The sequence below is a fragment of the Homo sapiens genome, chromosome 13, assembly GCF_000001405.40.
Source record: "Homo sapiens chromosome 13, GRCh38.p14 Primary Assembly".
In the NCBI taxonomy this organism is placed as follows: Eukaryota; Metazoa; Chordata; class Mammalia; order Primates; family Hominidae; genus Homo; species Homo sapiens.
The window spans coordinates 44,337,553-44,405,424 of record NC_000013.11 but is presented as its reverse complement, the minus strand read 5'-3'; the positions used below and the strand labels follow the sequence as shown (position 1 = coordinate 44,405,424).

General features: G+C 43.6%; 1 protein-coding gene and 2 long non-coding RNA genes across 6 annotated transcripts in view; 2 read left to right on the top strand and 1 right to left on the bottom strand.

The window, feature by feature from the left end:
• Nucleotides 1-5,175, top strand: part of TUSC8 (tumor suppressor candidate 8) — a 5,735-nt gene extending 560 nt beyond the window's left edge. Inside the window, exon 2 of the long non-coding RNA NR_104174.1 lies at nucleotides 4,470-5,175. This is a non-coding gene — a long non-coding RNA (tumor suppressor candidate 8). The remainder of the gene's footprint in view (nucleotides 1-4,469) is intronic.
• Nucleotides 5,176-7,710: 2,535 nt separating this feature from the next.
• Nucleotides 7,711-31,778, bottom strand: SERP2 (stress associated endoplasmic reticulum protein family member 2). Of its 4 annotated transcripts, XR_007063679.1 has the most exons (5): nucleotides 31,668-31,778; nucleotides 31,316-31,426; nucleotides 25,712-25,784; nucleotides 14,847-15,068; nucleotides 11,238-13,999 (listed from the first exon to the last, which is right to left on the bottom strand). XR_007063679.1 is itself a non-coding variant. In NM_001346980.2 (4 exons), the coding sequence occupies exons 2-4, from the start codon at nucleotides 31,397-31,399 to the stop codon at nucleotides 8,113-8,115; spliced, it is 198 nt and encodes a 65-aa protein (NP_001333909.1). In that variant the 5' UTR covers nucleotides 31,400-31,426; nucleotides 31,668-31,778; the 3' UTR covers nucleotides 7,711-8,112. The 4 variants fall into 4 exon arrangements, 2 of the variants coding, with proteins under 2 accessions (NP_001333909.1, NP_001010897.1); NR_144535.2 differs by lacking the exons at nucleotides 11,238-13,999; nucleotides 31,668-31,778 and adding an exon at nucleotides 7,711-8,153 and having other exon boundaries at nucleotides 31,316-31,601; NM_001346980.2 differs by lacking the exons at nucleotides 11,238-13,999; nucleotides 14,847-15,068 and adding an exon at nucleotides 7,711-8,153.
• An 80-nt stretch (nucleotides 31,779-31,858) lies between these two features.
• On the top strand, nucleotides 31,859-36,066 carry LOC105370297 (uncharacterized). Its single transcript, XR_001749858.3, has 2 exons — nucleotides 31,859-32,028; nucleotides 32,228-36,066. It is a non-coding gene; the product is annotated as an uncharacterized LOC105370297 (long non-coding RNA).
• Nucleotides 36,067-67,872: the final 31,806 nt, after the last annotated feature.

Below are 67,872 nucleotides of genomic sequence, written 5' to 3'. Positions count from 1 at the left end.
ATCTGAAAAGCACTTGAAACAGTACCTTGCTCACAGCAATGGCTGCGTTGATGATTTTTATTGTTATAGAGGCACAGACACAGAGAAAGGCAGAGAGGGAGAGGGGAGAGTGGGGAAGGAAGGTGGGAGGCGGCAGGAGCGAGGAAGAACTACATTCTGGAAACCTCAGAGATTTAACAAAAGGGTGGAATCTGGGAAAAGCTCCCCTGCCTGCTTGTTCTCTTATAAAGCTGATTATGCTTACCTTCCTCCCCCATGGTATTTTAAACTTAAATAACACAGTCTCCATTGTGTAAAGCAAAATAATTTTCCAGATTCCCTGTGTACCTCAGTGCACCATGCTTAGGGAATCTGCCCGGCAACACAGACAGACTGTGGGAGTATGCCGCGGAGGCTGCGTCCCCCGCTTGCTGGTTAGGGTGCTCCTGTGTGCCCAGCCTTCCAGGTCTGGCCTCCCCCCAGCCCCCCAGCCAGCCCCCAACACAAATCATTTGGGCTTTATCTTATCTTTAGCAGGAGAATGCTTCCCAGATGTGTAGGATTAATGGTGAATATTACACAGCACCCCCTGGACAGAGATGGGTCCTGGGTGACTCCAGGCCCTAAAAACCTTTCTCCAGCGTGGACTAGCGGGGAGCTCCAGTCCCCACCTGAGAGTTGAAGGAGCATCCCCTCCCTGCTTTGCGATGGCTCCAGAGACAAGACGTGTGCCCTGCCCCCACCCCACATTGTCTACTTTGATTTACAGCACAGCCATCACAGGGGGACCTTTTTGGTTAACATTTACAAAAGTGCTTTCTGTCTGGTTTCTAGATGGAGACTGACAGGATCCTGGCTTGGGGGCCTTCCGGCAGGGCTGGCTGCTGGGCTGGCAGGCTCTGGCGCTCCCCTTCCCCAGAACTGACTTTGTTCCTGGCAGCCATGGTGGCTGCACTAACCACATTCTGCCTCCACCTTTGCACTAAGAAAAGCAAATAAGCAGACCACAGAACTGTTTGCATTTGCCCCAGATGCTCCCTGGCTGCGGGAAGAGGTCAGTAGGGAGCATGCAGGGAGAGGGGAAGGGAGACCAGCTTCTGCAGGGAGGGCACGCTGGAATCTAGGCTTGGGGAGGGACGAAGGGAAGGCTTGTCCAGCCCAGCACAAGCCTGCGGAGGGGCACTGTGGGCACAGTGCATGAAGTCTGAAGAGGTGATGTGCTAGATACCCCAATCCCTGGCATATTCTGCATTTCAAAACAGAGAATAAGTAGTCTTGCCACTATAAAGTGGCAAGAGCTGTTCCTTAGCAAGAGAAAGAGAAACAGAGACAGAGAGAAACAGACACAGAGAGACAGAGACGGAGACAGAAAAATACACAGAGAAATGGAGAGACAGAGAGAGAGACATACAGAGAGACAAAGGCGTAAAGAGGCCCCCCGCACCCTAGGGATATGTTGTCAAGGGTGGCTTTTTTGTTATGAAGATTGCAGCCTATTTTGCACGGCTGGCCGGCCTGGGGCTCCTGCCGTCATTGCTGCCCCAGGGAAGGCTGCTCGCTGGCTTACTCCCATCCCCTTGCCACTGGCAGCAAAACCAAGCTGGGTTATGACATCAGCGACTTTTCCCCTTCTCAGCCCCAGGGTAGATGGGCCAGGTTGGAAAGCAGCAGGAAACTTTTCCAACACTAACAAACAATGAGCTCAGGTAGCAAGCCCTGATATTAGAAAACGGGAGGGACCCTTAGGGGTTTCACTCAGCCTGAAAGGGAGCCATGTCTTTCCCAGAGCCAAGTCCCAGTCCCTTTTCAGGGCAGCCAGCCAAGCTGGGAGATTGGGAGCTGGAAAGATGTCCCCTGAAATACAGGTTTGGTGACTCTAACCGTGAATGGCCCCGATTCACAGGGGAGGGTTGCTGTTCCTTTGCCATCCTTTGCCTATTTGCAGCACTTGCTGAAAGATAGAAAGAAACACCGAGACAGGAGCTTGGGCTGTATAGGCAGGGGACAAATGAAATGTTTTCCTACTGTGTAAAAAGTTCAAGTGTTCCCATATATGCAGAGCTTGGAACAATGTCATCAACTCCTCTTCGTTTTTTTCCAAACAACCTCCTTTAAGACACAGCAAACAGCAGTGCTGCGGAGGTATGTCTAATTGCAGATACTTTTTGTTCATCATCGTATTGAACGTCGTTGCGTGTTCCAGCAGCCATCAACTTCCTCAGGAGGAAAATTCAATTGTGCACTGAGCGACAGCGTGAAGAGACCGGGCCAAGCAGGCAGGGTGCTGCAGGTCAACAAGGTGCTGCTGTGCTCCTGAAGCCTTCAGGAGCCTCAGCCTGAGAGCTCAGGAAAGGGTGGGGCTCCAACCCACCTGGCTTTCCGCCTTACTGAGCTCCAAACACAGGCTTGTTCCACATCACGGAGAGCCCTTATCCTGCATGTGCGTCTCGCTCCCTGACAAGCCTATTTGTGCCTTGTCACCAGAAATGTACCTTTTTTCTTCTCTCATCTGTCCCTGACACCCCCAGCTTATCTAGCCTGAAGAGAGGCTATCAAAATGGTAATAGCCAGATGGAAAACAAGGAAAAATAAGCCCTTTCCCATAAGGAAGCAATACGGATTTTGGAACCGGAGAAATTTCTACTATTCTCCCAACATCATTCCCTCCGCCTTGGGTGTGCTTCCGAGAGGGTTGGAGGTGTCACCTGCCGTACCCTAGGACTGGCTGAGGGAAAACACACCTGAAGATTTCCTGTAAATGAAAAAGTGAATCACTAAAAGGGGGAGCTGTCATCCCCTGGCATTTCTCTGTGCACAGGCGACCTAGTGTTGGGATGGCAGCAGAACCCAGACAACTGAGCCAACACGTGGAGGGAAGCCCTCACTAGCCTGCATTCGACTTGTGTGAGAGAGAAGTGAACGTTTACGTGCAAAGCCACTGAGCTTTTGTTGTTGTTCCTGCAGCACAGGGCATTCTAACCTGCCTAATACTGAAACGAGTACTGTTAGGCTTGATCTGTGAAGAGGAGAACATAAAAGGCCTGCATATTCTCTTTTAGGTCCTAAAAATGCAGTGCTCTCTTCTTGGCCTTGCTGTGACCAGGCTGTTTAAAATCTGTCACCCCGCCAGTCGCCACTGTATTATCTTGCTTTATTTTTCTTCATAGTATTTATTGATAATTTATGTGCTTATTATGTCTCCCTGACTGGAATGTAAGTTTCATGAAGGCCAGGACTTGTGCCTTAAAACAGGGCCTGGCACAGAGTAGGCACTTAATGTGTATTTTTGAAAGTGAATTGTGGGCTGAAAATTCTGATTTTTCAAAAAAGTTAATAAAGGTGAAGGCCTTCCTTGCCTTTATTAAATGCTTAAAATGGATCAGTGGTGGGGTAGAGATGGAAGGAGTCACACACATACTGTACCTTCAACGGGTTTCAATCTAACTGGGAGACAAAATATAGAAACATGAAACAAGCAGAGAGCAAATCTCTAGGTACCTAAGAGTTAATTAAGTACTAAGGGTGTACTTAAATTTGTGAGGGAGGAAGGGGAAGAGGACTGTCCAGAGGTATGGCTAACTACCAAAAACTCTCTGGAGCAGACAGCTTTGGCAGCAGACTGAGAGCAGGGTTCTCCAATTTGAGCTTGCAGAAGAATCACCTGGAAGGCTTCTAAAACCTATACTATTGGCCCCACCCCCAGAGTTTCTGATTCACTAGATCTGGATTATACCTGGGGATCTTTTTTTTTTTAGACAGAGTCTTGCTCTGTTACCCAGGCTGGAGTGCAGTGGCACTATCATAGCTCACTGCAACCTCGAACTCCCCGGTTCAAGGGATCCTCCCACCTCAGCCTCCCCAGTAACTGGGATTTCAGGCATGTGCCACCAAGCCCGGCTAATTTTTTTTTTTTTTTTTTTGAGATGGAGTTTCATTCTTGTTGCCCAGGCTGGAGTGCAATGGTGCAATCTCAGCTCACTGCAATCTCTGCCTCCTGGGTTCAAGTGATTCTCCAGCCTTGCCTCCTGAGTAGCTAGGATTACAGGCATGTGCCACCACGCCCAGCTAATTTTGTATTTTTAGTAGAGATGGGGTCTCACCGTGTTGGCCAGGCTGGTCTTGCACTCCTGACCTCAGGTGATCCACCCACCTCAGCCTCCCAAAGTGCTGGGATTACAGGTGCCCACTGCCGTGCCCAGCTTAATTTCAGTATTTTTAGTAGAGATAGGGTTTCTCTATGTTGGCCAGGCTAGTCTCAAACTCCTGACCTCAGGCGATCCACCCACCTTGGCCTCCCAAAGTGCTGGGATTACAGGCCTGAGCCACCACACCTGGCCTCACCTGTATTTTAAATTGAGTTTTACTGGGTAACAGCCATGGTCATTCATTTACATATTGTCAAAGGCTGCTTTCAAGCTACAACAGCAGAATTTAACAGTCTCAAGACCATATGGCCTGCAAAGCCTAAAATATTTACTGGCCCTTTACAGATAAAGTTTGCTGACCCCTAGAGAGGAAGTCATGGCCCATGGCTGGCAGATGGAAGCCTCAGGACCTGAAGATTTCTCAAAGAAAGGGACCTGCTGCTGACAGCAATTAATATATGTTCACAGCTTGCAGCTGAAGCCTGATGATGGCTGTAGGAGAAAGGACATCACCCAGATGACATTTTGCCTCCAAAGCTCTGGGGACCAATTGTGGAAGAACTGCAGGGATATTATGTTAGAATGTTCTTGTGTCTGGATAGGATGAGAACTGTCTTATAACAAAGTGCAGCCCCCATGTCTGAGGGCATGTTTCCTGTGTTTAGGCACTTCCGAAGCAGGGAGCACCTTCAAGGGGCACTGGCCTTCCCAGAAACAGTGTTTGACCTGTGATGATGTCCTGGGGGAGGGGACCTAGGAAAAGACCTTAGCCTTTCCATAAGGCACGATTATTCTCCTCTATAGAGCCTCAAAAGTCAAGTCAAGTAGCAAGCACACTGTGCTCCAGTCTGTGGCCACAGACACACACAAGGACTGGAGCAAAACCAAACATAGTGTATCATCACCGCTGAACCCCCAGGAGCCCCCAGATGCTTTTGAACGTGAAAGGAGAAAGAAGCTGTCAGAGATCAGGTTGAATGTGGTGGGTTAGGTGTGCGGCATTGCCTCTGGGTCCCTGCTTTGGTTTAATTAAACTAAGTCTGGTGGTGAATTGGTTCCCAAATGTTCATTGGTGGATGGGCGGCATCAGAATTGTCTACATCTTTTAAAAAACACGTACGCAAAACCTATGCATGTCTTCCTCTGAGAGTTTGATTTTCAGCAGGCTTGGGGTGGATTCCTACTTTTAAGAACTCCCCACGCCCGTCCTAAGTGATTGTGATTCCCAGTAAGTGAATGCTGACAAATTGAACCTTCCAGCATGGACATTTATTTATGAAATAAATGGACATTAATTTCACAGTCTTTCTATGGATTCGAGGTGGTGCTGGATCCACAGGCTCACCTGGCCCCCTAGCTTTCTCTGCAGAATCTGCCAGTGTGCCTTCAATCCCAAAAGAAGTCGCTTTTCATGTGCTGCTGGAGCTTTTGATTGGCGGTGACTGAGATGGGACTTTAAGTTCTCACCAGGATGCAAAGTGGGGTTCCAACTTTACTGCTTTCTGAACCCTGCTGATCTGTCCCCAACCAAGGCTTGATTTTCTTCTGAAGCGCAGTATTTTTAAACTGTGGTTGAAATCTATTCATGGGCTATAAAATCAGTTGTTGAGGATGTAACCATTTTGAATTAATTTTTAATTCAAAAAATTAGACTAGAAATTTTTAATTTTAATTCAAAAAATAGACTAGAAAAAAATCAGAGTGCATCATGTATGGTAGGGATAAGTGTAATTCTTTCTGTAAAACTTGTTTTGGAGGGTATGTTGTGCATTGGGCTTCTGTGTATTTCTTACTACGTTTCACAGGGAAACTGCTGTCATCTCTGCAGTACAATATAGATCAACAATGGCCCTAACTTCCCTAAGACAGCTCTCATGTCTGCTTGCAGAGAACAGATGGAAAAAGTCACCAGGGAGGGTAGATTGCCATATACAAGTACTTCAGGGAGGCTACCTGGAAACTAATAGAAAACCAGTTTATGGATGATTGCAGAGCCTGGGGAGAGAAATCAATCTTGGACAGTTTTATGGATGGCAGCCAACAGCCTACCATGCTCAGCCCATCGCACCTGTCACCTGGGGACAAGCAGGGTCTATCTGGAACGGACTCTGGCCAGGATTCAGTTTCTCTTTCCTCGAAATGGGGATAATCACCCTCTTGACTATTGCTGTTATGGGAAAGGCCAAATTAGGGGAAAAAAATTCTGTCCAATAAGGGATGAACCACAAAGCTCAGGCCAGTAATGGCCTCTATTGGTGGTTTGGGAGGTATGCTTGTATGGGCATTAAGGGAGAAAGAGAAGGTCTGCACTCTAATCAAGTCTAGGCAATGTGGGAGTTGGAAAGAGACACATGGGAACACAGACCCAGTCACCTGAAGGCAAGAGCCTTTCTTTTTCCTCCTCTTGGCAGGCAGCGTGGGCTCCCGGGCCCCAAGCAGGATCCCTTAGGGCTGATCTCTTACCACACACTGGTCTGACTTGGTGACCTGGAAGAGGACAGTCAGAGCCAACAGGATGAGGGGACCAGCTTGGAGAGCATCTATTGTATGCCACCCTTGAGTGGCTGGAAATGTCTTCTGCCACTTTGCAAGGGGCTGGGGGCTGGGGAGTGGGAGTGGCAAGGGAACACGGGGTGGTAGATTGTTCCCAGGGCTGCTGGTTTTGGAGCAGTCTGACTACCCTCTCTTCTTAGTGGGAAAGAAAGGAGGAAGAAGGGGGAAGGGATGCTTTTGGAGGGGAGCTCTAAGGGTGGGAGAAAAGAAAGCCTGAAAGAACATCACTAAAGGGTCTGAAGTTAAAGACTCCAATGAACAAGAAGCCCCTAATTCAAACAGTGCCACTAACACCAAAACCTGTAAAGTGGTCCAGAGAGACCCTGGTCATGTCTGTAACTTTCCTTTTTAAAGCTCTCGTGAAGTTAATGAATGAAAAAATTGCTAATGCAAAGATGGAAATTAATAAAAACAAAAGCGTGCTTCATATTGCAGGGTGACCACCTCTAATCCTACCAGTGATCCTGTGGCTGTCCCTGTAACTTCCTTTGGCAACACCATGCTTTGAGAAGCTGTGGGGAAGGCTGGCCAGGGAGAGAGCCTCACCCCCCAATTCTGCCAGCTGATCCCCCAGAGGGCTGCAAGGCTCCTGATTTACCCAGACCTCTGGAGTGGCTGAGGCTGGGCTCTGGGGTTGGATGGTTCTCACCAAGAGGCCTGGGACATCTGCTCTGTGCTAAGCTCCGAGGCAGACCACAGAGGAGATAATGACTAATCGGACCTTCACATACATTGTACATGCCTTTTCTGAACTGAAAAAGAGAAGAACAAACAAGATAAAAATATTGAAAAAAAAGAAGAATCAAATGTGTAGAAAATGCAAGGTCATTAGAACTGCCCAGGGCTTCATTCAGGCAAAGATCTTGAGGGTCTGGCCAGGGACCTGCTGAGTAAATCTAGCTCTGGTTCCCCTCCCACAGATTCCCTGCGCCTCCTCCAACTGCATAACCAAATCTCCCCACCTCCCAACTTTCCTTGAGCTATTCTGCTGTTTTCTTCACTTTAGTTTTCTCACTGTAACCCACACATGGTATAAGGTTGAACGAAGACATTTATTTGTAAAATCAATTCTCAATGGAGGAGAGATTGTATCCATAGAAAGTAAACCAGTGATCGTTCAGAGGGCCACATGCACGCATTAGTGAAACCAAGGGAAAAACCAAAAAAACAGCACTGCTGCGGACGACCCGCGTGGCTACTAATCCTGCCAACAGAAAAGCAAAATGTCCTTTCCGCTTGAGAACGCGGATGCACCAAGATGTCCTGTGAGAAGGCAATTTGGTCTGACATCCACGATGAAGTGATCAGGGAACAAGTGGGGGAGCGTTTTTTTCTATTCCGTGTGGCCTGCTTGTTTCCCGCAGAAACTGGCTGACCGCTTCCGTTGTCCTCCCGCCTCCAGTGGGAGGGAGGTGGTGTCAAATCCCTGGCTTTCTCACATGCCCATCCTTATGCTCTGAATGATCTGAAAGATAGCTGAAAAGAGGAAAACACCACAGCTCAGACACCAGACTGCACACAGCTGGAAACCCAGCCCACAGTGAGCCCGGCTTCTGCAGACCCCTGGGCCCTGACGTGTTAGCTCACAGCTGATTAGATATTTCCTAACAAGGAGTTAAGTTAACAAGAGGTCAGTGAACTTCTTTAAAAAGGCAGCCTCGCTCAGTCGGCTGATGGATGCCTCAGGGATTTATAGATAACTCCTGCTAATTCCACCAGCAGTTAAGGCCAGAAATCCCTCAGGCACTGAGAAGAGATTTGGCCCCCTTCCCCAGCAAAGTTCTGGGGCTGCCTGGGAGAGGGATATGGGCTTTCGTGCAGAAACTGCACTCATTAAACAGGTCAGTGAGTCTGCCTTTTCAAAATGGCTGTGACCTGTAAAACAATGAGCCCTGTGCTGGGAAGGCCGACCAGGTGCTCGGAGCAGCCCACGGGGCCCGGCCTCTGTCTGCCTAGAACCCTCCATGCGTGAGTATCTTCCAGCTGCTTGGAACTCTCTGAAAGGCGGCTGTCTCTTATGGAGAGCGGCACTTATTTATTCAGGGCTCAACCTTTAATAACTGGAGTTGTCAAGGGGGTGGGTAGCTTGTAAGCCCACAGAGAACTCCTGGGACCCTTGCCCATGTGGATGAGAGCTGGTTACATAGCTTCAGCCTGCTTCCAGCTATTGGGTTTCAAATGTGTCCCAGGAGCGGAAGATCCCAACTTCTTTTTCACATCTTCCCCAGTGAGCAACCGTGGTCAGTGTTGACAAAGATGATGGTAATGATAAGAGTAACTACCATGTATTGAATGGCTTTTTTTTTTTTTTTTTGAAGGAGGGTGGGTATCATCTCATCTAACCATGTGTAAAAACAGAATAAACACTGAGCTCTCAGGGGTCTTACCCCTTCTCGCCTTCTTAAAGTCATCCTGGAATACATCCAGGATCCACGGTAAAACAGAGTTATCCAGAACCCTAGGAAACCAGCCATTCAAGTTTCATCATCTGGCATCAATGAGCACATCCTATGTGTCAGACACTGCGCTTCAAGGATAGAAAGAGAAATGATGGACAGGGCCTTGGGGAATCGTTCTTGGACAGCTGGGTTTTAAGAGTAGACAAACATGAATGCATTTTTTGGCTTTTTTTCCCCGTAAAAACACTGTACCCATCATCACTACCTTTCTAAATTGGAGATACCAACATATTTCAATGCTAACTTTTCATGAGTGTTCAGTGTCACCATAATGAAAACCAGTAACTGATGAGACGTGCTGTGATCTCATTACAGAGGAGGCTGCGTGTGATCTGACACTGAAATGCTTCTGGTCAGCTGCACTTCTGGGCTCCCATTTCTGCTTCTGATCATTTTTTGGGTCTCTTTCTTCTCATCTCTGGTCACATCTCTTGTATTACTACACCAATCTGCAGTGGGTCCTGTACTATTATTTTGTTGCCGTAGACTAAGCTGAAAACAGAAACTGTTAGAATTACGAGTCAAATCAGAGTCAATCAGCTCCATGTGAGTGTCAGGGACTCATCTGTAGATATGGTGAAGGTGTTGGTCCAACAACTTGTGATATTTAATTCTGGATGTGCTCAGATATTTTCTTAGCTAAGTTTGGGTTCTTGGGTGGGTCTTTTTTTTTTTTTTTTTTTTTGAGACGGAGTCTTCCTCTGTCGCCCAGGTTGGAGTGCAGTGGTGCGATCTCGGCTCACTGCAAGCTCCGCCTCCCCGGTTCACGCCATTCTCCTGCCTCAGGCTCCCGAGTAGCTGGGACTACAGGTGCCCGCTACCATGCCCGGCTAATTTTTTGTATTTTTAGTAGAGACGGGATTTCACCGTGTTAGCCAGAATGGTCTCGATCTCCTGACCTCGTGATCCACCCACCTCAGCCTCCCAAAGTCCTGGGATTATAGGCGTGAGCCACCGTGCCCGGCCTTGGGTGGGTCTTAACAGGAGCAGTTGGAAGAGAAAGTACCCTACAACAATTTATAAGCTTGCAGAAATATCTGATGTTTCTTTCCTCCCCACCAAGGCTCACAAGGAGTAAAAATTAAATAAACATTCTGTATTCTGGCTCAATAGGAATGTCAGGAGGCAGCTGTATATTCAACATTAGGAAAAAAAAGATTACTTCTACCATGCCTCAGACTTTGTTCTTGTGATCAGGGAACTATCGCTAATCCTGACGAACAAGTTGACTTTAGAGCAGAAAGTTAGGATCAGATGGAATTGGGTTGAATATCAGCTCTTTGCTGAAAAGCTGTGTGACTGGACAAATAATTAATCTCTTAGAGGCTGCTTCCTGTTCTGTAAAATGAGGATCATGGCCTTTGCAGGGCTGTCACAGGGATTAAACCATATGACATATAGGAAGGGTCCTCACACATGGAGGACTCACTGCCTGGTAGCTACTGCTATCATCACTGTTACTATGACTACAACAACTGCTGCTTCTCCCTGTCCCAGCATGCAGACCAGTGCTTAGCACTATCTGCCAGCCTACAAAGCTGTGAACTTTGGGAAATTACTACACAGTTCTGAGCCCTGCTTTCTCTACCTATAAAACTGTGGATAATAGGTACCTCAAAGGATGGCAAGGAATAAATACGATGACATAAGTAGATGCTCAAAAATATTACTTCTCGCTTACTCTTGCCCTTAGACAAAAACTTATCAGCAGGATGTAAGTCAACAAATAGGAAACCATCTGTGTCTTAGTCCATGTAGCCCCCATATTAAGTTAATTCATAACTTCAAAAGTTCGAGGTAATAATAAGAAACCATGCAATTCTTTTTGAAGGAACTGTTACAAATCTCTTTAAAGAATCTAAGACAGTCCAGGTGCGGTGGCTCATGCCTGTAATCTCAGCACTTTGGGAGGCCAAGGTGGGCAGATCATGAGGTCAAGAGATTGAGACCATCCTGGCCAACATGGTGAAATCCCGTCTCCACTAAAAATACAAAAATTAGCTGGGTGTGGTAGTGCCAGCTACTTGGGAGGCTGAGGCAGGAGAATCGCTTGAACCTGGGAGGTGGAGGTTGCAGTGAGCCGAGATTGCGCCACTGCACTCCAGCCTGGGTGACAGAGCAAGACTCCGTCTCAAAAAAAATAAATAAATAAAAATAATAGAAAGAATCTAAGATAAAGTTTGCACGTCTCAGAACAGCGACACTGATATTAAAACAACTTACCTAGTTCTTTGAGTTTGCTTTAAAAACTGAGGATCATTCCTGATCATAATTGAATCCATGAATTAACATATAAGAGTCCAGCGATCCTTAACATGTTCACAGATGAACCTTCTTGGAGACACTACTTTGAATAAAGTCTATTTTTTTAAGTTCACCATTTACCTCCACAAGATAACAGAGAGATGACTGTGTTTATTATTTCTTTTTCAGTTGTATCATTGTCTTTAAGAAAACTTACACATTCTAATTATATTAACTGTAATTCTGTGTACCTGCCAATACTGACCTGCAGAGTAACCTCAGCCTTCCAAATGCTGACTTTCTGAGGCGGCAAATGGGAAGGGAGCCAGCAGTGAGTTCAAAAGAGGGAAAGGAAGCGGGGAGTCTAGACCCTGACAAGTTAATAACTTAACAGTGGGTGAACAAAGCTGAGAAAACAGCAGAACAGGCTGCAGGAGAGGAACTGTGGGCAGGCGAGACAGCGGGGAGGAGAGATGCCAAGAAAGGGAGGGACAGCAGGCGTTCCAGGGCAGGCGATCAGGGCGTGGGCAGGTCCCAGAGGTTCAGAAAAGTCCAGGGGAGAGCAGGAGCTACCAGACCCACGAAGCCTCTGCATCCTCCTACCTGTGTCAAGGATCCTGGCCCTTGGTAACCTTAGATGATACCATTTCTCTTTTTTCAGCACCCCTTTCAACAAAGTCTTTAGGCTTTAACATGCTAGGAGCACTCCCACTGAAAAATCAAATACACCAGAGCTATCTGCCTGACTCCACATCTCCATCCACAGGGCCCTCTCTTCCTCTTCACAACCATTTCTAAAGAGCTGTCTATGCTCACTTTCTGCACTCTCTTACCTGCTATTCTCATGTCAGTCCACCTCATTTTATCTTCTGCTCTCTTCCCTCCATTGAATATCTTTTGCTAAAGTCACAAATGACTTTTGAGTCGCTTAGTGTAACAGGCATTCTTCCACCTTCTTTTGCCTTACCCCCTGCTCACCCCCGCTGGGCACTTCCTGCTTGAAACTCTCTTCCCTTGGCCTCTGTGAAACCATGGTCTTCTAGGTTCTAATTTTCCTCCTTCTCTTGGATCTTTCCTCTAAACTTGTTTTAGAGGAAACAATCCACTTGACCATTAAACATAAGCGCTGACATTCTGCAATGAACGTCACTGGCTTTCTTCTCCTTACGTTCTTTCTTCTTAGGCAATGCCTCCCAGCCCACAGTTTGAATTGCCACCTAGCTGTTGATGATGCACAAATGTGTATCTCCAGCCCTGACTTCTCTGAGCTCCAGCACACCTTCCACTATCTAGTTGATATCTACAGCTGGGTGGCTCAGAGGTACCTCGGACTCAACAGGACCTTCTCATGATCTCGTCCCACTGCTAAAACTGGCATCATTATCTTCCATCTTGGATGTAGACTCAAAACACCACAGTCCTTCCTGACACCTCCAATTGATAACCAAGACCTGTGGATTTTACCTGGGAATCTTGTGATTATGCACCCTTCTTTCCATTCCTCAGAAGCCACCCTAGTCCAAGTTACCATCATCCTCCCCAAGACCCCAGTGAGGCCCTCCCAGTGCTCGACTCTTGCTCTTCTTCCATCCTTTCTCCATACTGTAGCTAGAATTATCCTTTCAATAAAAGCAAATAATATATTGTCACTCCCGTGTTTACTGCACATCAAAAGCTTCCCGTTGCCCAATCCCTGATGAGGCCTTCATGACCTGCACATCATGGTCCCTGTCCAGACCTGTCAGACTCACCTTGTATCACTCTTCTCCTTGCTTGGGGTACTCCCTCATGTTTTCAAAAGCTCCCTGCTCTCCTGCTCTCACCACAGGGCTTTTTTTTTTTTTTTTTGAGACAGAGTCTCACTCTGTCACCAGCCTAGAGAGCAGTGGCACGATCTCGGCTTACTGCAACCTCTGTCTTCCGGGTTCAAGCGATTCTCCAGCCTTAGCCTCCTGAGTAGCTGGGACTACAGGAGCGCACCACCATGCCCAGCTAATTTTTTTTGTATTTTTAATAGAGACGGGGTTTCACTATGTTGGCCAGGATGGTGTCAATCTCTTGATCTCACGATCCACCCGCCTCGGCCTCCCAAAGTGCTGGGATTTACAGGAGTGAGACCACAGGGCTTTTACACATGCCATTCTTTCTGTCTGAAATACTTCTACCCCACCCTATTCCCTAGTTTCCTTCATCAACCAAAATTTAATGTCTTCAGAGAAGCCTTCTTTGATCACCTGGAGCAGAGGTTCTCAGACTTGAGCATGCATCACAGTCTCTTGGGGACAGGTTAAAACACAAATGCTGGACACCTTCCCCCCAAACCCTGGAGTTAAGGGATGGAGAATCTGTGTTTCTAACAAGTTCACAGGAGATGTTGAGATGCCGGTCCAGGGACCACACTTTGAGAACCACTTACCTGAGAGTACACCAGTCCTTTGCATTGTATGATTTCATAGCCCCATGTGCCTCTCCTTTACATTGTTTCATGGCTGAAATTGTACAGTTTCATGGCTGAATTGAAAGTGTTTTGGTGTGATTACTTGATTAACTCATCTTTCTTTGCCATTAGACTATAAGCTCCAGGATAACAGCGACCAGGTATGGCACAAAGTAGGTCCTCTGTAAATATTATTGAATTACTGAAAAGTGAACGATTGCAAAGAGCACAGAGGAAATTACATTTTAAAAACCTCAAATGACTACTTTGCAAACCCAAAGAGTCAGCATCAAATGGCTGCCTTTAGATCCAAATGTCTCTAAAGCTCAGTCTTCGAAGGGGAAGTACAAGACTATAAACTCCTAAAGGCCTGATAATGGGCCATCCCAACCGACTCTCACCCTGGGGACTGACCCTCCCCAGCTAAGAGGGAGTGCCAGAAGGACACAGGGATGACATAACAAGTGGGTCCCATAGGAAAGTGTCAGAAAGCTGGAACCCTGCCAGGTAACAGGAGGCTTCCTAAAGCCACTTTTATTGACAATAAATTGATGATAAAAGAGATCAAGGGAGTTGCTGAGAAGAGAGATTAAGAGAGGCCGGAAGAAGAATATCCTTTAGGAGAAGAAGACAACCTAGAAATCATACAGTTTTGCTTATTTTTCATTAAAGAAAATGAAAATGATGAAAGAGCTGGTAGAAAGCAAAGTACAGGCCCTCTGAGAAACAAGCTGAAATGTTAGGAGACGAGACATTGCAAAGTGGATCACTAAGTTCTCTAAAAGAATCAGCACAAAGAAAGTCAAAAGCAAGATGCCATTTTCTGGTGGCTTCTCTAGAGATGGAGAAGAGGGAAAAAAGAGAGATGCCGGAGACAGGCAGGGCAAGGAGGCGCTATTAAAACCCAGATGTTATTAGCAAAGAATGTAAAGCTTTCTATCCGCATTAAAATAACAGAAAGATGCTTCTGAGAGAGAGCCTCTACACAATCCCAAATGCCCCCAGGGCACAAAGGAGGCTGCAGGTCACCTTAAGGGAGCTGATGGCTGATGAGATGTCTTCAGGCTGTGCATCTCAGATCCCGAGGATGAACTCCAGAGCAGATGAATGGCCTCAGTCTTTCCTTCAGGGCCAGCCAGTTCCTTTAAACATCTCAGTTGCCGGTCTTGGGGGTGGGGTGACTCCCTCTGGATGTTACAACTTTGAGAAAGTTCTGGCAGTCTCCAGGAGAGGCCAATTTATGTGGTTGACCTGCAAATATGGCGAATTCAAGTCTGTCCTGGAGCAAGTGTCCAGGGCGGGTGGGTGGGGACACCGGTGGCCCAACCAAGAGGCAGCCTGTGGCTGGGTCAAGTCTTTCTCCATCTGGGAGCAAGACCCAGGATGGCTGCACATCAGGAACCTCTGGAAAACACACTTTTTCTGGCAGGAAAAATAGGGGATGTTTTAGCAGGAGCTTTTTTCAATACACAGTCATATGCTAAAGGCCTAAATTGGTGGAAAACTTTTGCTCCATACAACTTCTAGGGAAACAGTAAGAGGGAATGCAGGGTAATGGAAAACAGATGGGTTTTAGAGTCTGAAAGAAGTAGGTTAGGGGACTATCTCTCTCACTTTTTAGCTATGGGACATTGGCCAAATTCCTCTATGAGCCTCAGTTTCGTGATTTGGAAAAATGAGTGTAATGGCATCTTTGCAGGGACTGTGTGACCAGAGGAGGAGATGTATGTGTAGAGCCTGGCATTACAAGTAGTCAGTCCTCAATAAATGGTAGCCAAAACAGTTGTATGAACAGATCTTTCTCACCCTCATGGGCTAGTTTATAAAGAATTCTTTCTAGACTTAGAGAGGTTCTAGCTATCCCTGCAGAGGTGACACCACTGACTCTCTGGTTTACAAACCCTATCCTTTATCTATCCAGGGGGGCTGCTGGTCTCGGCTCATGGAGGTTCCTCAATATCTCAGTGCTATGCTCACCCACTACAAATTTTCTCACCATCAAAAAGCAAAGCTACGAAAATGGGCAAAATTTTATTTCTTCCCTCTTAAGCATTCAGAGCTTTAGTAAGGACCTTCCCAGGGAGGTGGAGAGTTGGGAAGGCAGGGTGAGCAAGACCATAAACATAATTACAAGAACAGCAAACACTTATAAAGCCAATACTGTCACTCCACTAAACATTCCACATGCATTGTCTCAGTTAATCCTCAGGATTAATAGTCCTGAGAGTCTCAGGAGTTAGGAACCAGTACCATCCTCTTTTAAGAAGAGAAGAACTGAGTCTTAGAGTCGGTGTAAGTATCTTAGACAAGGCTACATAGCTAGTAGGTGGTTTCAAATACACAAAGTCTGGCCCTGAAGTTGTAGCTCTTAGCAACCATGTTAACTTCCTCCCTATGGCATGTGCACATGCTAATGTGGTGGCTTTCACCCAATACGCCACAAAATACAGACCTTCCTCAAATTTTGTGTCCCCAAAAGATTTCAGAGAGCACCTAACATTTCACAAAGAAACGTTTCTTAGTTGTTGCAAAAGGCTTCATTCTGGCTCCTCAACCTTTGGGCTCAAAGACATTTTGCCACAAAACTTGTGGCCACACAGGGAGTGGGAGGAGAGAGCACTGAAAAGAGTGTCTCTTTGGCCTCCCATATGTCCCTGGCATGTGTATGACTTGTACTTTTCTTCTTCCTCACCATCCTTAACAGAACAGCCAGTCCTGGGGAAAGTTTGGGTGTGGCCCTTCCAGAAATGGAGAGGCCTCCAGCACATTCATACAGGGAGAGACCTGGACCATCCAAAACACAAGGCTGGGAGAATGGGAGGATTCAGGCCCTGCCAAGGACATCTCAGAGAATCACTTCTTCACATCTGTTCTGAAAAGGCTGTCCTGAAAAAGGACCTGTCTGTGACATGATCTCACTCCCCTCCCGCAACCCGCAGCAGGCAGAGGCCCTGGAGAATACAGGGGGAAAGTGCCGCCTGTTAACTGACAGACGAAAGGAATGTCCCTGCACAGAAATGGCAGAGCGACTCCCAACGGATGGTGCCTGATAAACCTCACAGGCTCTTTGTTGAAAGGCATTAACTCTGCAATAACAGAGGCCAGCCCTGGAGCCAGGCACAATTTCCTATTTGATGGGCAAAGAGAGTCTAGATGTGTGCTCCCCTCTGGCGATGAGAAAGTCATAATATCCAGCAACATAGGGAGATATACTGTACATACACACAGACATGCAAGCATGCATATGCATGCATATACATACACATTCATGAACACACTAACACATACACATTCACAAATACACATACATGGAAACAAACACACACACAAAAAAACCCACATATACAAACACACACACACAAATGCAAACAGAAACATACACAGACTTCACTTCAACCAGAACAGCTGCTGTTTCATTTATTTCCCTCTAAGATTTGAACAAAGTTCTGCAGCTTAAAAAAAAAAAAAGACCAAAAACCACTAGTCTAGATTTTTTTTAAACACATTTTTTTCTGCTTATAAAAGTAATATATGCTGATTGACAAATTTGGAAACTATAGGAAACAGTGAAGAAAATAACAGTCACTAGTTAATCCTGTTACCCCAGAGGTTTCCCTTTGATGGGAATAAACGTTTGTCAGTTTCAAGAATAGCCAGGCTTTGGTCACCATTAAAATTCTCATAATCTCTAATTAGGAAATGAATATCAGGGTTGGCCAGAGAAAGAGTAGAGAAATAAAATTGAAATTAGGAATACATGAGGGAGAAATAGTCTGAGGGATGGAACTGGGGCATGGCTGGTATTTAAGAGTTTCCCTCTGAGAGTCAAAGGATGATGGGAATTAGATGGTGACTCCATTGATGCTGCCTGAAATTATCACTGAGACATCAGGACAGAGAGAAATACAACCGTATTGCAAAGAGTGGCATCTCAGATTGCTGCATCCTGTCAATGTAGGGTATCACACCCAGAGCTCAGAAAAGGTAAATAATACTGTGAGACCACAAGAAACATGTATAGGCTGACTCTAAATAAAATTATCCAAACAGGTAGCATATTAAGGAAAAGACCTCATTTCACCAAGTCCAGGAGGCATTCTGGTCAAAGAGGAAAGCTGGAAATGCCGAAGACAGCTGTCTTGTGAATACCGTGGCAATAACCTTATAAAAAGTTTAGGCTAAGGACAGCAAAGATGAGAACGTGGCCCTGCCAGCCATATTGTGTTCAGGACAGACATTACCAATCAACTGCAGCCCACTTTCCCACTAAGCATTGGTATAGCCCGGGAGTCCTTCTCAGTAAGGCTCATACAAGAGCTGGGGACAAAAGGAAAAGAAAACGCCCAGAGGAGAGGGCTCTGGGCACAAACAGCAGTGACTAGGTCCATGAATGGGCTGGGGAAGCATGTCAAGTCTGCAAGTGCCTTGAGAAGATAGCAGTTGACCTATCTGTGTGACAGTATCTTTGTGGGGAACGGTCTCAGACAGACATTCCAGCTAATGCTTGCCTCTGAGTCTTGAGATAAAAGCAAGCATTCTTCAGAAGCTTTCAAACAGCTCTCCAAAGAGGCAGGTTTCAAAACCCGGGACTGGCAGAGCCAGGATGAGCTGCTTATCTGGAAAGAGGCCCCACTGCCTGCAGAAATGGAAGATAATACTTGTATTAAAAGGGGAGAGAAAAAAAGGGCAAAGTCTCTTATGAGGGCACTGAAATCCCTTGGCCTTCGATGTGGATCTGGGTCCTAGTAGATCAAGTAGAGGCAAATCCAGCCAGTTAAACAGACTCAAGCAAAACAAAATCCCAGGCTAAGGTTTGACAAGAAGTTTCTGGCCTATTTGGGTTAATAATCTGAGCAGACCCATAACAGGTATTGATTAAGAAATGGATTTTTGATTTCTTAAATAATCTATATATTAACAAAGCCGTCTGGGTGTGGTGGCTCACGCCTGTAATCCAGCACTTTGGGAGGCTGAGGAGGGCCGATCACTTGAGGCCAGGAGTTTGAGACCAGCCTCAACAACAGGGTGAAACCCTGTCTCTACTAAAAATACAAAAATTAGCTGGGCATGGTGGCGCATGCCTGTAATCCCAGCTACTTGGGAAGCTGAGACAGGAGAATCACTTGAACCCAGGAGGTGGAGGCTGCAGTGAGCTAAGATGGTGCCAATGCACTCCAGCCTGGGCAACAGTGAGACTGTCTCAAAAAAGAAAAAAAACACTGGTTATCAAATTAAACAAAATGAAACAAGATACAGCCCTGAGATGTTCTAATTGGATAATACCGTGTCTCAGAAGAATATACTATTCCCAAAGCTTTTGTATCTCATAAAGATAACTTTTACAGCAAAAGAGTGGTGGATTGGGGTTGCTTTAAGGAAATGAAACTCACATTTTTTTTTTCCTGACATTCAAATTAAAGGACAAACTGCTGTTCATTGATTGTGGTCTGCATATTGGTGTTCCTTCTCCCTCTGTGGGGAAGACTTGACGCTTTATCACATGGGAAAACAGCCTCATGCATCCAAAGTGTTATCACTTACACTGCTCCCACTCATCCGTGGAGTGAAGAGGCAGGGCTCATGGCTTGCTGATAGATTGAGACCAGTGTGAGAGGTCGAGTCTGCAACTGAACATGCAGCCGGGAAGGATGAAAGGCATGTGGGAGTTGAAGCACCCCACAGCACAACCGATGGTCCCGTGGTGCCCCTGTTTCCCATGAGGGCTACAAGGACAGAGGTGGTGGTGACTGTAGCTGCAGGCTTTGGGCTTGCTATGGGCCTGTACTTAGATCCCCAGAGCTGCTCAATGCCAGGACACCTTGGGAGGGCTGCTCATTATCCCCATTTTCTTGATAAGGGAATCAATACCAAGAGTAAATACCTTGTCCAAGGTCATTCAGCTGACAAAAGTGAATCTAGGCTCAAAACTGACATCTGGCAGATCCTGAAACTATCCTCCCTTCAGAGGCCTCCTATTCTGAGTGCCAGTTGGTCAGTTTTCAAAGCAGTCCCTTGCCTAAGACAACTTTTGCAATCATGGAAAGTAGAAATTTGCTTATTCTGAAAAGGATGTATTTAGATAACCTCCCCAAACTCCCTCTCACCAGGACAATGTATTAGAGGTTTCCACCAAGTGCCTAAGACAGAACAGGGCTTGGGTGCGCTCAGATCTGGGGGGCGTGGGGCAGCCCCGGGAGGTCTGTTGCTCCCATCTGGCTTTGCAGTGAGGGGTGGCATTCCCTGAGTGCGTGTTTATGCCAGGGGTCTCTGGGTGCCTGGACTGTGTCCCCTCACTACTCTCCCAGTCCTCATTCCTTCCTTTTCATTATCTTGCTCTTACTAGGATGGCAGGCATGAAAGGCACATGCAGAGGAGGAGGAAGCCACAGGAGAGAAGCTGAGAAGCAGGAGGCAAGTGATGGCAGTGACCCACAACTGTCTATAAGAAAGGGGTCCTGTAGACTTTTTACAGGCTTGTTAACCTGTTTTTCCACATAAAACAGAGAAAGGGTGACCAATAAGTGAGCACATACTTAAATGCCAGCTTCTTACCAGTCCTAACTCTTTCCCAGAAGACAGCCAGAAAAACAGATAAAATGTGCATTCATTACTGTCTGCCTGACCTGAATATTTATTTACCCTAGGTACACTGGCACTATTTCTAAAAAGAGCACTTTGCCCAACCAATCACCAATGAGAAAAGTGGGTTAATAGAGTAAGGTAATGAAAGCAAGTGAGACTTTCAAGAGACTCACATCAATGATCAACATCTTTATTAATATTAGAAGATTTCGCCTTTTTCCTTAGCATCTATATAAAAACATACAAAATAAGAGTAACCAACCACATGAATGCAAAGAAAGGCCATATGACCTCCAAGGTCCCACTGGAACTTGGTGAAATGGAACTTGAGCCTGGCATAGGGGTGTATCTTGTTCAAAGGAGAGCTAATAGAAGGGAATAGGAAAAGGGTCTATCTGTCTGCAGAGATGTGGAGATCCTACAAGACACTCCAGTGCATTTGGCCTGAGTGTTGCAGGCCAGGGCAGGTGTGCAGGTGCAGGTGTGCGTGCTGCAAACAGGCAGATGTGAGATGTAGGGGATTTTCCTATTTCAGATTACAAAGCTGGAACAGAGGTGAGACAGACCACCGATGAGAGCTTCAACAATCCCAGCACCTACCAGAAAGCTAATTACCTAAAGCAAAGCAGCTGACAAATGGGCTAGACTTGAGGACCGCACATTCGTTTAAATGTAGAGAAAAGAAGGGTAGGCACTTATGGCCTGTGACCCTAAAACAGGATAAACTCTAGAGGGAATAGTCGGTTCTGCAAGAAGAAATGAATCGTGACTAATTCCAGAGAGGTGGCAACAGGGACGGATCTAAAGGAGCTATTGTGTTTCCCATGACATGTTCTGTTTAGAAAAGGACAAGTACAAAGATAGAAGGAAGGGCACAGTACCAAGGACAAGCTGAGAAGAGTGACACATTTCTGTGAGAACAGTGCCCGACTTGAGCTGAGGCTTGCAAAAAAATTGCTAAAGTTGGCAAGAAAAAAAAAAGGTGGTGGTGAATTATTTTTAGTTATGATTAAAAAAGAGATGAGGCCCATTGCTTAGGGATCACGATAGCATGTTAATAGAAGACAGAGAAAGTAAGATGGCTCAACTCTCATTTCATGTCTAACCTCTCCATAAAAGCAAAATGGCTTTATAACTAGAAAGCTTTAAGTCAGCATCATTGAAAGAGCCCTGGGTGGCCGAGCGCATTGGCTCATGCCTGTAATCCCAGCACTTTGGGAGGCCAAGGTGGGCGGATCATGAGGTCAAGAGATCAAGACCATTCTGGCCAACATGGTGAAACCCCGTCACTACTAAAAAAAAAAAAAAAAAATTAGCTGGGCATGGTGGTGCGTGCTTGCAGTTCCAGCTACTCAGGAGGCTGAGGCAGGAGAATCGCTTGAACCTGGGAGGTGGAGGTTGCCGTGGGCCGAGATTGCGCCACTGCACTCCAGCCTGTCAATAGAACGAGACTCTGTCTCAAAAAAAAAAAAACAAAAAAAACGCAAACCTCCAGAGAGGTGGAGCTAACATACTCAATCCCTAGGAAACTGCTGGAGACCAGGAGAGTTCTAAAAGATGCTTGTTAGCAAATGTCCCAATTTACCCAAGAGGGAAAGATACAGGTCCTGCTGCATGGGCTGGTAAGCCAGGCAAAAGTTTAGGCCATATAATAGTTTTTTAAACCCTCCAAAAAGGAAGAGATGGGTTTTGAGAGTTGGCATGGGTTTGAGAAAAATAAGCCACGCCAAATGACTCTACTGGCTTTTTCCCTTATAGGCTGCCTAAGGGGGCAGACTGGAGAAGGCCACAGTTACTGTGTATCTTGAAGCCTATATATATCTTTATCTACTTAGACCCTTGACAATACAGGTGGCATGGTCACGGGGCTCAGGGATGCCTGAGAGTAGGCTTTGGCCATTCTGAGCACCTTATATTCTTGAGCCCAGCACATTCTCTGAAGCCACCATGCCACCGCCACATAGTGTTCCCATGCAGAATCACCTTCCTCACACCCTTTGTCTGGCTGTTTGTTCTTCAAGACTCCGCTCAAACAGCACCTCCCCTTGGAAACTTTCTCTTCTGCTGAGTATGATTTAGAAGTTCCTTATCCATGCCAGCCAAGCACCCTGTAAACTCTGCTGTCACTATCGCAGTGCGCTTTCCCTGGGCTGCAACTGACAGCTTCCTTATCTGCCTCTCCCAATGCCTGCAAGTACCCAAACAGGATTGTATTTCCAAAGCCCGGCACAGTGCCAGGCACAGAGGGGACCCTCAAGACATGATGATTGCTTGAATGAGTTTTGCTTAGAGGCTCAAAGTCAACCTGAAAGAGGTTGTCTCTGATTGTGTTCTGTGGGTTTCTCCAAGTCTAGACTTTTATCAGTGACTTGGAAGAATAATATATTTTCAGGGACCATAACACTGGGAAAAAAGGGTAAGTAGATCAGAGGCTTAAAGTTCAAGGTCTGACAATCTACAGACTGGTCATACAGCCTGAAAACATAGCTAACTTTTTTGTACAGGTTTATTTTCTTGATTTTCCTGTGGTATGATAAAGGCATAGTTTTGTTTGTTTTTATTTTGTTCTTTTTTTTTTTTTTTTTTTTTTGAGACGGAGTCTCGCTCTGTCGCCCAGGCTGGAGTGCAGTGGCACAATCTCGGCTCACTGCAAGCTCCACCTCCCTGGTTCACGCCATTCTCCTGCCTCAGCCTCCTAAGTAGCTGGGACTACAGGCACCTGCCACCAGGTCCGGCTAATTTTTTTGTATTTTTAGTAGAGACGGGGCTTCATCGTGTTAGCCAGGATGGTCTTATCTCCTGACCTCATGATCCGCCCGCCTCGGCCTCCCAAATGCTGGGATTACAGGCGTGAGCCACCGCGCCCAGCCTAAAATTTTAATAGAAGTAATCGTTCTTCTTTGAGAATAAAAAAAAAAGTCATAAAGTTTTATATTAGGTCTCAAAAAAGGTCAACTAGATATCTACAGTATGAGGAATATCTGGCTTTATCCATCCATCCATCCATCCATCCATCCATCCATCCATCCATCCATCCTAAGCACTAACTATGTGCTAAATACTAAACTAGGATCTACAAATTTAATGAAAAATAAACACTGTCTCCCCTGAGCTTATATCCTACTGGAGGGAAATGAACCTAAGTAAGTAAACTAAATAACTGCAACTGCTGATGAGGGTCATGAGTAAAATAAAATAATATGTGATGGAGACAGGAGAGACTTGGGATAAAGGGGTATGTAGATGTGTTTCCGGGGTTGCAGGAAGTTTATCTGAGGAAGAGCTGGGTGGCATCTGGCTGGCCATCAGCTAGACGTGAGTCAAGGATGTGCTGCAACTGTTAAAAAGTAACTGCAAGCCTGGGTCACATTAATAGAGGCAGAGTGGTGAGCAAAATCAAGGGCAGTGACAATCCTACTGCCTCTGTGGTGGTCACACTGCTTCTAGACCACCTTCTGCAGTTGCAAATGCTATACTTTTTTTTTGAGACGCAGTCTCGCTCAGTTGCCCAGGAAGGAGTACAGTGGCACGATCTCGGCTCACTGCAAGCTCCACCTCTGCAGTTCAAGTGATTCTCCTGCCTCAGCCTCCTGAGTAGCTGGGACTACAGGCGCGTGCCACCATGTCCAGCTCATTTTTTGTATTTTTAGTAGAGACAGGGTTTCACCATGTTGGCCAGGATGGTCTCGAACTCCAGACCTTGTGATCCTCCCCACCTCGGCCTCCCAAAGTGCTGGGATTACAGGCGTGAGCCACTGCGCCTGGCTTTTTTTTTTTTTTTTTTTTTTGAGACGGAGTTTCACTCTTGTTGCCCAGGCTGGAGTGCAATGGCGCGATCTCTGGCTCATGGCAACCTCTGCCTTCTGGGTTCAAGTGATTCTCCTGCCTCAGTCTCCCAAGTAGCTGGGATTACAGGCATGCGCTGCCAAATGCTACCCTTTAAGAAAGTCATTGAGCAGATCCAGAAGAGGAGTCTAGAAACCACATCTTATGAGGCAAGGTCGAGAGATTTAGGGAAGCTTAGTTTGCAGAAGGAGCCACCAGGCAGTCATCTTTAAAATATCTGATGATTCAAGGTGCTTAGAGGAGAACGAGTCCATTCTGTGTTACCCTAGGAGTTCAAATCTGAACAACTGAGAAGACAGCATAGTGTAATTCAAAACAGGAGAGACATTTCTAATAGAATTCCAGCAGACATGGAATAGGCTTTTTGAAGAAGTATTCAAATAGGGATTGGGTAAACAGCTGTTTAAAAGATGTCCTTAAAGATACTTCTTTGGGAATAGAGTAGAACTGTCTTTCTTTGAGTGTAAGATTTTCTCATCTTGGAATGCCAAATCATCTTTAAAATATTTGAGCCACAAGCAACAATAATGCCAAGTACTTTGGATCCTTCCTTCCTCCTAAGAGTTTTTGCTTCTTTGGAAGAGTGGTCTCTTGAAGATAAAAGGAACTGATCCATCTTAAATTTTTTTTTTAATTTTCATGATTTTAGGTTTGAATGCATGATTCATCTTTAGTCATGGGCTTCTCTTGTCATTGGGGCAGAGGCTGTCTTGCTGGGAGGCCTAAGCCTGAGCAGGAAGATGTGGACCTTCTGCCTCCCTGCCCTCAGTAACAGTGAGATGCTGGAGGGTGGGAATCCCTCAAGGCATGCTGTGTAGTTAGAAGAAGTGACCTCCACTCACAAGGATTTCTGAGACCCAACATATGGGGATCAGGAACCATGTCAAGGCTAGTTCAGCATGTAACTAGAAACAATGGCACGATGCTTCTGCTCATCTTCCCTGCATTTGTGTGTATGTGTGTATCTGCATGTGTGTAAGTAAAGCTCTCAACTTGCCACCTTACAGTATCAGGTGACCCATACCTTAAGGCTTGGGTCAAAGGCTCAGTTGTATCTAGGAAGTTGTATCTAGGAGCTCTGCAGAACTTTCTCATAAGGCATAAGGCCTCTCCCTTTCTCGGAATGTGGATTTATCACAGGCACACAGGTGTTTCACCTTCTGTTCTAATGCCCTTTTAAGGCTATGTCTGCACAAAAAGACTTTACTGAACTCTACAGTGTATACAGCCACTTTAACTACTCAGTGTAATCATTTTATGATTAGGATTTGATAGTGTATTAATTGTGTCTCTACCTATATTTGGAATAGAAACTAAATCAAAACCCATTAAGATTAAGGCTTAAGGCAGTGATAAACTTGAATCCCATACCAGTATGTTTTTCATCTATTTGCTTTGTGAAGAAAACGTGTGTTTTTCAAAGGCCAGTGGAGAACATGGGATATAAGTTCAGTGAAACACCCATACCTGAGCCACAGACAACAAAAACAAACAGTGCCAACAGCCATGGTCCCACAGGATATTTCTCCTCTTGCGGCCTCTAAAAGGGAATGGGAAAAAGTAAGATTAGGTTCATTGACTCAATAAACAATTATTTGAGTATCACTAGGCATTGTGCTAGGTGCTGGGGATTCTACTGCGAATGAGACAGACTTGGTTTCAATCCCTCAGTGGACAGATATAGATGAATGAAGTCCATTAAAAGGATTGAGACAGGTTTGTAAAAATTCATCCATAACCTTATTAACATCCCTGTAACTCAGTGAACTTGGTGGTCTTAAATATTCTGGGGACAGATATGGTATGAATACATAAACCAATATGGCGATTTAGGAACCAAAATGATATTAATAATAACTTTCCATCTGCTGAGTAATGCTCTGTGCCAGGCACTACACTAGGCAGTCTGCATTCATTATTTCTGGCAAGTATTATTATTTCCATTTTGGAGTTGAGAAACTGAGGCTCAAAGTTTGTTAACTTGAGCAAGAGCTGGGATTCAAATTTAGGTCTGCCTCATTATAAAGCCTGAGTATTTTCCATTAACAGATTCAATATTTAGTTTTTGCATCTGTGAATTCCAAGCAGGATCAGAGAGCACAGACATTTTCTGAAAACCTTTTACATAACCCCAAATTAGGAAGTCAGTACAGTGGAAATCCTTGCAACAACAGAAGCACCACAGCAATTGTGAATGGTTATGAGTGAAGCAGCATTTTGTAATAAAGCTCCTAAGCCTTAATAAAGCTTGCACTTGGGAGAAGTCTCTGAATTCTCTGGGAAGCAGAAGGGGACTGTCAAAACTGCATGAATGAAGCCCTACAGACCTCCTGCTTTTTCAAACCAAAAGCACAGACATAATAAGATCTTCCCTCCACAACACCTCCAGGTCTATGTGCAGGTAGGGCTTGGTCCTTAAACCCAAATCAGTCAGAACAACAAATATTTTCTGAGAGATGCATCAGAAAAGAAGTGAATTTCTCAAATAGAATGGGAGAGTGAAAAAAAAAACAACAACAAAGAACTCACTAATTATTTTCTGATTAGCTTGAAAAATAGGCTGCATTCAACACACGTTAAAGAATTCACATGCAAAACACACAAAGAAAAACGTGTTGGTAGAGTGGAATGTTCACAAGTATTGATTTGTGGTTGATCTCATAAAACCCAATTCCAGATTTCAATTAAATGTTGTTGACATTTAAACATTGTATTCAACATTGTAAAATATGGGCTAAAAGGTATGTTCATATCCATACAAATACCACAGCTTGACATTCAGACTGAAGGTATGTAATAGTGTTTCAAAAAAAACGAGTGGTGCTATCATCAAGGATGTAAGTTTTTGAAATGTTGAACAAGTTTTAGTAATGTTTCTAACAAAAACTTCTTTAAAAAAGGATAATCTTCCTTTGATTTTCACTGTAGTTGCTTTCCTAGAAAATTTATCATATATTAAAACTGTAAAATCTATGATGTGTTGTATTTATATGTAAAATTAAGTTCTAGGCTAATGTAAATGTAAACTGGCTTCTCATCTAAAAAAGGAATTTATTTTATCATAGATAAGGCAACAGTTCTTTAGTTTTCAGCTTACCAAAGAGCCCTTCTCTTTTACCTCACTTGGGTCCACTCGTCACTTGTATGGCCACATACTTTTTCTTGATAGCATGTGTCACAGTTTGTAGGTCTATATTTATTCTTGTGATAATTAATGTGTTTAATATCTGTCTCTCTATGAGACTACAGACCCCACAAGGGCAGGGACTATGTCTTGTTCATGTAGTAATATATAGAAATGCCTGCCACAGAACTTAAACATAGGAGATAATAAACGTTCATCAAAGAACAAATAAACATACAAGTTTCATTAAATAAGATTTCTTAGGTTAGGCAGAGTAAACACAGGTTCTAGGAAGGATATTGTCTTTTTAGTAATAATTCCTAATTGGTGTAGGATTATCCCTGTATCTCTCCTACATGAGAAATATGGATTAAAGTGTCAACGGCAGGTAGACTTTGACTAAGGATTAAGACATTCACTTCTCTGTCCTTGACTAAGCCTGTATCTACCACCACTTACATGCCGGCAAGTCACACTGCAAAGGAATCGGTGGCTGCTCTTAATCAGACGAGGACAAGATCAGTCTTAAATAATTGCATAAGATAACTGTGCCATTTTTTGGCCCTTAAGGCCAGGCCAAGTTCAGATCCGGTAAACAACATTCATAAAGCTACCTGAACAAAGTGTGACATTCGCCCTTCCCACCCTCTTCCACCACCTTCCCAGGAACTTGTCACAGTTGCCCAGAAACCAGTTCTGTTGCTGTTGTGCCACTGATGCTATATAAAAAAATTCATTTTATCTCTATTTCCAGCAAAGCTAATAAGTGAATTCAGAAGCCTGTAATGAATTACTTGCCCAGGACAGATACCAAATAGAGTCCTTTATTTTTCATATGCAGAAAAAACAGATGATCAGCATGTAGAGCTTGGACCATATAACACAAAAACCTTTTGGATGACATTCTCCATGGAATCAACATGATTTGGGGACTTTGGCTGATCATAGTACCCATATATCTTTTTTTTGACAGCTTTGGGTGACTACTTTTTAGAAGGGGTGCCCAGCACAATCCCATTGGGACAATTCACATAAACCTTACTCTATGGCTGGAAAAGGTGGGGAAAACTAGTAGTGATTCTGCAAATGACATGGTTTACTCCAAACATGAGTTTGCTACTTCTTGAGGCTCCAAAAATGTCAGGGAATGGCTTTCCCTGTGATTAAGATACCCGTAGGGTAACTCAGAACTCTGAAATTTAAATTCCCCCTTCATTCTGGAGAAGTTACTACTGTATAATCACAAAATGATTATTCCATTTCTCTGTTTCCTTTTTTTTTTTAGACGGAGTCTTGCTCTGTCACCCAGACTGGAGTGCGGTGGCGTGATCTCGGCTGACTGCAACCTCTGCCTCCCGGGTTCAAGCCATTCTCATGCCTCAGCCTCCTGAGTAGCTGGGATTACAGGCGCCCACCACCATGCCTGGCTAATTTTTGTATTTTTAGTAGATACGGGGTTGTGCCATGTTGGCCAGGCTGGTTTCGAACTCCTGACCTCAGGTGATCCATCCGCCTTGGCCTCCGAAAGTGCTGAGATTACAGAAAGTGCTGAGCCACCACGCCCGGCCTTGTTTCTTGGATTAGTCTGCTATCTGGGAGAATAATATTAATTTATCCGTAAGCTATTAGCTAATAATAAAATACTGAAGCATCTGCATACAATTAAAGAAGTTTATTTCTGAACAATTAGTCTGAATTTTCAGTTGGAATCTATACTTGTTCCCATTTAATGAATTTCATCCTGAATAGTGATCTTTTGCAAGTTACTTTTAACAAAGTATAATCATATTTGACTTGTAATTGAGAACATGAGATTTAGGATTTATCAAGTTTCTCTTTGAAAGAAAATTTCATTTTTCTATTGGATAGTAATCTATTTACAATAACATTAACCAAAATCCCCCCAACCAATGCAAAGCAAACATTGATTGTGGCTTGGTCTGGAAACCTTTCATTACAAATTTAGCTGGGCCATTTAAAAACTCTTATAGGTGCAAGGCACTATGAGAGTTTCTTGGGGGCCACCCCATGACATATCAGAGCATATTAAAATGAACTCATACTGTACATTAAATATAATTTAAATGTAGCTCTGAACATTGAGTTGAATGGCAGGTGACTGGTACCTTTTCTAGGTATTTAAACAATGTTTTCCCAATTTTTCCATTTTCTTCTTTTATTTTGGAGCTAATAATTTTTGTTTTGGGTCCCAAACATTTTCTAGTTTTCTTGAAGAACTTGAGGTGGCAGACACTGAGTCTACAGAACCTAATAGATACAACAGCCTTAGAAATTAGTTCTTGTTTTCTTCTTACTTTTGTAATCAGATAAGCTGTCAACTGAGATCTGACAACTGAACTCCGGTTTTTTAGTTCATGAAAAAGAGCCACATGACTAGTTATTTTTCACTGTGTCAGTTAGCAGGTCTGATCCCTTGAGAAGGAAGAATTGATCTCTTAGGGATATAAAACCCTGCATGCCTTAACATCAATTATAAGTTGCTTCTCAATGTCAACCCGGGCAGCCATTTTTTTTTCCTCAGTAAAAATAGGGAAAACATAAATCAATGTGACAAAATGGTTCCAATTTGATGGCATCTTGGCATTTTGCTGCCTAATCACAACTGAGTGATATAATTCCTAAATGAGAGAATTTTAAGGATTACTTAGGTCTTGTGTATAAAGCTCTGAGTAGAGTTGAGTTATGCTTAGACTTGTGTATAAAGCTCTGAGTAGAGTTGAGTTTGGTCCTAGAGTTTCTCTGCCGTAATACTGCTTGGTTTTGCAAGAATTCTGGTGTGATGATTACAGATCTAGCTTTTTGCTTAGTTAATCAAACCAATATAGTTTCTTTGGCTAAAAGGAATTGATTCATCAAATCTGCAAGCTTTCCCAGCCAAACTCCAGGCTTCAGCTGGATTTCCACTTAACTGTACGGGGTAACAGATCCCAGGCGCCTTTGCTCATATACTTGGAGACCAACTTCGCCAAACTACCCATGCGACTCATGCCTCTGAATGTCCAAAGTCACAGGCCTCGCATTTTCTGTTGATGATAATCTGCTTTGCTAAAAGAAACTCCTGAGTGTAAGGCACAGGTTTTACTTAAAAGTCCAGTTGCAAAGCTTGAATTTACAGTTCTAGGGACACCGAATGCCTGACAATAAACTGGTCTCTAAAGTTATACCATGAGAATGAGTCTGAATTCACCAAGTGGAAAGAATAGGAATGCTGCCCTTAGACTTTAGCCTAGGGGCTGAGGGAGGTCTCGCTGGAAGAGAGGTAAAAGAGAAAAAAGAGGCTGGAGGGAATGTGGGTCCAAATCTCACTCCCCATTTTGAGCTCTTTCCACACCTCCAGTGAAACCGTCACAAAGGGGCTGGAAAGAAAACTTGATCCTGGTGCAAGTCTGTTGGGGAGGGAAGACAGGTGGAGTCCGGGAGGAGATGACAAGTGGCCTCCATTTAGCCATTGATTCATTCATTCATTCAACAAACGTTCTAGAACATACTAGGTTCCAGGCTCTGTGTCATGCAACGTTCTAGAACATACTAGGTTCCAGGCTCTGTGTCATGCAGTTGACTTAACTGGCCCCTAAGGATGAGGCTTTCCGTCTTTCTCCGGGACAAGGCCCAGCTGTCTCCCGGGCAGGGGGACAGGGGGTGCGGGTCGGGGAGGAGGGCTCCTCTGCGCCTCCCTGGTAGCCCAGGTAGCCACTCCCAGAGGGGCCACGACCAACCAGGGCCCTCTCCGCCCACGAGGACGCCAAGCAGACCGCGCCGCCCTGAACCCAGCTCTCAGCCCCCACTCTGCAGGACCCCGCAGAAGGGGCGGGCCGGGAGCCGGGAGGCCGGACCCTGCGCCGCTACCCGCCCGGCCCCGCCCCCACCTTCCGCCCCACCCCGCCGGGCTGCAGGGCTCTGCCTGGCCGGCGCCGACCCCGCCTTACCAGGGTTTTGGCTACGTTCCCCCTCTGGGTGATGTTTTTGCTGTGCTTCTCGTTAGCCATCCGGATCCGCTGTTTGGCCACCATGGCTTGTGCGCTCTGAAATGCTCCCACCTGCAAGGATTCCCCCTGCGTTAGCTCCTGCGACAGGGCCGAGCGCGTCCCGCCGAGGCCCCCGCGGCCCACCCGGGCGCTGCAGGTGGCAAGGCGTGGCCCCGAGCCCTGCGCACCCCGCTCCCCGAGCCCCGGCTAGCCGACTCCAGAGAGAGGCCGCAGCCCGGACGGAAGTAATCTCTCATCTCAGGAAACCCTTTCCGACTTCCTCGCCATCCTTCCGGTCCCCGCAGCCACCTACCCCGCGCGGCCACCGAGGCAGGCGCGACCGCACGTCCTCCCGCGCCGAGCGGCCGGAGCGCAGCGCGCAGAGCCGGGGCCCTGCAGTGTCGCGGTCCTGTAGCCGAATGCTGCGGGGCCGAAGGTTCGGGCGACCACGGCGTTTGTGAGCGCGTCGGGGACGGGGACGCGGCCCCTCCTGTGTTTGTCGGCCGGTGACCCACCCCAGCCCCGGGGAAGGGATGAGGGCGGCCGCGCTTCAGGCCGGGCCGCGCGGTCTCCCCTGCACCGCCGCCCCCTGGACGAGGGCTGGACCCAAGGCGGTGGTCAGGGACCTCAGAACACAAGTAGAACCAGTCCAGGCCCGGGCCCGCGCTGCCCGGGTATGGTCCACCAAACGAGCCTTCTCTTTAAGGGTCTCGAGAAGGGCCCCACGCTGGGGGACCCCACTGCAGAACTTTTCGTGAGGGCTGCAAGGAGGGCCGCGTTGTAAAATAAAGAGGAGACACGAAGCGGCATCCCCTGAGGGTTGGGGATCGGGCCGTGAGGATGGAGTTGGGACAGGCCTTTTTGCTTTGGTAGTTGTAGGGGTTGCATTGGAAGATGGGCCAGCGGCAGAGCGGAGCATGCAGGAAAGAGGAAGAGGCCTTGGACCTGCAGCCCAGGTCGGATTTGGTGGTTACTGTCTAAATCTGAAGCTTTGGCCTGCCTTGACTCCCCACCCACCCAGGGCAGCTTGGACCTCTCTCTAGCCACCCTTGTCCCGAGGGGTCTGAGTGTCTCCCAGACTAAACTGGGCATTTTCTGCAGTGGAAGGATAAAAATGGAAGCGTTTACGCGCCTCCCAGACACTGGTATTAGGGCTCAAGAGCTCTACAGATTGCCTGGGGAGGTAGGGGTGGAAGGGGTTCAGTTCCTCACTTGGAGTTAGCTCTTAGAAGCTCAGAAGAGTGGAGGCGAAGAGGGGACATTCAGCCTGGGAGATCTGGGGCAGCGGGAAGTGGGGATACCGGGTCGGGGTGAAGGCAAGCAGCAGCACCCCCAGCATGGGGAAGAAGGCCTGAGGCTGTCTCTGGCCACTGCATCTCTAGGCCTTCTCTTGGAGCGGGAGGTGGCTGGGTTTCCAGGGAATTTTGTGTGAGTAAAATTTTCCCATGTCATTGGAGAGTTAGGAAGAGCTCCTCTTTTGGGGCCTTTTTCCAAGCGGGTCCCCCTCACCCCGCTACAGGCTTCTTGTCACTCAGGCTTCAATAAAGGCCATTCTGGGGGCTGCTTGCTGTAACCTAGAAGACAGAATTGCCTAGGATCATTAGTAGAGTCATTTTTTTTTTTTCCTACTCTACAGGCCAATTAATTTGAAACAAGCTTCTATGGTCTTTTAACTGTTAGCATCACCACTGTTGTAACAGGACCATAAACCCAGTCTGCCCCACTCTAGTCCCATGTTTTTAATAACTGTTGGCTCTTTTTTAGGGGTTTGGGTGGGGGGATTCCTACCTCAGTGATCCCTGCTGAGCCTGGCTGTTGTCTGTGGTCCAGAAGGTTCCTTTACCTGACTCACTCCTCTCAGATCATGTCCAAATACCAGGAGACTGACCCAGGTCCTCACCAGGTGAGTAGAGGTCTGGCTCTGAGCGACATTAAGGAAAAGACACAGACAGAGACTGTTTTCTCTTTGGGTCTTCACATTCAGTGAGTACAGTTCAGAAGTGTTCTTAACTGAGAGAAGCCCCTTTTGGGGAAAATTTTTCTTTACTGTTGACTCCTTTTTCCTGCTATGCTTCACTTTTCCGGCATTTTAAATTAGTTTGTTTTAATTATGAGTAGACTACATCTACACAGTAAATAGTCAAACAGAAATAGGATAGAAAATGAAAAGTAAAGGTCTCTCTTTCCTTGCCACCCTCCCCAAAAAGTTCCCACGGTTCCTGGGTTGCCCTTCCAGTATATACAAGACTATTTGTATATTCCCTTCTAAAAAAAAACGGAATAGTAGTATGCAAACTGTTCTGCCACGTGCTCTTCTAACTTAATATATCAACATTATCATATCACTTATATATGACCTCTTTCTTGTAGTTGTGTTATGTCTCATAGTATGATTATACAGTAATATATTGAACTGATGTAACCATGGATGATTATTTCCAGTTTTTCTTTTTTTGTGGTTGCCAACAATGCTTCAGTGAATATCCCTGTACATAGATCAGTGTGTACTTGTGCAGGTATATCTGCGTGTGATATTGTGAAATATATATTTGATTGTAGTCCCTGTTTCCTGACCTAAAACTCTTAAATTCCTTGGACTCTCCAGAGTGATGAAAATATCTTACCTTTTGTATGCTAATGAGATGGTTGGTGACTTGGAGACCCTAGATAGCTTCAGGATGGGGACTGGTCACCAGAAAGATCAAGGCAGGATTAGAGGGTTGGGACTTTTAGTCCCACCCTGTCCCCCCAGACCTCCACAGAGAGGAGAGGGGCTGAAAGTTAAGTTGATCACCAGTGACCAATGATGTAATCAATCAGACATATGCAATGAAGCCTGTATAAAAGCCCAAAGGATAGGGTTTGTTGAGTTCTGGAGAGCAGAACATCAGGTTCCTAGAGGGTGGCGTGCTCAGAGAGGATATGGAAGCGCCACAGCCCTTCCCACATTTCTTGCCCTGTGCATCTCTTCCATCTCACTGTTCATCTATATGCTTTGTAATATCCTTCCTCATAAATGAGCAAACAGAAGTAAAGTGTTTCACTGAGTTCTGTGATCCACTCTAGCAGATTAGTCCAAACAAGGAGTGGGTTGGGGGAACTCCAGTTTATAGCTGGGCAGGCAGAGGTACAGGAGACAACCTACTACCTGGGATTGGCATCTGAAATGGGGGGCGGTCTCATAGGATCAAACCCTGAGCCCCTGCTATTTCCAGGTACATAGTGCCAGAATTGAATTGAATTAAAGGACACCCAGCCGGTGTCTGTTGCAGAATTGCTTGGTATGAGGGGAAACATCCCCCACACATCTAGTGTTAAAAGTGTGCTGGCTGTGTGAGAGTGGGAGACAACACTTTGGTTTCTCCTATATCACAACACTGGAATTAGATTCCTGGAAGTGAAATTGCTGCAACTTTTTATGTCCTTGGTTGGATGAAGAAACCTCGTGCTGTGACCTCCACTTTACCTGCTCACACCCCTGCTTTTGTCCTCTGCAGTCAGGCCAGCTCCTCTGCAGGTCTCAGTCCTGTTTATTGCCTTGAGGATCACCATCATGGACCAAGCAGTTTCCCAGCATGGATCCTGGCCCTTCTTATACTCAGCCTCCAGACCCTTATGTGGGGAGCTGGGGCTAAAGTCTATAAGCTGTGTTCCTGGAGTTCCAGAGTCACTACTAGACTACGAAGGAGCAAAGCATGGAGTCGTCTTGCTCTTTCGAGGACTTAGGAGGGGAAAATGGAAACTTGATTAAGGAGAACTTCTCCTGGGTTCATCTATGGTGGCAGCATGGAGTTTTGTAATATACCACTAGCATGCAGTGCTCAACCACAACTTTTAAAATTGTTATGGGCAAAGTGCCAGGAAACTGCTAACTGGTTAAAATTTAATTTTGGCTGGTAAAATTTTCAGCCTTTATTTTTATTTTTGAGACAGAGTCTCACTCTGTCGCCCAGGTAGGGGTGCAGTGGCGCAATCTTGGCTCACTGCAACCTCTGCCTCCCGGGTTCAAGTGATCCTCCTGCCTTAGCCTCCTGAGTAGCTGGGATTACAGGCATGCACCACCACGCCTGGCTTTTTATATTTTTAGCAGAGACGGGGTTTCACCATATTGGCCAGGGTGGTCTTGAATTCCTGTCCTCAAGTGATCTGCCCACCTCAGCCTCCCAAAATGCAGGGATTACAGGTGTGAGCCACCATGCCCAGCCAATTTTCAGCCTTTAGAGCAAGAAATCCTAACAAGCCTATGCCCATTAATCATAAATCTGCCCCACTTAGGGCACTGGATGTGTGGCTGTACAGACTGAGTTTTACCCATCTTTATAAATGATGCTACACTACTAAACTGTGATGCATTGGACATCTCTCATTTTTCTGTGGCTGACCAGCATGCAAACATTCTTTATATTTGGGGCACTCCATCACTGTGAGAGTCTTAGGACCTTCTTTCCCACCGTGGAGCATAAGGGGGCCACATACTTGGTCTCCCAACCCCTCACAGCTAGGGTGGCGTGTGATCTGGCCAATGAGATTCTCCTTTTGGGAACTGTGAATCTTGATCAAGTGGTGCAAAGACAGAGACACGTTAAAATTCATCTTGGTGGTCGAGTTTCTAGAGACTGGTAGTACCTAGCAATCATGGTGGAACCAGTGACAGTATCCTTTTTATTCCGTGGTACCTGAAATCCTTACAATAAATTCTTCCGCTTCAATCAGCCAGAGTGAGTTTGTCTTATTTACAACCAAGAACCCTGACTCATGTACATGAAAACAAACAAAAAACCAGAATGTCTTCCTTTGTCATTTCCCCTTCCAGATCTGGAGTGACTGTCATGTCACTTGAAGCTTTCACACATTGTTAGCTAGTGGTCTCTCTTCACCTTATCTCACTAAGGGGAACTGAGTATAGAGGCCTTGACGACAGGTGCTGTGGGTGGCTGGTCTCAATTATGGATGGGAGTGGTTGACAGGCACACCCTGTGTAAATAAAACCAGCAGATAACCGACACTTCAAATGAATACTTTCTTCTTTTTCCAAACCATTTTCAGTACGGCTAGAAAAGAGGAAAATTTGGCAAATCTCAGGTCATCTCCTTTTATACATGTTACTTACATTCTGGTGGAAATGTTCATGAAGTTGTCTCAATAGTGGGCAGAGAAAATCAAGAAAGCTGATAGCAAATGTTATCTGCCACATGCATTGGAGTCAACTCAATGCACTAGATTATGATTTTATGGAATCATGTTATGTTGTAACTGGAAGGAAACCCAGACAGTCATTTATTCATTCGTTTAGTGTTTATTGAGTGTCTGCTATATACCAGACACTATTTTAGACACTGAGAATTCAATGGTTGCTAGAAGAATGTCTGCTTTAGAGAGCTCTAAGTTTTGTGGAGAGGACAAGTAAATGTCGTGAGATTGTCCAAATTTCACAAATGAGTAAAAGCCTCAGAATTGCAAAGGGAATTGTAGCAGACCTGAAAGCAGAATTGTGGCCTCCTGACTTCTCATTTTTCCCAAAAGTAGCTTTACTAGCTAAACTTGAATGGGAGCCAGGGTAACAGGGCACCCTCATGGCTGAGCTTTGGAGCAGCTTATACATGCACGGAAAATAAATCTCCTCTCTCTCTGTCTCTTTCTCTTTCTCCCTCACCCCGCCCCGCCACCCCCCCTCAACCCCCCACGCTGCAGAACAAAGATAAACTATTTCAGACCTCAAAGGCTTGAACTTTGGTCCACAAGTGGTGGCACAAGACAGACTTTATCCATTATGATAGCTATGTAATTCCTTGACCCTGGAGGTGATCAGATTAAGCTTTAAAATGCAAGATGTGATCAACCATCTTAAGTCTGTAATTGCCTGGCCACATCTGTTATTAATAGCAGTAAAACCGTCATATCCCGAAGGAAAAAAAAACACACCCTGCTACAGTACTTTCCCTAATGACCTCCCATGGCAATTCACTCACAACTGAAGAAAGGAGAGATGCTTCCACATGTTTGAGCCCAAGCTGTAGCCATGTGTCTGCTATAATTTCATCAGTTATTTCAGGATAAAGCCACTTTGTTTCTGTTCAATCAGGTGCATGTTTTTAATAGCTGGAAGAGTTTCCTGGTAGGGCAGGAATAACATCGGTAATCATATCTAGCATTTCCTAAACACCTACTGAGGGCCAGACACTTCACCTGCACTTTCTCACTCCTTACCACAGCCTTATAAATGTACATGCATCCTGAAAACAGACACATCTTCCTGACTCTTCCACTTGTTAGTTTGATGATACAGGTTTTCTTCCTGTCCAGGTGTGGTGGCTCACCTGTAACCCCAGTGATTTGGGAGGCTGAAGCAGGAGGATCTTTGAGGCCAGAGTTCGAGAGCAGCCTGCACAATATAATGAGACCCTGTCTGTACACAAAAAATTAGCCAGGCATGGTGGTACATGCCTCTAGTCCCAGCTACTTGGGAAGAGGGGGGTGGGAGGGAGGCTGAGGTGAGAGGATCACTTGAATCTAGGAGTTTCAAGCTGCAGCGAGCTATGATTGCACCATTGCACTCCAGCCTGGGTAATACAGCAAGACTTTCTCTCCAAAGATAAAAATAAAAAGTCTCTTTTCTCATCTATAAAATGGGGATGATAGCAAAACTAATCAGGGTTGTTTTGAGATTGGATAAAATAATCCATATTAAAAGCACTAAGCACACAGCCTGGACCCATGCTAGTTACTTAATAAATATCAGCGACCACTATTAGGGTCATTTCCATTTTACCATTGAGAAAACAGGTTTACAGAAGTTACAGAGCTTGCCCAAGGAAGGTCCAAACAAATGAGCCATAGTCCCTGCCCTCAAGTAGTTTGGAGTCCATTTGAGGCACTCAAACATACTGGGTGTTGTAGGCACAGATGAGCACCAGGAGCCACTGAAGTGGCAGACAGGACATGGGGACAAAGGTTTTCAGGTCATTTTTATCTTGTTAATTATTCTAAAATTCTGGGGAAAAAAAAAATTCAAGCATTACCATACCAAAGGAATATAGAGAAAAGTAGATTCTCGTTATCCCTGACACTAAATTCAAAGCAACCTCTGTTACTACTTCTGCAGGTGTCTATGTATATTCAAGCATGCATGCATAATGTATTTGTGATGTATGTGCATATATTATATGCTCGTTTGTGTATCATATATTTTTAAAAACTTTTATTTTTTAAAAGCTCATTTGTGTATATTTTAAAAAATTCTTTTAATCCCTTTAAGAATCTCAATGGTATCATGTTATTCATTATAACCTGCACCATATTTTTGCTTTTTTTTCAATTAATAATAGTTCAGAAAGATTGATCCAGGGCGGGCACGGTGGCTCATGCCTGTAATCCCAGCACTTTGAGAGGCCAAGGCAGACAGTTCATGAGGTCAGGAGTTCGAGACCAGCCTGTCCAACATGGTGAAACCCCATCTCTACTAAAAATACAAAAATTAGCCGGGTGTGGTGGAGAGCGCCTGTAGTCCCAGCTACTCAGGAGGCTGAGGCAGGGGAATTGCTTGAACCTGGGAGGTGGAGGTTGCAGTAAGCCGAGATTGCGCCACTGCACTCCAGCCTGGGCTACAGAGCAAGACTCCGTCTCGGAAAAAACAAAAAAGATGATCCATATCATTACATTTATATCTATTTCATTCTTTAAAAATGACCACATGGTGTTGCATTGTGTGATGATACTGTAATTGATTCAACCAGTTCCCTATGGATGAATATTTGGATTGTTGTAGTTTTTTGCTGCTATAAATTGACAGATAGCCTTGTATATGTGTTTTTGCAAACACACATGTGTATGGAAAGTCCTACTGGAGGACTTCTTAGAAGTGTAATTCACTGGGTCAAAAGTTATGTGCATAGAAGTGACGGACGTTGCCAGTTTATCCTCACTTTCTCCAGTTGAGAGGTTTATCACTTTATATTCCCTCCATAATGTATATGAGTATGTTCAGGCTAGTTTTTTTTTTATAGTTATGTGACATTGGACAAGCAATTCTGGGTAAGTAGCATTACTTCTTTCTGTTTATAGACTTTACTAGTTTGATTGAGTGCTACGTTTATGAGGCCAAGGTCATGAATTTGTGTACTAAGTAGTCAATTCATTTGCCATATCCTTAATCAAGGTCACTTCTTTCCACAGTCTGTGAGTCACAATAGGAACCAGAGGAGAAAATGGACAGATAGGCATTGCACTGGTAGCTTCTTCCTAGACCATGTGTGTTCATCATGGTATCCCCAGAGGTTAGCATCATGACGTAAAGACTGAAAGGATTAGGGGGATTCAGGTATTGATTACACTAAATAGCTATTCAGTGGTTTATATAATTTGCATTTCATTCATTTAGAGAACATGGCAACTTGTGTTAGATACACAAAGCAGGTTCATACTCCAAGCTGTGACATAGCCATCTAAAATAGATAATTTAAGCCCTCATTTAAATGACTATGTTATTTTCCTTTGATCGAAATGAAAAGTTAGATTACCATTTTAAATACACGAACATACATGTTTAATATACTCCATTAACTTATTCCTCATCATAGTTTTTTTTTGATCTCTGTCACATCAAATTTAAAGAAAAGTCCACACCTTTGCAATAACTTCATCACCAGGTTACTCAGAAGAAGCTATGCAGATGCTCGGAGTGCCACCAGCCTTTCTGAACATCAGCACGTTAAACCTAGGATCTCTGCTTCTAAAAATTCTGGAAACCTGTCACATCCAATATACTTTAAGAGGGTTTTGTAAAGAGCTTATTGTCAGTGATGTATGTGGATTAGTAAACCATCTGCGGAAAGCCCAGATGTTTTCAGGGACCTGTTTGCACCAAGACCACAGCAACTTATTAATCACACAACATTCCTGGGTAATTATGTAGGTGGTGAGCACTGAGCCACTCTGGTTTCTCCAGCTTCATCTTGGTGGAACTGCTTACTAGTCAAGGATTTCCTTAAGGTTGATCAATATCACAATGAAACCTGAGCCAAGATTAGGAAATAGGTGAGGGGCAGGAAGAGGAAGCTCTGAAGGTATCTCTACCTGGTGCACATTAGAAAGAAGCATTGCAGGCCTCATGTCATCTGGAAATACAAGCCTGGGGCCAGAGCCATGGTCCCTCTCCCGCAACAGACATGCACACCCAGTTTGTCTGGGAGCAAAAATCAGGAAAAGAGTCAATCTGCAGGAAGAAAGGAAGTGATTCAGAGCAGTGGGCAATTGTCAACACCAAACCAGTTCCCAGGAATTCCTCTAAGCATGATATTGGGTGTGTGGTTTAAGCTGCCCTTTGACTCCAGAGCCCTTTGTCCAAGTGTGACAAAATATCAGCAAAGGGTGACATGAGCTACAGCCGCCACCCTCGGGTCAGGCGTTGGGGGAATAGTGTGAATTCTTTCTGACAGGGAGAGAATCCTATTGTCTACTTTTCAAGGCATTTCACAGGGCTTAATTAGTCAATCCCCACACCACTACTACTGGGAGAGAGAGGTCGGTGTTACTATTATTCCAAGTTTACAGCTGAGAAACTAGCACAGATGGTGACCGCTACAGAGTATCTATATAGGAGGACCTTAGGGACAACAATCTGCTAAGAAGTGGGGCAGGGTGGACAGTGGCTGGAATATGTCTTGAAGTTGTGTTTGCAGAGCATTTTTTTTTTAAATAAAATTAAGAAAACCTCAACTATGCCCAGTCCCTTCCTGTCACTGCCGTATTGGCACCACGATTGCCTGAGGGCCGTACCAGTGTTAGCATTGGGTGAGGGTGAGAGTTGTCTGGCCTCTCTGCTCTTTGTTTGGCAGTGTATGACCCCACCTCCTTCATAGACTCACGGCATCTCGGTGTTGACAAGGACCTTGGACACTAACCAGTCCAATTCTCCATTAAAGGCGACACAAAGGAACCATCAGAAGATAGAAACACAAATCATGGCAGTTGCTTGGTAACTGAGAGTGATGATTTCCATATGCAAAAACTGTACTCAATGAACTTGAGAAGTGTGAGCGCGTGTGTGTGTGTTGTGTGTGTGTGTGTGTATGTAAGGAAGGGGGACTCATTTTCTGCTGCTTTCTCGATCATTTTGATAATATGTAGGACACAAAAAGTTAAAATAAAATGTCTTCATTTTAACACAGTTAATTATAATCCTCCAGTAAAAATCGTACACAGAGTTTGGCAGTTAAAGGAACAAAGTCTAGAAGGAAAAAAACTGACTGGTTCGGCTGAAGGTATTTTGTTCCTTTTCTCTGAAGTAGCAAAAATGTGTTTCCTTCAGCTTGATGGTGGTTAATGATGTTAGTGTTACTGGTTTAATAACAAATGTTCACAATTTTCCTTGCAAACCTGGTGCTCCAGGAAGCTCCCATTTTTGATTCCCTTTAAACTTTGTTTTGCTTTAGCAATTTGGGGCTCCTTTTGGGCTTTATTCCTTTGTCCTAATTGGTACTCCATGAGTGTGTTCACTTGGTTTGTATTTGCTTGGTCTGCCCTCTCTTTCTCTGGCCATGGTCCCTACTGCACTTTTCACAGTGTTTAACAGAACTTTCAAAGGCCAGGACGCTTAGGCATGTGGCCTTTTGATTGGCAAAGTTGTCCTAGATTAAGAATGGTGTTGCCTGAACGCACATCTAGCATTTTGACCCCATGCAATAAGAAAGAGCTTGATGTTTATATGGATAGCTCTCAAAAGGGAAGACTTGACTTACAATGCATGTAGCTCATTCTGCAGCTCTGTTATAATAATCTGACATGGAAAACAAAGCCTTCATCAATTCCTTCTACATACGGCCAGCCACAGCTGGTTTTTTTTTTTTTTTTTTTTTTTTTTTTAAGTCTCTGGTTGTCTTTGTGCTCGTGCCACTGTGAAGAGCTCATGGAAAGACAAGGTCCATCTGGGTCTTTCTTCACCTTTTGATGGCCAAGAGGGCCAAAGAGCAAGAGCCTGTTTACCTTCCCCAAGGTCCACATTTCCTCTTGCTTCTTCATCCCTCCAGAGATGCTACCATCTGGGCAGCCCATGGGAACATCTCCGTGAGTGGCTGTGTGGCTCTGTGGGCCTCTGGGTTTGGTTTGGGTCAACCCTTTCCGCTCTGCTCCATCAAGAATCGTCATGATTGGTATTACGTCATCCTTTCACAGTTCCTCCTGTTCTCTGGGCACTCTGGGTTTTCCTTTTTCCTTCCCTGCCCAAACCCACAGAGTCTAATCAGTACCCAGCAGAGCTTTATTACACACTTGGCTTTCTCAGTGACAACTTAATAAAAAGGGACCTTAACTCCCCTTCTCGTTTCTTCCCATCCATTTCCTTAACCTCGACTCCACCCCATGTGAACTTGCTGTGATAAATGGTACGGTTTGCTCTCTCCATCTCTGGCCTGTTGAGGTCTGGAAACAATCAACTCGTCTGACACTTATTTCCATAGCTAAACCTGTCTAAATCAAGTTGTGGTCTTCTGTGCTTCGCTGGCTATTTGTTTTCTTAACTCTGAAATGTGTCTCCTCCTCACCATCCCCCTCCATCCTGTGTATTTTGTTTATTCAACGTGGGTGGTTGCCAATATAAAAGGCAGAAAATGATCAGTTAGGACTCTAAAGAGTTCAGGAGGAGGAAGAGGAAGGGGACAGGAGGCCAACGAGAGAGAGACTGGGCCACTTGGAAAACTTCTGGCTGACAAGGGCCAGTCGCTTTGCCTGGGACACATGTCTGCAGAGTTGACTGACTAAATGCTGCCTCATGTCCATAATAACCTGTTTTGTGAAATATAATGCCCTCCCTCCCCTGCCCCACCAATGTCTGCCAATTCTTTTTTTTTTTTTTTTTTTTTTTTTTTTGAGACGGTGTCTCGCTCTGTCTCCCAGGCTGGAGTGCAATGGTGCCATCTTGGCTCACTGCAACCTCTACCTCCCGGGTTCAAGTGATTCTCCTGCCTCAGCCTCCTGAGTAGCTGGGATTACAGGCGTGCGCTACCACACCCAGCTAATTTTTGTATTTTTAGTAGAGACGGAGTTTTACCATGTTGGTCAGGCTGGTCTCGAATTCCTGACCTCGTGATCCACCCGCTTTGGCCTCCCAAAGTGCTGGGATTACAGGCTTGAGCCACCATGCCTGGCCATCTGCCAATTCTTTATTGGTCTTTTTCCTTAGGATTCACTTTTTCTTTTTTCCAGAAGGGATCTTTATTTTATTGTTGCAAATAGCTGAAGTGGTCTACCTTTTTTAAAAAGCTATGGTAAAATATACATAACATAAAATGTAACCATTTTAAAGTATACAATTCAGTGGCATTAAGTACATTCACAGTGCTATGCGACCATCACCACTATTTCCAGAACTTTCTCATTATCCCAAAGGGAAACTCTGTACCCAGTAAACAATATCCCCCTATCCCTTGGTAACCTCTATTCTACTTCTGTCTCTATGAAGTTGCCTGTTCTAGGTACCGAAATGTATTTGGTTGGTGCAAAAGTAATCGCAGTTTTTGCCATTAGTGATTTTTGCCACTAAAAGTAATGGCAAAGGCTGAGCATGGTGGTTCACGCCTATAATCCCAGTACTTTGGGAGGCCGAGGCGGGTGGATCATCTGAGGCCAGGAGTTTGAGACGAGCCTGGCCAAAATGGCAAAATCCCATCTCTACTAAAAATACAAAAGGTTAGCGGGGTGTGGAGGCGAGCACCTGTAATCTCAGCTACTCGGGAGGCTGAGGCAGGAGAATGGCTTGAATTTGGGAGACGGAGACTGCAGTGAGTGAGAGTGAGTGACATCAGGCCATTGTACTCCAGTCCGGGTAACAAGAGTGAAACTCTGTCTCAAAAAAAAAAAAAAAAAAAAAAAAAAGTAATGGCAAAAACCGTGATTACGTTGGCACCAACCTAATACTTTTGAAGACTTGGGTTTCTTAAACTCATAGCAATTGGCTGGAAGCCTCAAGGCACTTCTGTTAGACTGCTGAGTGACCATTCTGGGAACTGAGTTTTTCCCTAAGTAATCCAGGAAACAGCCATGATTCACCTGAATTACTCATACTATGGCTCCTAGCAAACAGTTTGACTTTTTTTCATGTTATGCACAAAGCCATCATTTCTTCCTTCCCTTCTTCATGGGAATTTTCTAAAAGTTTACTAAAAATTTGTCTGTCATAAAAAGGTGTCTTGTTATGGCCCTTAGGAGATGATTTTAGTAACTGGTTTAGAAACAAATTCTCTTCATTCCACTCTTTAAAAGAAATTGTGTGAATATACACAATGTAAAATTTACGATTTTAACCAGTTTTAGGCATACTGTTCTGTGGCATTAAGTATATTCACATTGTTATACAACCATCACCAACATTCATCTCCAGAACTTTCCCATCATCCCAAACTGAACCTCCATACTCAATGAGCACTAACTCCCAATATTCCCCTGCTCCCATCCCTGGCAACCCCTATTCTACTTGGTGTCTCTATGAATTTGCCTATTCTAGGTCCCTTATATAATTCCCTTTAATGAACTCAATGTATACAAATCCCATTCAATAGCAGAAATAAGATTCCACATCCAGGGAAAAGGAACTGGTTAAACTTATTATGGCCTTTACTTCAGGCATATATTTTGACACAGCTGGACTTGCAGGCAGAATTTTAAAACCCCAAGGTTCAGGCTGGGCGTGATGACTCTCGTCTGTAATCCCAGAACTTTGGAAGACCAAGGTGGGAGGATCACTTGAGGTCAGGAGTTCAAGACCAACCTGTCAGTATAGTGAGACCCTGTCTTTACCAAATAAAAATAAAAAATTAGCTGGGTGCAGTGGCATGCACCTGTAATCCCAGCTACCTGGGAGGCTGAGGTGGGAGGATGACTGGAGCCCAGGTGGTCAAGGTTGCAGTGAGCTATGGGTGAGTCACTGCACTCCAGCCTGGGTGACAGAGCCACACCGTCTCTAAAAAACAAAAACAACAACAACAAAAATTTAAAAATAAAAATAAATAAAACCCAAGGTTCCTGATTGCAGATGAGCTTTTGGTGATTCCTGTAACATGATAAGGAAACCACTTTTACAAATGTTGTCCATGTTGGGTTAGTTTCTTCTTGGGAAACAGGAATCACATGGATGGGCTAATGTTTCTTTAACTGCAGCCAAGGCATGCTGAGTCCTAAAAGGGAGGTTATTTCCTTGAGGGACTCTATGACTTAGTTTAACAGTTGGAGTGTGGGCCCCTGGACTCATTCAAAGGGCTTTCAGACTCTGGGGCAGGCCACTCAAGTAACCGTCTCAGTGTTGTGGTTAGATAATTTGTTGTTATCTCTCTTTTTTATTTTTTTGAGACAGAGTCTAGCTCTGTCACCCAGGCTGAAGTGCAGCGGTGCAATCATAGCTCACTGAAGCCTTGACTTCCTGGGCCCAAGCTATCCTCCCGCCTTAGCCTCTGGAGTAGCTGGGACTACAGATGTGTGCCACCACGCCTGGCTAATTTTTAAATTTTTTGTAGAAACATGGTCTCCCTGTGTTGCCCAGGCTGGTCTCAAATTCCTGGGCTCAAGAGATCCTCCCGCCTCAGCCTCCCAAAGTGTTGGGATCACAGACATGAGCACATGGCCTTGTCATTATCTTTCATATGTTGGAGGGTGAAAAGTAGGAGGGAGGGAAGGATTTGAATTCGTTTTCTCCCATCTTGGTCTAGAAAGGATCAAGGTAAATGTGCAGAGGCAGAAGTCCCAGGCTGAATTGTCAGAAAAGGCTTCAGGAGCCTTATAAATATTATGTATAAATAAACAGAAGAGCAAGAGCACAAAATGCTTCTCTTAATAGAATACTCAGGCCGCACCTGCCCTCCCGAAGGCTCTTCTGACAGTTCAGCTGGGACTTCTGCCTCTGCTGACATCCTGCTGCTCTCTTTTTGAGTTCTCCGGCTGAGACACACATTGCCCTGGAAAATGCTTATCTTTGTTTAAGGTCTAACTTACGCCTCAATAAGATTATAAATTCATCTAGAGCAAGAATCAGGTCTAATCAGCATTATCTTTGCACCTGCCCTTCAGCAAACATCAAACACCAAACCGAACTTAGTTCTGCCCACAGCAGGTGGTCAGTTATCATTTGACCAGATTGTTACTAGCAAGGAAAATATCTGTTTTAAGCTCTCTGGGATTTTTTTTTTCTTCTGAGTTTTCATTCGTTACTATCACCTCTTTTCCCCTCAACACTTGTGCAAATTCCTTCTTTTCCCTCCATGCTACCTAAAGCAGGAGCTCTTTAGCTTTTAGGGGCAGCTGAGGTAGAGCAGAAAAAACGCTGAATTTGGAACCAGAAGTCATGGGTTTGGGATCTGGAACTCTGTGACTTGGGAAGGCCTTGTTGTTCTATCTATAGAGATGAGTTAACAGTTTTCCCTCCATGGTGCTGCTGTGAGGATGAAGTGTGGAATAAGATGTCAAAGTGAGTTGTACTCTGTCATGATATGTAGGGAGGCACTAGGGTGGTTAGGGATGTGGCCTTGGGCACCAGCTTGCCTGGGTTTGGATCCAACTCAGCATTATTGCTGTGGCTGTGCCACAGACACTCTGGGTCTCAGATTCCTGATCCATTCAATGGGGATGTTAACAATACTCACCTCACAGGCTTGTTCTGAGATTTCAACAGTTAACATGTGTGTAGACTTACAGTAAGCACCATGTGAAATGACGATGATGATGCAATTATAAAGGGTTATTATTACAGGCTGCAGATAAATTCCAATTGTATCCCCGTTTTTATATTTTATCATCTTTTTTCCCCTCAGTCTGCAAGGTCCTTTTCTTCTTTTCTTCTTCTCTTCCCCTTCCTCTTCTCCTTCCTTCCTTCCTTCCTTCCTTCCTTCCTTCCTTCCTTCCTTCCTTCCTTCCTTTTTCTCTCCTCTCCTCTCCTCTTCTCTTTTCCTTTCCTTTCTTTCTCTCTCTTTCTTTCCAGGGTCTTGTTCTGTTACTCAGGCTGGGGTGCAGTGCTGCAATCACAGCTCATTACAGCCTTGAACTCCAGGGCTCAAGTGATCCTCCTGCTTCTGCCTCCGTAGTAGTAGCTGAGACTGTAGGCATGTTCTACCATGCCCAGCTAATTGATTTTTACTTTGTGTAGAGACAGGGTCTCCCTATGTTGCCCAGGCTTGCAAAGTGTTTCTACTGATATTTTACCATCATTTAAATCTCTATGTCTAAAATGGATCATATTATTGCAATCCAAGTTTCCCCCAAACCTTTTCTGCTGCTCAGCTCTACTACTGCCAGTGAGGGATGGTCCTCAGTTCTTAGTTGCCCATGTTTATCCCCACGTATTTATGCCCACAGTTATCCTTGACTCTCTTCTTCCTACCATCCTTCATGTCCAAGCCATCAATGGGGTGTGTGCTATTGCAAACATACTTATGCTTAGCCAAAAGGGATGGAGACAGTGTCTTTTGTGATAAGAAAATTACTATGAGACCAAGTCAGTGGGGGACACACTGGATTCAGTTCAAAAGCACTGACCACAGACTCAGTTGGAGATCCTTATTCTTGTTGTTTCCTCAGCTTTAGAAACAGCAACCAAGGCTTTGCTCCATGGATTGTGGATCACAACATTTCCTACTCTGAAAGCTTTGTCTTGACCTCCAGGTCTCAGTCAGGGTCCCTGAACAGGTACCAGATGTCTCCTTCATAGGATTAAATGTGGTATAGGATGTTAAAATGTATATATATATATTTTTTTTTTTGACAGGTTCTCACTCTGTCACACAGGCTGGAGTGCAGTGGCATGATCTCAGCTCACTGCAACCTCCACCTCCCAGGAACAAGTGGTCTTCTCACCTCAGCCTCTCGAGTAGCTGGGACTACTGGCACGTACCACTATGACTGGCTGATTTTTGTATTTTTTGTAGACAAGTTCTCACTATGTTGCCCAGGGTGGTCTTGAACTCCTAAGTTCAAGTGATCCACCCGCCTCAGCTTCCCAAAGTGCTGGGATCACAGGTATGAGCCACTGCTCCCAGCCAAAGTGTAATTTTACCTTTTTTTGTGTGATTTGATCAGTGTTGGCGTCTCCTTTGGGCTGTAAACTCCATAAGGATGGATACCTTACCAGCTTTTACTCACCATGTTATCCCCAGGACCAAGCAGAATAAAGAAAAATGGTATCAGTTGACTGAATATATAAAAACCAAAACACACTAATATTAATAAGATTAAAGAGCTACTCAACGTTTAGTCAGAATTCCAGACTTCTAAATCTTCAGTGCCCCCACCCCCTGCCCTTTTTTTTTTTTTTGAGATGGAGTCTTGCTCTGTTGCCCAGGCTGGAGTGCAGTGGTGTGATCTTGGCTCACTGCAAGCTCCACCTCCCGGGTTCACACCATTCTCCTGCCTCAGCCTTCTGAGCAGCTGGGACTATAGGCGCCCGCCACCACGCCTGGCTAATTTTTTGTGTTTTTAGTAGAGACGGGGTTTCACTGTGCTAGCCAGGATGGTCTCCATCTCCTGACCTCGTGATCCACCTGCCTTGGCCTCCCAAAGTGCTGGGATTACAAGAGTGAGCCACGGCACCCGGCCTTCAATCCCTGTTTTAAAGATAGAAGTTCAGATCAAATTAAACTCATATCAGAGTGGTTAAGGGTGTAGGTTTTGAGTTCAAATCCTGACTTTCTACTTATTAGCTAGGTGACTTAAGACAATTACTTGACTTCTCTAAATCTCAACTTCATCACTTGTAACACCAGTTTAATAATACTTAATCTCCTCAAGTAATGCATAACACTTGGTGAAAGTAGCAATTATTATTGACCAACTGTTTTGGCTGGAGGTTCCACAGGATACAAATTAATCCTCTCATGTCATTTCTGCATAAGAAAATAATGGATAAATGACTAGCAATGGGCCACAACTAGTTTGCTAAAGATATAAACCACTACTTTAAAGAGTTCTGGGAATCTCTCTTGGTTTGAAAATAAAAACACATTTGTGTTTTTGATTACATATATCCTAATACTATCTGAACTGTATTAAAAAAAAAAACCCTAGCACATGCTTAACTTGACACGTTTATGATCACATTTTCTCAGAGCAATTTCCATTGGATGTGTTGTTTCACAGATTGTGTTACTAGCGAGTTAGGCAAAATGGAAAATAAGATATCAAGTTGACATCTTGGATAGATGAAAATACAGATTAATGGGGCAGGGGAATTCACTCAGGGCTGTAAGGAAGTACACTGTAAGTTGAGCAGTAATTTCATTAGAATATGCCAGAAGATACAGGCAAATTGCCAGGCTGGGATATGACAAAAGTGAATACATTGGCTTTTACTGTCACAGCAGATTGTCAGATTTTTTTAAAGGAATGATTTTATGGGTCTATACATTGGAAGGAAAGAAAAAGAGAAATTCAGGGCTGTTGCTTATGAGATAGGTTGAAAGCGTGATCAGAAAAGCAAGATAAATAAAATATTTGGCATGCAAGCCCATAAGAGGACACAGATAAAATCTTTGTGTTTTTTTTCCTTGGTTGCTGTTAGAGCAAAACAAAACAAAACAAAACAAACAAACAAAAAAAGAATGAGAATTTGAACATCTGGGTTCTACTCCTATTTCTACTAGCTATGTGATCTTAATAAACCACTTACTTCCATGCCTAATTTGTCTGATGTGTAAAAAGAGAATAATATTTATTCTTTTAATTCATGAAATTTTTGTGATAATCTATCAAATAAAACAGATGAAAAAATCTTTGAAAAATATAAAGCATAATGTGTTCTTATTATATACATTTTCTGGAACTTTTATTTTCCTGTTACATTTTTTATGTTTCAAAAGTTATCCAAATTGTTCCTCATTTCCCAAAAATGCTTAGCTAATACTTCTGTTGCTTATTAACAGACTAGATCTGAAGATGAGCTTGGGGCTTGTTTACAGCTTTATTGTGTACTTAATGCTTTCTTCAGATATGCCTATCTTGCCTACCTTCAGTCTTTCAGGAGAACCATAAAACATGTTGAAGTTATGATGATTGATTTTAAGGATACATCCTGTCTAGGGCCAAAGCTTCCACTGTGGAGGGAACCCCGTTTATTTTTTTTTCTCTAGGAAGGCTGGTATGACTGATTAAAATGAGGTAAGTTCTTATGAGCGCTTTTCTCAGGGTTGGCGATACAGATTAGATAACAGCCTAATAACATTACTGATTAATCTAGATTTACACATACCTACTATATGAAAGAGGAAAGTCAGAACTACTATATTTAGCAGAATTGAAACCTCACTAATTATAAGACATATTTTTGTGTTGTTCGTGGTAAGAAATAAGAAAAAATTCCACCAATTATAATTTTAAGATACTATAGATTATAAGTAGACCCTGATTTCAGAGATTCTTAAATGGAAGAAACTGTGTGACTTAGAAGTAATGAAATATGGTCAGGATTATAGGTGTCTATTTTGCCTGAGGAATGAATAAGGACAGACCTTATTCATTTGTGAAGTTCCCACAACAGAGCCATGAGGAAGAGATTCCTTTCCGTATTTTATGGTGAAGGAGACTGAGATGCAAATATGTTTCTCTGCCAAATGATTCAAAACAAGGAAATAATGATCCTGGAATTTAAGTCCAGGTCTGTCTGATTCCTAACTCTATCACACCATGTTGGGATTTATTGTATATTGACTTATCAGGAAGTTTTACTCTTTCTCTGACTGTATTTTAAGATTAGAGAACTTAGAAAACTTTCTTAAAATACAGCTGGCAATGTTCTACATGCTAGCTAGACTTTCCTCCCTTTTTTTTTGAGACAGAGTATCGCTCTGTCGCCCAGGCTGGAGTGCAGTGACGCAATCTCGGCTCACTGTAAGTTCTGCCTCCTGGGTTCATGCCATTCTCCTGCCTCAGCCTCCCGAGTAGCTGGGACTACAGGTGTCCGCCACCATGTCCGGCTAATTTTTTTGTATTTTTAGTAGAGACCGGGTTTCACTGTGTTTGCCAGGATGGTCTCGATCTCCTGACCTCGTGATCAAAGTGCTGGGATTACAGGCGTGAGCCACCGCGCCCAGCCTACTTCCCTCCTTTCAAAACCTCAAGTTACATTTGACTTTCACAGAATAACTGACCCCAGAATTGGGCTGGACCCAATACTTGCTCAGGTCCTTACCAGAAGACAGGCGATGTACACCCTGATTGGGAAGGAAGCTGCCTGCACCAGAGTTACGAGGAGCTAAGATGGCGCAGCCAAGGTGGTGAGCAAACTGCTTTCCAGATCAGTGCTTTTTCAGGATACCATTCTCCTTTTTATTTTGGACAACAAGTATGTAAGTATAGAAACAATAGAGAATGTAACAAATGCCCCGTGCCCACTAGCCAGAAGGAGCAGATGTGCATGTTTCATTGTATTTGCTTCAGAGAAAGTCCAAGTCCCTTTTGTTCTCCTTCCCAGTCCCATTCCACTTCTTCCTTCCCCAGGGGTCACTGCTATCACAAATGTATTGTGCATCTTTCAATTTATGCCATTTTTTCTTTCCTCATATAACATATCATAATAGTGTATTTTAAAAACACCCACAGAGATGGTGACATGATATATTTATCATCCTGTGACTTTCTTTTTTTCACTTAACATTATGTTGCCAGGATGTAACCATGTGGATTTATGATAATCTAATTCATTCATTTCAACTTCTGCACAGTGTTCCCCAGTGTGAATGGGCCACAAAATCTATTAATCCCTCTATCTTTGGACATCACATAGACTGTTACAGTGAAACTTCTTACACACATCTCCTTGTGCACATATGGGACGTTTCCTCCAGAAATATATAGCTGGAAATGGTATAGCTGGGTGATAGGCCACATGCATTTTCAATATACCAAATGTTTTCTGAACTAATTTATACCATCAGCCATGTGCAAGAATTCTCATTTCCCCCACATGTTTGACGATATGAAGAACTGGTATTTTCAAATTTTGCCAATTGGTTGGGTGGGAAATGGTAGCTCTGTTGTTTTCATTGACTGGTGATATTTTATTTTTGACATGTGTTAAAGCTTGTGGGAATGTGGACTGTGCCCACACACCACAGGTCTCAGCCTCCTAGGAGCTGCATCTACAATCCACTCTGTAATCCTCGCTTGAAGTGTCTGAAGCAGACAGGGGTGGTGGGTGGGCCAGGGTGCTGGCAGTGTGTGTGGGAACTGTGTCATGCTCCATGACCAATGACTGCTCTGTGCCCACATCCTGTTAGTCTGCAGGACTTCAGGGCTGTAACAAATATTGACTCCAATTTTCTTAAGTGTAGGCTTCTCTCTGTTTATTGGTTGGACATATTTAAAGCCAGTCTTCTCGGTAAGCATGCAGTATAGCCAACACCTCCAGGCAACAACCCTTGGCAGAAAATGTTCTGCTCCAAGATAGCAGCAACATCTCACTTTAAAAATTTATGCCAAGGAGACATGGTGGTAATAACTTGTTGACCGAGATTCTCCCTGGGCCTCGCTCCCTTACTCTTCAAGGTCACGTAAGCATTAGGCATTGGGTGGTGTTGAGGAACCTGGGATTTGGAGTACACAAGATAGCTGATCTCAGCTCCACCTCTTAACAAATAGATGATCTTGGGAGAGTTATCTCTAAACCACATCTGTAAAATGGTGAGCATAATAACAGCTACCCTATAGAATTGCTAGGATTAAATAAGGTAATGCAGACACACAGGAAGAGCTCATTAGATGTCAGCTATCTGTGTAACACATATCTCATTTGTGTATGGTATTGCAGATCACAGTAAATGATGCAAGTACAACAAGATTTGCACTGGTTTTCAAGTTCAGTCCCCTATGTAATGTATTGTACCATTTGCATTGTTACCTTGTATAGAGATTGCAAACAGGCAGCCTGTGGGAAAGTGTTTTATTTGGCTTACAAAATATTCATTTTCATTTTAATTTGATTCAACTTTTAAAAACTGGGAACTCGCAAGTAAATATCTTGAAGTTTTGCTTCTCTTAAAAAATCGAAGCTCAGCTAACATCAGTCCAGATGTCTATGTATTTAAAATAATCCTGAGAAGCCTCTTTAAAGGTTATGTTCTCTCCTACTTGTCATGGCCCCCTGCACACACACTGGGCCCCCTTCCTGGCCCTCATAGGAAGCTGAATTTGCAGCTCCTGCTTTTTGTGACTGCCGGTTCCTCCATGATGATTAACTATTAATAGCATTCCCTGAGCAGGTAGGTCCTTACAATGTCCTCCTCCAGGGACAGAGGGCAAAAGAGGAAAGAATGCTAATATTTGGTGGCAGCCAGCTCCAGTGCTAGACAGTTGTGCTCTGCAGATTTTATACCCTGTGTTATTGAATCTTCTTCACACTAGCTGTGAGACAAATGCTGTCATTCCCATTTTACAGACGGTGAAACATGTTTGGCGAGTTGAGTAACTTGCCCAAGGTCACTGCTACAAAGACGCAGAGCTGGTATTTGAGGCTGGCCCTTTAGAACTCCTAACCGATTTTTCACTCATTACATTGTACCAATGGATAGAAAATCAGCTTATCAGAGATTTGAATGGCCATCCCAGCTGAGGCTCCATGTAAATGTTGCGTCAGTGTTACTGATTTTCAGGTCTGCTCCTGGGGAGAGAAGGGTGCACATGTGTGAGCCTCAGGGCATTATTTACCATGTCTGGTTGGAGCCTCTCCCCGGGTAGTCGTCTCCTTGCCCATCCCTGTGTTTATTCCCCTAAGGACTGAGGGTCATTCCCAACTGAGGAGTAGGTCTGACTCTTCAGGGATGGCTTTAAATTTCCCTGTGCCCCCACATGTTTTGAGGCACATTTTGACCGAAAGAGCCAGGCCTCCTCATTACCTGTCTGACGGAGACTTCTCAGCACAGTTCTGGAAAGTCAGAGAAAATGTCAGTCAGAGAGTTTGAGCAAGCAGAAACAGGATGTGTTCCCTTCTGAAGGTAATTACAAGGCCTGCGTAGTAAATGGTAATGAGGTGGGTGAAGTCACACAGAAGAAATGTCTCTGATTGGCTGAGGAATGTTTCTCTTACCTGGATAAATATTTTGCAGCAGTTACCTGGGTGAAAACCAACTTCCTGTAAAGGGTTGATTAAAAAAACAAAACAAAGACTCTCGTGGGGTGAATGTTCCGCACTGTGTAATTATTTCCCAACTAATGATACCAACTCGACCTTAGGCAAAAGGAAGGCTCAAAACCAATTCTCACTGGTGAAGGAATGCTTCAAAGTGTATGTCTATTGCTCCATAGCTTCAAGGTGAGAACCACTTGTTCCCTTTGTTCTTCAAACAGAATTAACAGCTAACAGAACCTCCTTAAATTAAAAAAAAAAAAGCACCATTTAATTTAATACCCACAATTTAGTAGAAAGTCCTGTACTGTGGCCTTAGAAGCCAGAAGACAGCACTGAGATCCTTGGTCAGTGAACTTAACTTCTTCGTTTTCACCTACACAAATGAGATGATATTATAATATGCCAATTTCTACTTTGTATAATGAGGATCAAGGAAGACTATGATCAATTCAGGCAACAGACATTTATTGTCGATTACATGCCAGGAACATACGACAGATACTGGGAACAGGGGATGAAAGGGTCCTTGAGCCTCAAACACTCGCAGTTTCCTGGAGACAGAAACTTCAATGTGTGATGTGTTCCATATTAAAGGATGACCGAACACTGGGGTAGAATCCGTTCTGTGTGACCCCAGGGGAGCCCAGGGAAGGCCATCATCCTGCTCTGGGTTGGCAGTCGGTAAGAGGTGACACTGTGCTAGGTCTTGAAGGTGCATGGGGGTCCACCAGAAACAGAAAGGGGGTGTCAAGGAGTGGGTGTGGGCAGAGGGAAGAGCATGTGCTTGTGAAACAGCATGGGGGAAACCCTGGCAGCACCCCCTGCCCACTACCGAATGTAGTTGCAGGGTTCAGTGGGCCCCAGGCAGAGAAGCTGGGAGGCTGGCGTCTAGGGCAGGGCTGTGGGGTGAGGCACTTGGGCCTGCTGCTGGAGGTGAAGGGCCGCCACCCAAGGAAGGGATATTTGGACCTTTTTCACTGCAAAGTGCTTTTTTATGCCATCCTAGACCTAGTGTAGGTGATTTCTCACAGCCTTCCACTTGCTCTTCCAATCACATTTCCTCACCCAGCCTTGGGCTCATCCTCAGCCAGGATTTCTGCCGTGCAGGGCCTCATCAGCCTCATTTGCAGCGTGCTCCGGACACATGTCCCTCTAACTCTATTCCTAGGAGAGATTCCAGGCCCCTGTGAAGAAAGCGCTGCCTCTCTGAGCATCCCAGGACTCAGCAGGCTCTCTCCCTGCCCTTCTGTGTTTCCTTCCAATCCCACACTCGCCACCTTGACCTTGCCTCTTCAGCAGAGTCTAGAGGAGTCTTTGGTCTTATAAGGGAGCAAGAGTTAGACTTCCTCGACGACAAAGTGCAGGAGCCCGCTGGTATGTCTTTTTTTTTTCTCCCTTTAGGGAAGATAAAAGTATTGGGCCGGCTCCCTTCCTCACCTGGGCAATCTAGACTGTTCCAGAGCAAGAGTTCCAACGAAGAAGCATAGCACTCTGGTCTAAGCATGGAAAACTTATTAATGGAAAATTAATGGAAATTAATGGAAAACTTAAACTGGTGAATAAAATGTACTGTCTGCCTAGCGTGCAAAATAGCAACAAAATTTAAAAATACGTGTTAAGCTGTTGTTTTTACTTGACTAGTAATTGGCAAAATATTACAGACTACTGAATTTAATTATCATTGTACGTGTCTAGGTCATCTTTTGATGAGCTGGCAATGTTTACATAAATAATAAATAGAGGCTTAAATAATGATTCTTATATAATCACTACATACATTTTATTTTTATCACCTATTTTAGCTTGGTCGCTATTTTGTTCTAATCAAGATTTTCACATCATTTATGCTCACTTCATAATAGTGGTATAAAAGATTAAAAATACAAATATATTTTTATTTAAACTATATTTAAAAGGTGAATTAATGTAAATGTGAAAAATTTGAATTATTTTATATACATTTTAAGCCACTTATTTTTCTCCTAAAATAGTTGAAATTACTTTTTAAAGTTAAAAGGCAAGTTACCAACAATAGTTAATGAATACCAAACTTTTAGATCAAAATTATCTAAATACAGCTGATGATTTAAAATGATTTAGTTTTGCAAATATTTAAATCCTATTAAATATTTCATAAAAATAAATCTATCTGCATTTCTAGCATTAAACATCTATCTAGTTGCCAACTAAAGAATTGCTATCATGTTTTATGCAGTCATAGATATATTTATAAATATACAAATTTGTTTAATATTGCAAAATGTTTTCCTGTCATCATGTCACAAATGCTCCACTGATTTACAAGTACATTCATTCCTCAGTAATTGCAGGGGATTGGGCCCAGTACTATGACAGATATCAAAATTAGTGGATGCTCAAGTTCCTGATATAAAATGATATAGTATTTGCATCTAACCTAGGTACATCCTCCCGTATACTTTAAATCATCTCTAGATTATTTATAATACCTAATACAATATAAATGCTATGTAAACAGTTGTTATACTGTATTATTTTTCTATTGGTATTATTTTGTACTGTTGTAATGTTATTTTTATTTTTTTTCCCTACTTTCTATGCATGGTCAGTTGAATACATGAATATGGGATCCATGGGTACTGACTCTACCTCCAGAACCACGCACTTGAGCACAAATAGGTCACTCAGCACTACAGTGAACCTATATTTAACTTTGTAAGAGTCTATGTCATCCATGTTATCTGAAAGGAAGATCACTCAAAAATTCCTAATACTTTGAAGCAATATCTGCCTCGGACCTTGGCAGTGGCCCAACCCATAAGCCGTCATGGCATTTGGATGAAATTCTCTTTTAGTTCAAGGACAAAAGTGCAAGAGGGGTGGACAGGTGATTCTGTGGAGCCTGAACAGTGTTAGCCATGGGAATGTTTTAGTTATAAAAGAGAATGTTTAGGGTTACAAGTTATGCTGTGCCACTGATGAACACCAGATGTGCATGACAAATACCAGAGTCCCCTGTATTTTTTTTTTTTACTACATTTATTTTTTTCTTGTCTTAAGTGCATTTATATTATGTAAGGCCCTCTAAAGCATGGAACAAATAAAGTACAGGATATGCAGTTAAATGTGAATTTCAGATAAATGATGAAACTTTTAAAATATAAGTATATCCCAAATAATGCATGGGACATACTTATACTAAAATATTGTTCATTATCTGAAATTAAGAATTAATTTTTCTTAATTATTAACTGTGGTTTATTTGCTAAATCTGGCAAACTTAGGAGCAACAAGCACACTCTCTTTTGCCCAGACCTAGAGAAAGCACTAATAGTCCCAGCTACTCAGGAGGCTGGGGTGAGACCATCACTTGAGCCCAGGAGTTTGAGGCTAGCCTGGGTGACATAAGGAGACCACCCTTTCTGAAAAAAACAAAAACAAATACAATACTAATCATGGCTTGATGATTAAAGAAATAGCTGGAAGAGAAGAGCCCATTTCCTAATTTCCTACAGACATTCCTACATTCCTGGTAAGAAACTCACCTTCCAGGCTCTACCTCCTTTTTTTTTTTTTTAGATATAGTCTGACTCTGTCACCCAGGCTGGAGTGCAGTGGCACGATCTCAGCTCACTGCAACCTCTACCTCCCAGGTTCAGGTGATTCTGGTGCCTCCGTCCCCCAAGTAGCTGGGATTAGAGGTGCCTGCCACCACGCCCAGCTAATTTTTGTATTTTTAGTAGAGACGGAGCTTTGCCATGTTGGCCAGGCTGCTCTCAAACTCCTGACCTCAAGTGATCTTCCAACCTTGGCCTCCCAAAGTGCTGGGATTACAGGGGTGAGCCACCATGCCTGGCCTACTGTACCTACTTCTGGTGATAGATAGAAATAATGCACTTTGTGTGTATTACTTAGCACACAAAAAAACGGAAAGGTGGGTCCCTGAATTCTGGAAATCCTCACAAAGACTCCTGTGAGAGGAATGTTGAATTTTCTTTCTACCCATCACCAGAAGTAGGTAGAGTCTGGGAGGCTAGTTTCTTACCAGGAATGTCTATAGGAAACTAGAAAATGGGCTATTCTTTCCCAAATATTTGTTTAATCATCAAGCCATGGAGTGTCATTGGTTCATTCTGCCATATAGCTTGAATAGTTGCTAACTCTATTTATTTATTCATTCATTCATAAAATGTTTATTAGGCCTTTTTATGTACCTGACACATTTATATTACACCTACTAGTTATAAAACCCCATGGAGTCAATATTATTATCTCCATTTTACAGATGTAGAAATGAAGCTCAGTGAGGTTACATAATTTGCATGAGAACACCCACTTGGTAAGTGACAGAGGAAGAATTTAAACCTATGTTGTTCTGACTTCCAACTTCTAGTAAAAATGTAGGCTGTGTTGTGGAAGGAGGGGAGAGCTAATATTTCTTTAGTACCTATTATGCCCCAGGCACAACCTGATATACTTTATTGACAAACTTTCTTCAAATTAGATTAAATTGTGACCTCTCAGAAAAGCAAAAATGAAAGAAATACAAAATTGTTTCCATAAGATAAAACTATAGTGCTCAAACAAGAAGAAGGAGGACTAGTTCTTTCTAAAACTTGTATGGAAATGCAAAGGACCTAAAATTGCCAAAATAATTTTGGAAAAAGAAGAACAAAGTTGGAGGACTTACACTATCTGATTTCAAAAGTTGTTTTAAAGCCACAATAATTAGATACAAAAGGATAGACATATAGGTCAATGGTAAAGACTAGAGTCCGGAAATAAATTCTCACATTTGTGGTTAATCGAATTTTGAAAAGGGTGCAAAGAACAAAAGGGTAGCCTTTTTAACAATGGGGGAAAGAAGAGACTTTTCAAAAATGGTGCAGGAACAATTGGATGTCTGTATACACAAACAAACAACAGCAACAATAATAAAGTGTTTAGATTTTTACCTCACACCATATGTAAAATATAACTCAAAATATACCATAGATCTGCATGTAAGAACAAAAGCTATGAATCTACTCAACAAAATCAGTAGAAAAATCTTTGTGAGCTTAGGTTGGGCCAAAGTTTCTAAGATGTGAGTTGCATAAAAGAAAAAATAGATGTTAGCCTTTATCAAAATTATGAACTTCTGCTCTTTTAATGACATTGTTAGGAGAATGGAAAGACAAGCCACAGACTGGGAGAAAAGATTTGCAAATCATTTATCTTTGATAACGGACTTGTATCTAAAATACATAAAGAATGCTTATGACTCAATAATATGACAAGTCAATAATAAGCAAAATGTGTAAACAATTTAAACATATTTACCAAAGAAGATACATGAATGGAAAAACAAAAACACATGAATAGATGCTTGTCATTAATCATTAGGGAAATGCATACAAAGCCACAGTGAGATACCAGTACATATCCACTAGAATGTCTATAATCAAAAAGATGGTCAATACCAAGTGTTGGAGAGAATATGGAGACACTGGAGCTCTCATATGTTGTTGGTAAGAATGTAAAGATGGTAGTTTCTTTGGAAAGCAGTTTTGTAGTTTTAAAAAACTTAAATTTACTGTAGAACCCGGCAGTCCTACTTCTAGGAATCTAGTAAAAAGACATGAAAGTACATAGCCACACAAAGACTTGTATATAAATGCTTATAGCAGCTTTATTCAATAATAACCCCAAAGTGTCAACTGATGACAAACAAAATGTGGCATATTCATACTGTGGAATACTACCCAGCAAGGAAAAGGAATGAAATATTAAAACATGCAAAAACATAGATAAAACTCAGAAACATTATACAAAGTGAAAGAAGTCAGATACAAATGACTGCACATCGTGTGATTCAATTTACATGAAGTTTCTAGAAAAGGCAAACCTGTTGGCTGGGTGTGGTGGCTCATGCCTGTAATCCGAGCACTTTGGGAGGCCAAGGTCGATTACGAGGTCAGGAGTTCAAGATCAGCCTGGCCAAGATGGTGAAACCCCGTCTCTACTAAAAATACAAAAATTAGCCAGGTGTGGTGGCAGGTGCCTGTAATCCCAGCTACTTGGGAGGCTGAGGCGGGAGAATCGCTTGAACCCGGGAGGTGGAGATTGCAACGAGCCGAGATCACGCCAATGCACTCCAGCCTGGGTGACAGAGTGAGACTCTGTCTCAGAAAAAAAAAAAAATGAAAAGGCAAACCTGTAGCTTGAGGTTGAGTATGGGGATTAACTGCAAACAGGTATGAGGAAGTTTTCTGGGGTGTAGAAAATGTGCTCAACCTGGATAGGGGTGATGCTTATACAGATGGCTTAGTTTACTAAAATTAATCAAACTCCACACCTGAAATAGGCGAATTTTATGGTATCTAAATTATACCTCAATAAAGCACTTATAAAATGCATTGCATTTAACCAGCCATCTTATTCTGTCTGATATAGCTTTCCCTCCAATACTTGACATGTCAGGCACTTACGACATTTTGGATTAGTAGTCGTGTAGGAACATATTTGCAAGTGTGTTGCTACTTGTTGTTGCCTTCCAATTGCTTCCCTTAGGAATGTTCTAAACTATGGAAGGAAAAGGATGTACATAGATACTGCAGAGTTCTACAAAAGATGATTTCTTAAGAGACACATTTGGATAATTGGAGGAGAAATCACTCAAGTAAGCAACTAAACTCTTCAATGTTCGTATTTTTATAATGGAAAAGAGTGCTATTAGGTTCACATTTGCCAAGAATTGAGTCAATGCCTTTTGCACTTATAGGGTCTATTGACACAGTAGAGAAGGCTGTTCTTTGCACCTCTGATTCAGGGAGTGAAGACCTGTTTTCCACCAACTGTTACAGAAGAAACTTATGCAACAGAAAATTCAATGTCCATGCTCTGGGAAGCTTATGAAGAAACTAGTAGATTCTTGAACAACAATAACAACAATAACAGTAATAAGACATCACCAGTTGCTGAGGTGGTACTTCTGTCTGGGTTCTGGCCCCATAGTTTTTGTTCCAGAGGATAAAAGAGGTGTCCCTCAACCGCCTTTCTTTGCAGCCCTCCCTCTGAGGGCAAAAAAATGATCCCAAAGAACAAATTTGATCCTGTCACTCCTCTGCTTAAACCTTTCAGACAATCCTACTCAATAATCTATTGCAATTTCCTCAAACTTTAGTCAAAATATATATATTTTTGCCTTATCCCAGTGCCATTTATACACTTTCTACTTAAAGCGTGCTCTTTGGACCACCCTCATGGGCAGCATCTGGGAGCTTACCACAAATGCGGAGTCTCAGGCTCCACCCCGACCTCCCCTCAACAGAATCTGCATTTAAACAAGATACTCAGATGGTGTGTATGCATATTAAAGGTTGAAGGACACAGTCCTACACTTTCTAGATATATATTTTTTAATTGGCATTCTTCTAAAAATGCAAACAAATCTCTTTAAAGACAACTATATCACTAATACAAGTGAAAAGCCAGTGCCATTTTCTATAAATAGCATATTATCTATAAAAGTAAATACAATAAACATAAAACAACGTGCCAGGAAAAATTATGAAAGACATTAAAATGGGCAAAAAATAAGGTTACTGGGTATCTTGTCTATTGCACCCTTCTGGGTTATTTGTTCTTTTAATTGTTCTTGAGCTATTTATAAGACTTTAAGTTATAGAAAACTTATGTGTAAATAGACTTACACAATACACATCTTACCAATAGGAGAGCCAATGAGTTTTAGCTGATGGAATGGAATTGCTTACTGCTCTGTTGATATTGATCAGTTTTGCCTCTATTGGTAAATTCATCTCAGCATTCCTTATCTGCCTCTTTATGTGTGTGTTACTTGAATTCTCCTTTGAACTGGTTGTAACATCTTACTTGTTCACTCATTAATAAGTTAAATAAAATCATTAACACATGTTCATTTTATATTTGTATGAAAGTTATGATTTTATCTTTTAAAAATTATCCTTTGACAAACATAATTTTCAACTGTAGCTAGATACTGATGCCTTCCAACAATTCTAAGCCTGAGGCCAATCTTTGTCTGATAAAGATGGAGATGAGCACATTTTTCATAGGTACTTATTCATTCAGCAAATATCTTTTGAACATCTGCTGTGTCCTGAACATTGTTCACTTTAACAGTTGGGAATTATTCAGGTGTGAAAAAAATGTTAAAAATTCCTGGCCTTAATGAGCGTATATTCTGGTAGGGATAGATACATACTAAACAAAATAAAATTGAAAATTATGTAGTATACTAATTGATGATAAATGCTATTGGGAAAAATAAGTCAAGGATGGAGTTATGAAGGGGATTCAATTTTATGTAACTGGTGTCAGGGAGGGCATCCCCGGGAAGACGACATGTGAACCAAGACTTGAAGAAAATAGGGGTGTGAACCACAGGTATCCTGGGAAGGGCGTTCCAGGCAGAGAGAATGGAAAGCGCAAAGGTCCTGAGTAGGAATGCGCTTGTTGGGTTCAAAGACTAGGAAGGAGGCTAATGTGACTCTAGTAGAATGCATGAGGGAAGGAGACAAAATGAGCTCAGAGATGTCATTGGAAGTCAAGTTGTTGCAAGGCCTTGTAGGTCATTGAAAGGACTTCAGTTGTTATTCCAAGTGAGTTGAGGAGCATGTATTAGGGCTCTGCAGAGAAACAGAACCGATAGGATATATATAAAAATAGAGGAGCCAAGAAGTCTCACAATCTTCTGTTTGTAAGCTGGAGAACCAGAAAAGCCAGTGGTGTAATTCAGTCTGAGTCTGAAGGCCTGAGAACCAGGGTAGATGTTGTCACTCTCAGTCAAGTTGGAAGTCCTGAGAACTGAGGGGTCAGGGGACTGCTGGTATCAGTCCTAGATTCTGAAGGTCCAGGAACCAGGAGCACCAATGTCCAAGAACGGAGAAGGTGGATGTCTCAGCTTAGGTAGAGAGAGCAAATTTGCCCTTCCTCCTGCTTTTTGTTCTCTCTGGGCTTTTGACAGAGTGGATGAGGCCCACCCACATTCATAGGGCAAAATCTTCTTATTCAGTGCATCAAGTCAGATGCTAATCTCTGCCAGAAACACCTTCACAGACACACCCAGAAATAATGTTTTACTGGCTATCTGGGCATCCCTTAACCCAGTCAAGTTGACAGAAAAAATTAACCATCACAGAGCATCACACTGAGACTTCCTTCTTGATAAAATTACAGGTTTTAAAAGAAAAATTTTAAGAGAATTGTTTTTTCACTAAATGACTAGACATTAGTTTGCTCTGTTGGAGAACTACCCAAAGTCTCCCTGCGTATGCACACTGGTCCTCAGCCACTCTTTTTCATAGGAACCAGCCCAGGCTTTTTAGCATGGCCTCCGTTGCTCTTCAGCCTCAATGTTTTTAAATATTAAAACTCACATTTTATACAGATGCATTCCAGCCACACCAGACTGCTCATCATCACACCCTTTCATTCAGCTCAAATGTCACCTTCACTGTGAATATTTATTTGACTTCATCAAGTTCCCTCCTCTTTATTCTCAAAGCTCTTACTGTATACTTGTATTAGTCAGGGTAGCTGGGTAACAAACATGCCTTAAGTCTTACAATTTTAGAACAACAAAGATGTATTCCTCATTGATGCAAAGTTTGCTGTGGGTTTGAGGGTCCCTCTTGAGTAGCTGATCCTCATGTTGGCTCAGTATTGCACCTTAGTTTTAATTCATATTTCCACAATCACCAGATTGTCACATGAAGACTCTGTGGCATCTCACACTGGCAATTAAGTGCTCCTGCCTCCATAATTTTCTGTAATATTTATTGACTAAGGCAACTTGTCTCTGTCTGGAAGAGGAACTGGCATATGGGTAGATGGCACTCATGTTACTATAGTGCCTCTTTAGGAGTGCTTGCTGTGCTTACTATAGTGATTTGTTTATATGTCTGTCTCCCCACCCTCATCAAACTGTGAGGGTCTCTAGAGCAGATACTACCACTTGTTATCTTGATCTATCTTGGCCCAGTACTGCACTGTGCCTGGCACTTAGTAGGTGTGGTGTAAATGTTTATGAAACCAACAAATATTCACCATGGAAAGCACAAATATGTGGCTCAGAGAAGCTGTGTCTTCTGTATTTTTGTATTTTACTTTCGTTCTAGTAAGAAGCAGCCAAAATTTGGAGGTTTCCATTTGTTATCCCATAAGCATTAGGTTGATCAGCTGTAGTTTTCACAACTTGGCCAGGTCAAATCATGAGGGACATTTGTCTCAACTTGGCCAAGTCAAATCATGTGGTTTAAGGTTTTTTTTAAAAAAAAAAAACTACAGAAAATCATTGGTTTCTCACTGTTGTTGGAGTATTTGTAACAGTATGATTTCTGCTCATACCCACTCCCCAGGGAGCTCAGTGTGGTTACAGGCATTACCTGATGCAGTCGCTGCTGGGAGTGGGGAAGGGAGGTATAATAACCTCCACCATCTGGGATAAAAACTCAGTAAGGGTCAGTTCTCTGCACAAGCACACCCAGGAGCCCCACAGGCCTTGATTTCCTGACTTCGGTTCATACCTTTCTACATGCCCTCTGGCTCTGTCTTAACTTTTCAAATAAAAAAAAGTGAATATTTTCATTGGCTTCTTTTAAGGTGAATATTTTTTTCCCTGTGTCTTTTTGATGTTCTAAACAATTTGGGTTCAAAATAATTATAATAACTAAATAATTATAATGACAAATCAACCAAAATAGCAAACAATATTGCTCTGAAGCCCAGGTTAGTCCTCAGATTGGGCTGGACAAGCTCAGAGCATGAAATTAAATGACTCTGCAGGACCCATCTGATTCTAAGATTTCATGATTCCACATTTGAGGGTATCTCCAAAGGAAATCTATACTGGAATCTGTTTTTTTGTTTGTTTGTTTTTGTGTTTCAGATTGGAGATATCTGTCTGCCTCAGGATGTTTACCCCAGGATACTAAATGGTCTTGGGTAGACAGTCAGCCACCCTGGTTTCTTCTTTTGGGAAAAAGTGGATCAGAGGTTAAAAAGTAAAACCCCGTATAAATTTACAAGTCATCTGGATTATTAGATGTGTTTTTCTTCCACTTTCTTTGTTGGCTCATTTATTCATTTCTTCATTCATTCATTAAGCATTTACCGAGTACGTACTCTGTGCTGGGCACCGAGTTGACTGCAGAACATGGAGAGGCGCCTGGTCTCTTTGAGATCTTACCATCCTGTGGTAATAAGGCCTGTGGATAATTACAATCCAAGGCGGTGAGTGCAAAATATGCACAGAATATTTTAAAAGCCCCGAGGAGTCATTTCATCCAGCCTTGGTGTGGTCAAGGAAGGGGTCAAGGAAGGCTTCCTGTAAGAGGTGATGTCTCAGGTTCATCGTTCAGGTGGGAAATACTCATCCAGGAGAAGAAGTGCATGAATGAAGGGGAATATGGTAGGATTTACTGGTGAATTTAAATGGAGACAGATGAGCCTGATAAAGTGTTTTCCTCCAGTCATGCCAGATGCTTGGGTGAAGGTACAGAGTACAGAGTAGGTGGGGAAGTGGGCTTTTTCCAGGGTTTGGCTTTTCCATGTGAGTGCAAGGAGGAGAGAGGAGCAAAGCTGAGGAGAGCACATGTAAGAGATGATCGTATTTCTAACCAGTGACAGCTCAAGTGGGGAGAGGATGCACAAGAGGAAGGTATAGCTGAAGGACTTTTGGAGTCTGGATATTGGAGCCCAGAGAGTGGGTAGAAAGATCAGAGAAGTGGAGATTGGAGAGTGATCCCACAAGTGGATGAGTTACAATTAGACGCAGTGACTAGATCCTGGGAGTGGGGTCTGAGATAAGTGTGGCAGGGCCTGGGAGGAGAGAGACTCAGGGACCTGAAAGAATTAAAGATATTGGATGGATTGTTAACTCTACATGGATGTTAAAATCTCCAGGGTTTATGAACAAAGTGATATTCATTTCCTATGACTGCTTTAACAAATTACCACAAACCTAGCAGGTTAAACTATGCAAATGCATGATCTTTCTCCTCTTTAGGACAGAGGACCAATGCAGGTTTCACTGGATTGAAATCTAGGTATTGGCGGGGTTGGGCTCCTTTCTGGAGGCCCTAGGAGACTTCAGGGGAGAATCTGTTTCCTTGCCTTTTCCAGCTGTTAGAGGCCACCTGCATCCCTTGGCTGATGGTCTCTTCCTTCCTCTTCAAGGCCAGTGCCACCTGCTCAGCCCTCTCTTTGTATCGCTCTGACATTTCTGCATCTCCCCCCCAACTTTGAAGGACCTTTGTGATGACATCAGGCCCACTGGCATAAGCCAGGCTCCTTTCCCTATTTAAAGCCAGGGCTTTAGCAACCTTCATTCCATCTGCAACTTCCGTTTCCCTTTGCATGTGTATGAGTTTTCTAGGACTATCATCACAAAATGCCACAGACTGGGTAACTTAAACAACAGAAATTCATTTTCCACCGTTCTGGAGGCTGGAAGTTCAAGATCAAGGTGTTGTCAGGTTTCATGTCTTCTGAGGCCTCTCTCCTTGGCTTGCAGATGATCACCTTCTTGCTGTGTCCTCACAAGGCCTTTCCCTGCATGTGCACATCGCTGGTGTCTCTTGTGTCCAAATTTCCTCTTCTCATAAAGACTCCAGTGAGATTGGATTCACGGCTCCATTTTAACGTAATCACCTCTTTAAGGGCCCTATCTCCAAATACATTCCCATTCTGAGGTACTGGGGGTTTAGGATCCCAACATATGAATTTTCTGGGGACACAATTCAGTCGATAGCACCATATAACATATTCACAGGTTCCAGGAATTAGGATGTGGGCATTTTGGGGAGCCATTTTTCTGTCTATCACATGAGTAATGTTGAAGAGTGTAACAATCATCTCAGTGCTAAAATCTTCAAGGAGTTACGGCATGGCGACATGTCTGCACCCGACTGCAACGGGGAGTTCTGGACTGACGCTAGGCACGTTAGAATCACTGGAGGTTTGTGTGGAGAGGCTGGAGGAGACAAGGAGGAGGCTGGCCCTGGGGTGACTAGGGGATGTGTGGGAGAAAGGGCTACTGCTTCAGAGGACTGAGGAGAATCCGTCCTAGGGTACCTAGGGCCGAGCTAGGTGTAGCTGTAGTGAGAAGGTGACAAGGACTCACAGAGCAGAGTTTAGGTTTCAGTTTCAGACCATGAGATCACGGGCATAGGGGAAGGGCTTGGTAGATTAGGAAGAGGGTGAGAATGGGTCAGCATAAGGGTAGACAGTGCTGGAAAGAGGATGGGGTTGGCCTGGGCTGGGAGTTTGGGTTTCCCACAATGACTGATGTAAGCAGAGACGCAAGGCATCTTAATTGCCATCACTCAAGGCCCTCCCTGGCCCCACCTCCTTCAAAAAGCTTTTTTCAAGCTTGCACTGATCTCATTTCTCTCATGCTTTCTTCCCTGAATATATTATTTGGATT

Coding starts and splice junctions, on each gene's coding strand:
- SERP2 (NM_001346980.2), bottom strand. CDS start 31,399: ATGGTGGCCAAACAGCGGATCCGGATGGCTAACGAGAAGCACAGCAAA. Junction 25,785..31,315: donor GGAACGTAGCCAAAACCCTG/GTAAGGCGGGGT, acceptor ATTCCCTTTTAG/AGGCCGCAAGAGGAGAAATA. Junction 8,154..25,711: donor TTTTGTTGTCTGTGGCTCAG/GTATGGGTGTTT, acceptor TCCTCTTTTCAG/CTATCTTTCAGATCATTCAG.